General features: G+C 40.7%; 3 protein-coding genes and 1 non-coding gene across 4 annotated transcripts; 3 read left to right on the top strand and 1 right to left on the bottom strand.

The window, feature by feature from the left end:
- Positions 1 to 16,601: 16,601 nt before the first annotated feature.
- Positions 16,602 to 26,996, top strand: LOC130722255 (15-cis-phytoene desaturase, chloroplastic/chromoplastic). The gene is made up of 13 exons (XM_057572937.1): positions 16,602 to 17,099; positions 17,604 to 17,692; positions 18,014 to 18,071; positions 18,896 to 19,051; positions 19,587 to 19,735; positions 21,766 to 21,885; positions 22,086 to 22,299; positions 22,393 to 22,495; positions 23,077 to 23,124; positions 24,517 to 24,562; positions 24,881 to 25,068; positions 25,216 to 25,378; positions 26,569 to 26,996. Exons 1-13 carry the CDS (start codon positions 16,766 to 16,768, stop codon positions 26,626 to 26,628), a joined length of 1,728 nt encoding a protein of 575 aa, XP_057428920.1. The 5' UTR covers positions 16,602 to 16,765; the 3' UTR covers positions 26,629 to 26,996.
- A 34,610-nt stretch (positions 26,997 to 61,606) lies between these two features.
- Positions 61,607 to 62,320, top strand: LOC130725112 (uncharacterized). Its single transcript, XM_057576366.1, has one exon. The coding sequence runs from the start codon at positions 61,607 to 61,609 to the stop codon at positions 62,318 to 62,320; it is 714 nt and encodes a 237-aa protein (XP_057432349.1).
- Positions 62,321 to 62,458: 138 nt separating this feature from the next.
- LOC130725111 (uncharacterized) lies at positions 62,459 to 63,355 on the top strand. The gene has a single exon (XM_057576365.1). It carries the CDS (start codon positions 62,459 to 62,461, stop codon positions 63,353 to 63,355), a length of 897 nt encoding a protein of 298 aa, XP_057432348.1.
- Positions 63,356 to 67,515: 4,160 nt separating this feature from the next.
- Positions 67,516 to 67,621, bottom strand: LOC130727050 (small nucleolar RNA R71). Its single transcript, XR_009015092.1, has one exon. It is a non-coding gene; the product is annotated as a small nucleolar RNA R71 (small nucleolar RNA).
- Positions 67,622 to 69,030: the final 1,409 nt, after the last annotated feature.

The following is a 69,030-nucleotide window of genomic DNA, read 5'->3' as shown; positions in this document are numbered from 1 at the left end:
GGCGATAGGATTGGTGGGAGCAGCAGAGGAATGGTAATCATCACCCACCACCCAAAGGCCAGTAATGGCAGCAACATCAAGGAGAGTGGGAGAAAGCATCCCAAAGGGGACATGGAAGCTATTGGTAGACCGCTCCCAAAAGAAAAGAGAACTTAAAAGCATAGCAGGATTGTAAGAAATCGGCGACCTCGACAACTGAATGAGGTCGAAAATTCCAGTGACTTTCCAATGCCCAGACTTACTGGCCTCCACCCTGTCGAGCCATTTCAGATAGGCTCCTTCACCAGCAGTTGGGTTAGGAGGCGCAGACCTAAAAGTCCTTTTGGGATCTTTCAGAAAGGGCAAGCGGTAAGAGGGTCGAAATGCAAGAATAAGCTCATCCCCACGAACACTGGGGTGAAACTGCTCGTAACCCTCAGGAAGACTGTTAGGCCTTCCTTTCTTTGCCTTCTTCAAAGGGCCTAAAATGGCACGTAGATTGCCATTTACAGAAATAGGAATAAATACCTGAGATTTCTAGATAGCCCGTTTCTCCACTTCGTACGGCGGGTCTGGAATGGGAGTGCGTTTGGCCTCATTCATCTCACACGCAGCGGCCAAAGGAATGACATTGTCAGAGCTGGAAGCCATAGAAATGTTCAGAGAGTGCACCAGGAAAGCAGAAGCCAAACGATTGAAGATGATCACAAGCAGAATCAGGCAAAAGCTTGAGTGTTTGAAAATGGTAAAGCTTGCAGAGGGCCAACAATGGCGTATTTATAGGCAAATGAAGAGTCGGACGTGAAGCTGCATTATAGGATGGTGTATAAATTTTTTTTTGAAATCCAACGGTTATTTTATTATATAACCGCAAACCCTAACATAAAGGCTAGAAAGGGGTCATGATTACCCTAGAATAGAGACGACAGACGACAGACGAAGTCAGACGCCAAAGCTTCTGATTGGAGCAAAAGTCAAATGACAGGATCTCTGATGAGACGTGAAATCAGAAAGCTAGAAGTCGCAAACAACCATCAGACTTCATTCGAAATTCACGAGCAAAAATGCTTGATCTCTCCAAGATCTGGTAGTCGAGAATCAACATTTTTGGGGGGCATCTGTTGGCCCAATATTTTGGCCCAAACAAATAAAAAGCACATCCAGCCCAAAACACACGAGGCAGTCGAATTTAGACTAAGGAAAGGAAAGGAAAAAGGCACCAAGTTAAAAAGGCAGTCGAATTCGACAACGGGAGCCATTGCTACAAGCATGGGCACATTTAACACGTGCAACATTGACCAAGTCGGATCCTCACCACGTTGGTGAAACACGTGGCCAAGAAGCGGTTGAAGCAGTTGAGGTCCACGACCTCCTCCACTGCACAAAGAACTCCCGGAACCAACTGCAGATCGTGGGAAAAAGGGGTTAGACCCACTAACCCATCCAAGAAGAAGGAAAAACCGCCAAATACACGCTCTATAAATGGAAGAATTCAAGTCAGGAAAAGGGGTTCCCAACTCAACTCTGAAAAATTCACTAAAAAGCTCTAATGTCTGCATCAATGAGACTCGAAGAGCAAGACGTGATGATGAAGGAGTATGTTGCAGAACCACATGTTTATCTTTACTACGTTTAAGCTCGTCGTGTTATTTGTTCATTTCCTAGGATTCACCAGTTCTGTTCTTTAATTTCTTGTCGAAATTTATATTCCTTGCAGTTTCTTTGTCGCTTTGTCACACTTTGATCTTTATGTAATTGATCCTTATGAAATGAAATCCAGTTTCTTTTGAATTGTTCATCGTTGTCGAAACACGCCCACTCGCACACAACACTTTGGCAAGACGTTTTCCCAAAAGGACCCTGAATCTAAACTTCCTTTAGTCGAACTAAGAGGATATTTGTTTACCAAAAATCAGCGTAAACAATCACCCAGTTTTTGTGCTAGGGAAGATGTTGGTCCCTTCGGAGGAATATGCTATTGTGACCCCAAAAGTTGGAGCGTTACTGTTTGAATTTTGTACAAATTGTTGATATATTTCTTCTGTGTTCTGATCTTATCTAATTCTTCATGTTCTTCTTGTTCCTCCTGTTTGATTGTCGGATGTGTTGCAATTTTAAGCTTTTCCATCAATTAGTAGTGCAATGTATTTGCAAAAATAGAAAGAAAAGATTTTTCATGGGCATCCTCTTTTATTTTCTTTAGATTGGTTAGAAATATTTCTGGTGATGTCAGCACAATTTTGAGATGATAAATTTTTAGAGTTTCTTGGTTGGGTATGAATTCTTGGGTTGGTGATGAATCTTTTAGTTGAGTGTTTGGTTTGAAGAAGACTCATAATTTTGATGATTACGCTTTATCTTTTGTGTTTTCAAAAAACCATCTTTTTTTTGAAGAGGTTTTAAAAAACCATCTTTAATTTAATCAAAATTATTAGTTACACATGATATGAAAGTTTAATTAAAAATATTTAGAATGGTACGTATGCCACTGTTAAGTGACTCGGTGTTTCTCTTTCTTTTGTTCGCCGTGAGGGCAATAAGGTAGCGAATTATTTAGCTAGAAATGCGTCCTTCTTCCGGGGTTTTTCTGGGTGGAGGAAGTGCCTTATGAGGTTGAGTCTTTGGTGAACTTTGATGTATTGGCTTCATTAGCAACTCTTAATTAATGCATTTGTAGGTTTCCTTCAAAAAAAAAAGTCTTTGTCGTTAATGAGCTATGCAAAGTGCTGAGTTGAGAATTAGTCTCTTTCTTACATGTCACTCCATGTCACCTATTATTTTTCTATGTTACCTATTATTTTTCCATGTCATTTTAATTAGATTTATCCTTTATTAAACATTAAAAAAAACATTATTTTTCTCCAGTTCTTCCCCACTATCATGTTCTTCCTCTGCCCCCACTATAACACACTTCACTCACACACAATTCTTTCTTTGTTTTATAATAAGAGAGAGAGAGAGAGAGGAACAAAGATCGAGACGATGATGAGAGAGTGAGAGAGCGACGAAGAAGATGATGACATCCTGGATCGAAGAAGTGGCCGACCTCGATGACAGCGATAAAGAGCAGGTCGTGGGTGGTAAGGTCACGCGACATAGCTCCATGCAGCGACATATTCTACTACAACGACGGTCATCAGTGATCCTCCATTCTCTTTCTCCTCACCATTTCAAGCATGCTCCTTCACCCTTCAATTTGCGAATCTGGATATGGTTCCCTTCGTTCCATGGATGAATTTGTGGATCTGGTCCCCTTCCTTTCTTGGATGAATTTGTCCACAAAATTGGTGGTTTGTGGTGGTTCCCTTCATTCTATGTTTGATCTCTGAGTGAATGTTGTAAAGTATCTACTTTTGTGTGAGTGAAACTGTAGAGGAAGTGATGATGGTGGGTTGTAGTGGGGGAAAAGGAAGAAGATGATGGCACAGGGAGAAGAAGAGTTTTTTATTTGTTTGATGTTTAAAAATTGGGTAATTTAATTAGAAGGGCATGGAAAAATAATAGGTGACATGGAGTGACATGTAAGAGCACCTCTAGTTATGATTCATTCAAACCTCTCACCTCTTTTTTATCTTTATTTTCTATCTGTTTCTCTCCTTTCAATCAATCAAATTATCTATCACATTTTTATTTTCTCTCTTTTTTCTTCCTATCTCTTTCATCCTCCACATTTTTCCACCTCATTTTTTAGGTGTGAATAGAAGATTATTTGAGCGCCTTCATTGCTAGTTCTTAAGCATTATTCATGTGAGTCCGTACTGCCACATATGCTTAAGAAACTCTTAAGTGCCTTTTGCATATTTCACTCTAACCATAAGTTCTTAACTTTGAGTTTTAAGCACTATTCATTTGGTCCCACCACACCATATTATTTATACTTTTTATTTTCATAAAGCAATAAAATAACTCATAAAGTAGTAGATCAATTTTTTTTTGAGAGAGACAAAATGTTTTTTTATGCTAAGAACCCATAAAGCAAAATTTCTTAACTAGTTCTTATTTTTTAGAATTGAGAACTCCATGTCATCCGTCTCCATTGCTTAAGAATCTGGTTTTTAGTTCTTAGCTTAAAAACTCACCTCTAAGAACTACCATTGAAGATGCTCTAAGAGAGAAACTAATTATTAACTAGCACTTAACAGGGTTCGCTAAACAATCGAAACTATTTCCATACATTTCGTTAATATTGAGTATATTTTTCTATAAAAAAATTGCAGAGATGAATTCCATTGACCTCTATTTTTTTAATCAGACACCGCGAAGAAGTTTCTGACACATGTCGTGTAGATGTCGTACGAGCGTCGGTGCCGTGTTGGTGTCCGACACCAGAACACTCCATATATGAGAGGTGTCCGTGCTTCATAGGTCCCTGTTATTAATGAGCTATGTAAAGTGCTGAGTTGACAACTAGCCTCTTTCTTACATGTCACCTATTATTTTTCTATGTTACCTATTAATTTTCCATGTCATTTTAATTAGAATTCTCCTTTATTAAACATTAAAAAAAAGCCTTCTTTTTCTCAAGTTCTTCCCCATTGTCACGTTCTTCCTCTTCCCCCACTGGTACCCACTTCACTCACACACAATTCTTTCTTTGTTTTGTAATAAGAGAGAGAGAGAGGAACAAAGATCGGGACAATGATGAGAGAGTGTGGGAGCAACAAAGAAGATGACGACGACATGGGTTGGAGAAGCGACCAACCTCGACGACTGCGACAACAACAAAGAGCATGTCATGGGTGGTAAGGTCACACGACATAGCTCTATGCAGCAACATATTATGCTACAACGATGGTCATCGACGATCCTCCATTCTCTTGATCCTCACTATTTCAAGCGTGCTCCTTCACCCTTAAAGTTGAGAATCTGGATCTAATTCCCTTCGTTCCATGGATGAATTTTTCGATCTGGTCCCCTTCCTTCCATGCATGGATTTGTCCAAAAATATTGGTGGTTTGTGTGTTGGGGGAGATAGGGGAGCCCATGGGCCGAGGAGCAAGACACCAAGAGATAATGACGCCACATCTTTACTCAAAATCTTAATGCATTAGGTTTATGGGTCACATCTCTTATAAAGTCTTCTCCTCACCCATACTTAACCAATGTGGGACTCCAACTCTGCACTTGAATTCTCAACAATCTCCCCCCTCAAGTGATGTCACCTCCACATTATCATGCCCCTCTCGCGGAAGCTTATCCACCCTTGTACCGTTGTTCGCTGCTCAACAGAACTCGCCGCCTAGCCACATTGCTAGGAAGACGACATAAGGAGCTGTGACCATGGTCGCACGAACCATCGACTCTGATACCACTTGTTGGGGGAGATATGGGAGCCCATCGGCCGAGGAGCAAGACACCAAGAGATATCGACGCCACATCTTAACCCACAATCTTAAGACATTAGGTTTATGAGTCACATCTCTTATAAAATATTCTCCTCACCCATACTTAACCAATGTGAGACTCCAACTCCGCACTTGAATTATTATGGTGGTCCAGAGGTTGTGCACGAGGCTTTTGGGTCGAGATGGAGGCTAAGGTGTTGTTTGCCATCCAATGGTAGTTTCTAGTTGAGGCTATGGTTGATCTCTGAGTGAATGTTGTAAAGTATCTGCTTTTATGTGAGTGAAACTGTTGAGGAAGAGATGATGGTGGGTTGTAGTGGGGGAAGAGGAAGAAGATGATGGCGGGGGAGAACACGAGTTTTTTTTTATTTTTTTGATGTTTAAAAAGTTGGTAATTTAATTACAAGGGCATAGAAAACTAATATGTGACATGCAAGAGAGAAATTAATTATCAACTAGCACTTAACAGGGTTCATTAACGACCGAAACTATTTCCATACATTTCGTTAATATTGAGTGGACTGGGCGGGACATAAAGACCTCCATGCCCGTCCAAAACAAGCAATCAGCTGGACGAAGGAAGACATGGCGGGAACTGGCGAAATACCGAGGATTCTCACCCCCTTTAAGTGGACCCACAAGCCAGCTGGAAGATTCTCTTGGATTTGTCCTATGTGCGTAGGGATTTGGGCCCTGGTTATTAGGGCCAAATGTAGGAAAAGTCCACATCATGACCCTACCCTCTATAAAAGGGAAGGTCATCACCTTGTACCAGGAACTTTTTGACAATTAATGAGAATATTCCCTTTTATTACATCTTTGCTATTTTAGTGCTCTGCTAGGGTTTGCTTTTAGTACCTTTCTTACTTAAGCTTACCTTAGAACGCAACATTGGCGTCGTCTGTGGCTCTAACTTAGATCTACAAGTGACGTAGAGGGTGAGAGTTACGACTCATGGAAACTCGTTCGTGCGGTGTGGGTCGCCGTGATCATCGCCGGAGAGGTGGTGGTCGTCAGGGTGGACGCGGCGGCGGTCGAGACAACAATCGTGCAGTACTTCAAGAGCAAGAGCAGGAGGCTTCATCGGAGAGTGTTCACTCGGTGGCGCAGTCACCCACGTCGCTGGTAAAACTAGCTCCGGGCAAGCTCTCATATCTGATAGCCAAATCAGATCCAGGTGTCCGGCGACAATCAACGCCGCCTGAGTACATAAACTTAGAAGATCTTAAGAACAGTGCTCCGAGGAAAGCGCAGGAGGTGATAACAGGTATCACGCCCGTGGCTTTGAAGAAAATGTTGGATACCTTGCAAAAGGTACAAAACCAGAATGAACAGTTACAAGCCCAGGTGGAATATTTAACACAGAGGCAAGATTTTAAGCAGGAACAACGTCTCGAAGCTGAGAATGTCGTCGAATTTCTACCTTTTGTTCCCGCCATCACAAAGGTGGACATACCAAAACATTTGCAAACAATGGCATTAGACGCCTTCTCGGGCGATTCTGATCCCATGGAGCATTTGAGGTACTTTAACACCAAAATGGTTATTGGTGGGGCGACGGACGAGGTGAAGTGCAGACTGTTGCCATCAACATTCAAGGGAATGGTGATGCAGTGGTTCATTAGACAACCGCCTTTCTCAATTGACAATTTTACGGACTTGTCCACTAAGTTGTTAACTCAATTCTCCGCCAACAAAACTACAAAAGCAACAATGTTTGATCTCATCAGCATACACCAGCAGCCAGGAGAGAAGCTAAAGACCTATATGGCGCGCTTCAGCAAGATGGCTGTTCAACTGGAGGGGGATAACCCGGATGTATGTTTGGCGTCTTTCAAAAATGGCCTTAGGGCGGGAGATTTGAATCGAGATTTAACAAGACGACCAGCGTGTGACATGATGGATCTTCGCGCTCGAGTTCAGGAATTCATCTTAATTGAGCAAGACGATCAGAAAAAGCAAGAAAGGGAGGAGGGACAGAAACACGTCCAGCCCGGCGGAGTTGCGCAGGACAAACCCAAGGCTGGAAAGGATACAAGGCTAGCTCAAACTCCACGTACACCAAGGCCTGGCCCATATCAAAACTCCAAACCTGGATTCCAGAATACATGGCATAGAAATCCCCAAGGCACCACCACAGCTCCGGCCGGTCAACATGTTGCCTCGCCAAATGCGGTTCCACTTACTAAACTGAATGCACCCCTAAGCACCATATTGATGGCAGTTGGACAGACAAATGTTGTGCAATATCCGCCACCACCTCGGCAACCACCAACTAATGTGGACACAAACAGATGGTGTGAGTACCACAAAACGTTGGGTCACACCACGGATAATTGTTGGAACTTGCGGCGGGAGATTGACCGGTTAATTAAGGCTGGACATCTGGCAAATTTTGTTAAAGATGCAGCAACGCCAGAGGCCGCCAAGGTAACTCAAGCGGACAAAGGAAAAGGAAAGGAGATAGTAGAAGAATTGGGCGACCCTGTAGGAGAATGCTCATCCATTGCAGGAGGGTTTGGAGGAGGCGCGATTTCTCGCAAGGCCAGAAAGCGTTATGTGGCAGCAGTACATTCCGTGCACGAAGCATACGAAGGCGAATGTTGGTTGAATCACTCTCCAATCATATTCACCCCTCAAGATTTTGCACATGTATTTCCCCATGACAATGACCCGATTGTTGTAACAATCAGAGTTAACAATTACATGAAGAAGAAAGTGTTCTTAGATCAGGGATCTTCGGCGGACATCATTTATGGAGATGCCTTTGATCGCCTGGGGCTAAAGGAGTCAGATTTGAAACCATTTAAAGGAACCCTGGTGGGATTCACAGGGGATCGTGTCAATGTGCGGGGATACGTGGAAATACCAACAGCCTTCGGTGAAGGGGAGTTTGTCAAGAAATTTCAAGTCAAATACCTAGTATTGGCGTGTAGAGCTAATTACAATGTACTTTTGGGGCGGGACACTCTTAACAAGTTATGCGCTGTGATTTCAACCGCTCATTTAACTATTAAATACCCAGCCTGCAATGAGAAGATTGTCGTCCTTCGCGTGGATCAGAATGCGGCGAGAGAATGTTACCTAAGAAGTGTGGCGCTCTACGGGCGAAAGGCCGCCAAGGAAAGCCACCGTATCATAGAAATTTTTCCACAAGAAGGGTTTACTTTGGACCCAAGGAATGATGCTGACGATTTCCGCCCACAACCTTTGGAAGAAACTAAATCAGCCCAAGTCAAGGATAAGGTTTTGAAAATCTGCAGCAGTTTAACAAAAGAACATGAGGAAAGGTTGATCACCTTTTTAGGCAATAATCTAGATCTCTTTGCTTGGACAATTAATGATGTACCAGGGATTGACCCCAATGTGATCACTCATAAACTGGCTATACGGCCAGGAGTGAAACCAGTCATCCAGCCAAGGCGAAGGATGAGTGATGAAAAGAACAAGGCGGTGCAAGTAGAAACTGAAAAGCTAATCAAGGCCCAATTCATTCGCGAAGTGCAGTACCCAACCTGGCTCGCCAATGTAGTGATGGTCAAGAAAGCTAATGGGAAGTGGAGAATGTGCACGGATTACACAAGCCTGAACAATGTGTGTCCTAAAGATTCATATCCTCTTCCCAATGTTGATAAATTGGTGGATGGGGCTTCCGGAAATGAACTTTTAAGTCTCATTGATGCATATTCTGGGTATAATCAAATCATGATGCATCATTCAGACGAGGAAAGTACGGCGTTCATGACTAATCAGGCGAATTATTGTTACAAAACTATGCCTTTTGGTTTAAAAAATGCGGGAGCTACATACCAGCGCCTCATGGATAAAAAATTTGCGAACCAAGTAGGAAGGAACATGGAAGTATATGTGGATGATATGATTGTCAAATCCGCCAAGTCCAGCGACCACGGCGATGATCTTAAGGAAGCATTTGCTCAGCTAAGAAAATACCGTATGAGGTTAAATCCCGAGAAATGTTCATTTGGGATTCAAGGGGGAAAGTTTTTGGGATTCATGATAACATCAAGAGGGATAGAAGTAAATCCAGATAAAGGTAAGGCGATCTTGGAGATGAAAAGTCCAACAAATGTCAAGGAAGTACAACGGTTAACAGGACGCATGGCTGCCTTAGCACGCTTCTTGCCAATGGCAGGCGACAAAGCAGCCCCGTTCTTCACTTGTTTGAAAAAGAATTCGACGTTTCAATGGACTGAGGCATGTGAACAAGCTTTTACTAAATTGAAAGAATCATTAGGAACATTACCAGTACTATCCAAACCCACGCCAGGCGTTCCTTTGACGCTCTACTTGGCAGTTACAGATAGGGCGGTCAGTACGGTGTTGCTTCAGGAAGAAGGGAAAAAGCAGAAGGTTATCTATTTTGTGAGTCATACTCTGCAAGGTGCTGAATTGTGATACCAAAAAATCGAGAAGGCGGCGTTGGCAATTCTAAAAACGGCGAGACGTCTCAGGCTATACTTCCGAAGTTTCCAAATCAAAGTTAAAAATGACGTTCCCTTACGACAAGTACTCCAGAAACCTAATCTGTTAGGGCGATTGGTTAGTTGGTCAGTCGAGTTGTCTGAATATGATATACAGTATGAGCCAAGGGGACAAGTTACAATCCAAAGCTTGATTGACTTTGTGGCGAAATTAACACCCACGGAAGGTGAGAAAACCAAGGGAGAGTGGGTCCTGTCTGTTGATGGATCCTCCAACGATACGGGAAGTGGGGCAGGAATAACTATTGAAAGCCCGGACAAAATGGTCATCGAACAATCTCTGAAATTCGAGTTTAAGGCGAGCAACAACCAATCAGAATACGAGGCACTAATCGCCGGTTTAAGGCTCGCCATTGAATTAGGCGTTCATAAATTGTTCATCAAAGGCGACTTGCAGCTGGTTGTTAAACAGGTAAAAGGAGAGTATCAGGTGAAGGATCCACAACTTTCCAAATACCTGGAAGTGGTGCACAGGCTAATGATGGAAATAGAGAAGATCAAGATATAACATATTCCAAGAAGTCAAAATGAAAGGGCGGACATGCTGGAAAAATTGGCCAGTACGGGGCGATTGGGCAATTATCAAACAGTCATCCAGGAAGCCCTTCCTCGCCCCAGTATTGACTTGGTGGAAGTTAAGTTAAAGGCGGTAAAGACGGTAACGGAAGGCGAGCCTTCGTGGATGGAATCAATCAAAACTTTTCTCCAAAACCCTCCAAAGGATGATAATTTGAACACAAAAGAAAAGCGTAGGGAGGCTAGTTTTTACACGCTGGTAGGCGATGAGCTATATCGGCGGGGAATTATGTCTCCTATGCTCAAATGTGTGGACATGAGAGATGCTCAGGGAATCATGGCAGAAGTTCACGAAGGAGTATGCTCTAGTCATATAGGAGGGCGATCATTGGCAGTAAAGGTATTGAGTGCAGTATTTTACTGGCCAACAATGAAGAAAGACTGCCTGGAATACGTCAAGAAGTGTGAAAAGTGTCAAGTTTTCTCTGACTTACACAAAGCTCCGCCTGAAGAGTTGACAACCATGATGGCACCTTGGCCGTTTGCTATGTGGGGGACTGACATTTTAGGACCATTCCCAGTAGCAAAGGCACAAATGAAGTATATCATTGTGGCGGTTGATTATTTTACTAAGTGGACAGAGGCGGAAGCAGTGGCGACTATTACGGCCGCTAAAGTCAGGAACTTTCTATGGCGACGAATTGTGTGTAGGTTTGGGGTCCCCATGGCTTTCGTAATGGATAATGGGATTCACAAGCAATGTCACCAGAGAATTTTGTGCGGATATGGGAATTGAAATGCGATTTGCATCAGTAGAACACCCTCAGACAAATGGGCAGGCAGAATCAGCCAACAAGGTCATTTTGAAGGGCTTAAAGAAAAAATTGGATAAGGCGAAAGGTCTTTGGGCGGAAGAGCTTCCAGGCGTCCTATGGGCATACAACACGACTGAACAGACAAGCACGAAGGAAACCCCATATCGTCTAACTTATGGAACTGATGCCATGCTCCCAGTGGAAATTGAAAACCAAAGTTGGCGAGTAGCTCGGTTTAATGAGGACGACAATGGGAAGAATTTGATAGCAAATCCAATTAGGGATGGCAGAGAAGCCCGAACCCATGGGCACCCGACCCGACCCGATTTCTTGGGTGAAAACCCGAGTTAAATGGGTTCGGGTTCGGGTTCGGGTTCGGGTTTTACCCGATCACTTTCGGGTTCGGGTTTGGGTTTGGCCAAACCCGCACCCGAACCCTACCCGAACCCGGATCTGTATAAGTGAAACCTAAGTATTCTGCTTGTGCAATACAATATATGCAGCATCTTGCATATTAATTTAACAGTAACATGGCAATTACAATGTTACATTACATAATATAGCTCTCTTCACAGTCTTTTTCAGGTCGGGTTTCCGAGTTCAACTGTTTGTTTGAGGTTGTGTGCGGGTGTGGGTACGGGTCGGGTGAACCCGAAACCCAATGGGTTCGGGTGTGGGTTTAAGTTCACCACCCATTTCGGGTTCGGGTGCGGGTGCGGGTGTGGGTTTTTGATTTCGGGTTTGGGTTTGGGTTTGGCAAAACCCGCACCCTACCCGACCCATTGCCATCCCTAAATCCAATCATGCTGCCTGAGGAACAACGGGAGGCACACTTAAGGAATGAGGCGGGAAAGGTGAAGATTGCAAGGAAGTTCGCAACAAAGGTGGTCCCAAGAACTATGAGGGTAGGAGACTTAGTGCTTCGAAAGAAGACTATACCTGACAAGCATAACAAACTCTCGCCCAATTGGGGCGGGCCTTACAGGATAATTGGCGATGTTGGAGGTGGAGCCTATAAATTAGAACAACTTAATGGTCAGAAGATTCCACGAACATGGAACGCCTCACATTTGAAGCAGTACTTTAGTTAAGTGGAACAACAAAAATGAATGAAGCCGCACTCTTTTTCCCTTTCTTTGGAAAGGTTTTTAATGAGGCGACATATGTAAAAATGAAGGGACAATAGTTCCCATGTGTTGAAAAGCAATGAAAAGATCATTCCAAGAGATTGTTTATTTTTTATTTATATTACGAATTTATGCGGCGTAAGTCGTATCAAGGTATAAAATACCGCGAATAATCCTTTCGGAATAAGAAAGTATCGCCACCGAGTATTAAAAGCCTTGGCAATTCTAGTGGCCACTAGAAACCAAGCCTCGTCGAAAAATCGGCTAAGGTACATAAACCAAAACGTTGATAAAGCTCAGTAAATAACAACTTCAAAGTAACAACATAGTTAAACTGAAATGAACTTCATTAAAGATAAAAAAGGGTGTGGCTCATACATGCTTTAAATAACAAAAGAGGCTAAGCCCAAAACAAAGCTTGGCTCATAAACAAAATAAAATAACAAATAAGATCAAGCCAGGTTTTCATTGTTGGCGTCGTTGTCTTGGCTTGCAGCAGCTTTTGGGTCCTTTTCCCCTTCATCCCCATTCTTGTTCTCGCCATGACCATCTTCACCATTTTCTTCCTCAGATTCACTTTCAGAGTTGAATTGAGGAAGGAGGTCAATATCAACATCATCATCGCCGACTACCTGCCCATCCTTAATCTCCTTCAAAAACCCGATATGGGAAAGGTCAAAGCCTGGTTCAACAACACTGATTTGCTCTTTAGCTTTGAGAAAGCCTTGAGAAAATTGAATGGATGCACGCCCTGGAATGGAAGCATTCAGGCGGTCATACTTCTCTTCCATCTTCCGGCACTTGGCATGAACAGCAGTGTGTTTGACATTAATGGCTTCCTTCAACGATTTAGTTTTTTGAAGGAGTAAATCAGAAGTCGTCAAGTCCTCAGTTAACTTAACACATTTTTCCTCGGATGACTTCAGGTGCTTGTTGGCAGTTTCGACGTCGACCTTCGCTCGCTCATACACAGCCTTCCAATCAGTCGCCTTCTTTTCGAGACGATTCTTGGCTGAATGCATGTCCTTCATGTAATGAGTCATAGCCGCCACGGTACTGGCGGCAGAAAGAGCATGGTGAATGGCCATGGAAGCAATGTTGGGGGGACCTTGACCAGAAATGTCTTTGTGGAGCCTGTTGTCAAAGGTTCGATTCATGAAATCCAAACCGTTGAAATGAGGATCGGACAAACTCAGCAAGGTAGGAAGGGCCTCGCCTCCAATGGTTGCACTAGAACCGGCATGAGCAAACGGAGTCAGCGGGTGGTTAATCATCGCATTTGGATCTCACCGGGGTGGCAGGACATTATCATGTCCCTTCTTTTTCTCCAACATTTTACCTCTTGAGGCCAAACCGGATTGATTTAGATTCGTCTGGTACAAGGGTTTGTCACCAGCAGCTTTTTCAGCGGCGCTTGAAGTTTTCTGGCGCTTAGGGTCTCTGATATTGTCTGAATCAGAGGTACCTTCAAGTTTTTTCTTTTGCTCAGCATCAGCAGCTCTTTTTCTCGCCGCCTCAGCAGATTGGGCGAGATATTCTTTCATCTTCAAAGGGTTGGCATCGACCTTACCTTTACCCATCGTGGCTACATAGGAAAGTATCACAGTTAGAAGTGAGGCATGAATGAAAAAGCAAGTTATGTATAAAGATCATTGACTTACTAAAAAATTGATTTAAGGTGCCAGTTTTTGACGCCTCAATCAACTCATGACCAGAGAATACCGACAATGAACGAAGATAATCGGCAACCCCTCGCTCAGAATCGTCTAAGGCGTCATACGAAACGGAGATTTTTCGGCGAGGATTTTTTGTCCAGTAAAATGGGAAGAGAGGACAATTGTTGGAATCCCGGAACAAGTTCTTTACTTCAGGCGACTCAACAACTTTAAAATACTTTTTCTGCCACACTTTGTAATGGCTCTTAAGAGCAGTAAACCGACTCATTTTCTTGCGGGCTAGGAGAGGAACCCACTTCACGGAAGTAGGTTTCTTAGTAACAGATTTATAGAAAAGAAAAAACAAAGGGTAGGTGGGCGTGAAGCTCAAATGATCACATAAGATTTCGAAGCAACGGATAAAGCCCCAGGCATTGGGCTGGAGTTGGCAAGGCGCCACATTCAGAAAGGACAAAACATGACATATGAAAGGCGAAAAAGGAAGTTTAATGTTCAAATCAGTGAAAAAATAACCATAAACGAAAAAGAAGTCGAGCGACTCATCTGATGAATCTTTTCGCAAAAGAACACAGTCATCCTCGCCACAGGGAAGAACATTTAGCTGAAGGTCCTCGTTACATGAAGTGGCGGGATTTACCTTTGTAAACCCTTGAGTAGATATTCGAAGCGAATTAATGCTCCCAATACTACCCCAGATAGAACGCCACAGACATTTATCTTCAACCAAATGTACATCTGTTCGCCATTCAGGCGAGGATAAACCTTCATTGGAAGAAAGGACAGAGTCAACAGAACCGGCTGGTCCGGAATCCTCGTGAATGGAAGGCGAGGAGTGAATTTCAATAACAGAGGGGGCAGAAATTTCCCCCTCCGTTGAAGGTGACGAAAGCTCTAAGGAAGAAACGCTAACATTATTCAATGACATACTGGGTAATTTCATGAAAGTTAAAAGAAGAAGATGAACAGTGTCAAAGAAAGAGAAAGAAAACAAAATGAGAAAAAAGGGTGTAAAGAACTCACTGGAGGAAGGGATGAGAGATTGGGTAAGGAGAACGTCGGCTAAAGGAGAACATCGCGCAATGACGACGGCCGGAGTAAGCAAGGATTCGCCGGAGTTCAAAGAGGAGAAAGTGAGAAAGTTTCAGAAAGTAAAAAAGTGAAGAGGTAAAAGAGGTTTTATAGGGAAAAAGAGGAGAGAGAATGAGTGGGACAAATAGCGAAACGTCGTGGGATTTGAAATTTAATTTTTTTTTAAAAAGGTGCGAAGTGAAAAGGTATAACTCCTCGAGACACACAAATAGAAACTGCATTCATGGCAAATGATGACGAATCCCGGAAAACAAAGATTGCGTGTGTCAGTGGAAAAGACTTGATTGACGGTTGAGACAATGGCGACATATCTCTATAAACACAAAAGTGGCGGCATAACAACAAAACATAAAAGTGGCGGCATAACAACAAAACAAAACAAGTGGCGGTATATCAACGAATACAGAAAGTGGCGATATAACAGCAAACGTGAAGGCGACATTGTAGAATAACCAATACATTCACAAACAACTTCACCAAAAATCACTCAATGAACAATGGAGGCAGACGACGAAATAGCATAATGAAGACATTTCGACTCAATCTACCTGAGCCTCATGTCTTGGGGGCATGTGGACTGGGCGGGACATAAAGACCTCCATGCCCGCCCAAAACAAGCAATCAGCTGGACGAAGGAAGACATGGCGGGAACTGGCGAAATACCGATGATTCTCGCCCCCTTTAAGTGGACCCGCAAGCCAGCTGGAAGATTCTCTTGAATTTGTCCTATGTGCGTAGGGATTTGGGCCCTGGTTGTCAGGCCCAAATGTAGGAAAAGTCCACATCATGACCCTACCCTCTATAAAAAGGAAGGTCATCACCTTGTACCAGGAACTTTTTAACAATTAATGAGAATATTCCCTTTTATTACATCTTTGCTATTTTAGTGCTCTGATAGGGTTTGCTTTTAGTACCATTCTTACTTAAGCTTACCTTAGAACGCAACATTGATTATATTTTCTATAAAAAGAATTTGCAGAGATAAATTCTGATTGACCTCTATTTTACGGAGACGAAAAACACATTTATGAATAAAAGAAATTCTGAAAATAAATGAATAGATAACAAGCACCGCTAGTATTGGAAAGTGCATTAAGTTTAGAGTGACGTATATGTCACTTAAATGCAATCCCTATCCTACCCCTCATATCCCTCATGCATACAAAGTGCAAAACGTAAATAACAAGAAAGACAAAGGGCATTGTGACCAATTTAAACGGATAGGACGAAATTTGTCCTCACCTTCTTCACTATCCAAACAAGAATATTCGGAAAACACAAATATTAACATTACAATTTACAACAACTAATGATTTGTTCACACTTCATTTTCTCTCCTATCACATTTTCACACATTTTTTTTCTTATTTATCTCTGCATTTCTTATCACATCACATACTATATCACTCATTTTTTATCATCTCTTCATATTTATCAAAGGTGGAGGTGAAAAAAAATCGTAAATAGAAGATTATTTATTCAATTTACAACCCCCACACCCAAACACCAAATAGTACAAAATATTAGTGGCGTGTTGCTTTCTCCACCAAACAAATGCTTCCTTCCCACCATTACCATTTCCATTAGCCAACTCAACACAACACAACACACTTCCCAATTAGTATCCAACCTTTCATGTTTCCTTTCTCTTCATCAACTATTCAAGTTGCTATAAGCTTTATTTGATTCATCAAATTGTTTATTCTTTTGGCTCAAATGGCTGGTTGTGGAATTTTATCTGCAGTGAACTTGAATTATCATGCTGGAGCAAGAAACACAATCAAATTGGGTTCTTCTTCTTCTTCTTCTACTGATAGCTCAATTTCTCTATCATTTGGTGGAAGTGAGTCCTTGAGATTGGGATTTCCTTCAACTCGTGCAACCATCAGGTTGAGAAACCATGGCTCTCCGTTCCGTGTAGTTTGCATCGACTACCCTCGCCCGCAGCTTGAAAACACTGTTAATTTCCTTGAAGCTGCTTACTTGTCTTCCACCTTTCGTGCTTCTCCGCGTCCAGCAAAACCCTTGAAGGTCGTTATTGCTGGTGCAGGTAGGTAACAAGAGTTTAAAGCTTACATGCCCATTTCATTTAATTCATCACAATTGTATCTTTCTTCCAAAGTTTTGCTTTTTCTTGCTTTAGTTCTACTGGGTGTTTTCAGAATGATAGCTCAAGTGGTAAGAGTTAGATAAGGGAGGTCCAGAGATCCGTTCCTGGAGGGTGCAATTTATTTTTTCGATGTAAAAAAAAAATATTATGACATGTTACATTGATACTGGCTCATCACTTGTTAGAGTAACTGTCCCCGAAGATTAGCTTAAGTGGTAAGAGCTAGGGGACATGAGTAGGATGAAGGGTGAAGGGTCCAGTGTTCGAATCCTCAGAAAGCCTAATTTACTAACATTACTAACGACTAACATTTGCCTTAAAAGAAGTCTAATTGTGACAGTTCAGTGTTAGTAATGGAAAAAAAAGCTTTGGAATTTTAGTATCTTCAATGGTAATTAATATGTGTGCCCTATTTGGTTTAATGTGTATTTTAAATCATCCCAGGATTGGCTGGTTTATCAACTGCAAAATATTTGGCAGATGCTGGTCATAAGCCTATATTGCTGGAAGCAAGAGATGTTCTAGGTGGAAAGGTTTTCCTGCTAATTTAATCCCATTTTCATTATGTTGTTGCTTAGTGCTGCTTTTGTTCAACATTTTAGCTTGTCATTTATTAAATAGGAAGCTTTTAATTACCTGAATGCTCAATCATAATCTAATGGGTGTATTGGTTTTATATGACCAATAACTCGAGTTCTTGTTTTATGAATTGATTTTCTGAGACATTGAAGTGGTAATTTAGAATATCATCTTCAGGGAGGCTCGTTAAAGATGACCACCATACACACAACTTATTTATTAGTATAATTCAATTTAATGCATTGTGTATTCACACGATTATCTCGTTTTCTAAGGTTGCTGCGTGGAAAGATGAGGATGGAGATTGGTACGAGACAGGCCTACACATATTCTGTAAGTTCATTAAAATCCCTGGCCTAACCTTTTTCTGTATTATATTTGTTAATTTAATTGATTCTGAAAAATTCAGCATCCTTTTAACTCAATAACTTACCATGCCTTTATCAAACCATTTATTTTTCCTCTGATAGAAGAGAAACAAAAGAAGTAAAATGCTGTTGGATCATTGTTGTGAATATGATTATTAGTTAACCATTTTATTTCTGATCATGTTAAGCATTTTGATTTGACATTGTACTATTATTAGGATAGATCTATTTCCCTTTTTTATTCCTCATACCAGTCTATAAATTAGTGCTTGTAAATGACTATAGATAACACAACTGTGTAAATATTTCAGTTCTTTCAAGTATCATGAATCCTCCTAGTCTCCTAGAGCTACATAAGACATTACATGAGAAAGAAAAGAGATAGAAGAAAAGGACACCAGAAAACCATTTTTGGACAACAGTATGGCATGGACTATGGAGGCCTTTTTCCTTCATGACAAAGTAGTCTAAGATTTTGATCCTTGCTTCCTCATGCTTCTAATTATAAGTTAAATAAAAAAAAGAAAAAGTTTTGGTTAACTTCTGCTTAGTCCAAGCTTCAAACTCAAACAGCTTTTGCGTGTATGGATAATTTGGTCTACTCCTAACAGTAACTGTGGACCAATTAGTCCTTGGCACTACTATTTTGATATCTCTCTTCAGTTTTTCTTTCTAAATGTAACATTTATTGTAAATCATGTTGAGTATTTAATCAAGATGATTTTTTTAATTATAGCAATTTTTATTTGCAGTTATCCTTGCTTTACATTTTTTTCCTTTTCCCCAAAGTTGGGGCTTACCCTAATGTGCAGAATCTATTTGGAGAACTCGGTATTAATGATCGGTTACAATGGAAGGAACATTCTATGATATTTGCTATGCCAAGTAAGCCTGGGGAGTTTAGTCGATTTGATTTTGCGGAAGTCCTTCCTGCCCCAATAAATGGTAAGGTGCAAGACTTAATTTATTTGTGTTTGCTTATAGGTCCACCTGAAGTTTGACATCTCTATAAAGCACATGAACTGCTTTTGTAGAAAACCTACCATAAGAAAGTTTACATTTGTCTGCTGCAAAATGTGTATTGAAATTTTTAGTTTCCTTGAAAGATTTCAGTAACGCAATATGCCAGTAAATTGACTTTGATATCTTAATGCGTTTGATAACCATTGAGGCAAGATATGTTAAATTGGTTCCATTTTATGCAAATTGACATTTAAAAATACAAGTTTTGAGAACAAACATTCTGGTGTTTAAGAGTGATTCCTTTATTCTTTTATTCACTTATTTCATTTTCTTCGCTACGATGGTTTGCAGGATAGGTTTATATTTTTTTCTCTTTTAAAAGGAAATAAATGATGCTTAAAATCTCCTTTTTTATTTTAGTGTCTGCACAATTCCACTTCTAGAGTTTTTCCTTAGATTTTTTGATCCTAAATTTTAACCAGTTTTTACAAGTTGCATACTGTGAATGTGATAACAGGAATATGGGCAATATTGAGGAACAATGAGATGCTGACCTGGCCAGAGAAAGTCAAATTTGCAATTGGACTTCTGCCTGCTATGCTTGGTGGACAGGCATATGTTGAGGCTCAAGATGGTGTTTCTGTTAAAGAATGGATGAGAAAGCAGGTATAGCAGTTGTCTTGAATCTCTTGATTGCTTATATGTAACAATTCATTAATAGATTTAGGTTACTTGGTTATATCACCAGTCAAGGTCATGGCATGTTTGTGACATAAAAGTATAGAGGAAGTCTTGTCAGTTTGTCATGGAGTCACGATCAACTCAGTGATGACAATTCTGAAATTTTCAACTTAGATCAAACTCTTTATTGCTCTGTTTTCATGCTACTTCTGCTTGTTAATTTGAAACCGAACTATGATATTGTATATGTATTAAATAATGTACTGAAAGGCAACAACAGAACGAAGGAGTTGACTACTGATGTGGAACTTGTACTCCCAATTTGTAGACTAGAGTTTATCTGTTGCAATCCTTATATTCATGCACTCTTATGCAGTCTCTCCTAAAAAAAGAAGTCCATAATCTACGATTAAGATCTCCAATTCTTTATCAAATATGGTGGTGTTTTTTTATTCTTCCCAGAATTTGAGTCTAGTCTTAACTCTACCCCAAATGCTAGCTCATGGATGGATTGCCTTATCATTTATAAGGACTTTTTAAGGTCCATAACTCTAGTCAATGTGGGGCCTTAACACACCTGTCTCACTCTAAGGATGGACATCTAGAGCGTGAAGTTCGCAGGACTAGACATTTACAAGTAGCCCAATGAATGGATCTAGGATAGGCTTTGATACCATCTTGAATTTGGGATGGGCCTAACTCATTCTCAAAAGTTAGCTTGGGAGGTGAGGATTACCCAAATTTTTATAAGGACCAGTGTTACCATATCTTTAGTCTATATGAGACCTTAGCAAATTTTTTTTTCCTGATATTGTCATTTATAAAAACACGTCAATAGTTGAAGCCTTGTCCCTTATTTTTCCTCCTTTTTCTTTATTCTGAAATTTGTTTATTTTTTATTAACTGAGAAATATGATAGAACTTTATGAGAAATATGATAGAACTTTATATTGTTATCTGATCCAATAGGGATATGAATGAAGTTGTCTCGTCAGTTTGCCTTGTATTACTGGGCTGACTTGCTGGTCCTTTGGGTCAGGATTGATATAAGAAAAAAGCTTACATACTTCCAAGATCGGGAGATATATAAATTTTGTATAGTTCGTTCTTGTATTTTTGTTTATTTCTTAATTCAATTATGGCAGTCATGGTATTTTACATTATCGAGATATAAAGAAAGGATAGCTGTAGTTTTAGCTGTGTTAGAAATATGATTTAAAAGCATTCATATGTCTTCACCCAACAGGTTAAGCTTTCATGGTAGTTAGTTCAGGGCATGGTATCAATCGATCGAAGTCTCTATGACCAAGTGGTCTGAAGTTCAATCCTTGTTGCTCCCATTATTCTGATTAAAAAAATTGAATTTTCAGCACATGAAAGGTAGGTCTGTGCATTGTTACCCAAAAGACAATTGGACATTCGGTGGCAAAAGTATACCATGGCTGCCTAGCAGGCAACAGATTCAGGCCAATAAACTATTGTGTGAGGGGTGTGTTGAAAATATAATATAAAACCATTCACGTGTTTTCACACAATAGAGTGAACTTTTGGGATAGTTGGTTAATGATAAGTTGTAATGTCATATGACATTGCAATCCAATTGCAAGGAGTGGGATCCCACATAATAAGTATGAGATTTTGGTGTGGGGCTTATAACACTTTGGGCTCTCCAGTTACATCAACTAGCATTTGTGGTGTGGTTCTGCTATGCTTATCATCAATCGGTATCTAAGCCTTCTACCATGTCTCTCACTCCCAAATGAACAACACGGGTGGTGACACTGGCATTGTAGTATTTGGCCAAGACTAGTCAAAGGGCTAGTCCACAGCAGTCCGCATGGGCGCTAGGCTGGGGGGCGTGGCGGGATGTTCGCTTTTTTAGTGTGGTTCTCCCGAGGCTTACTTAATGCTTCAAAAATAATTTTTATCTACCTTTGGTTGATTTCACCAGAACAGATAGCAACCTACTCACTTTATTGCAAATGTGAATAACACACTATTTCTGCATATTATAGGGCATACCAGATCGAGTAACTGATGAGGTGTTCATAGCAATGTCCAAGGCACTAAACTTCATCAACCCTGATGAACTTTCAATGCAATGCATATTGATTGCTTTAAATCGATTTCTTCAGGTGCAATCATTTCCTTTCTTAAAATTCTTTTCTATTATGATTAATTTGTTTGACAAGTTCATTTTATTTCAAATTTCATACTTGAATGAAATCAGAGTAGTAATAACTCTTTACTCCACAAACAGGGTTTGTGGGCACATAGGAAGTTCTTCTTCTTCTTCTTCTTCAATTAATCAATATATTGTTAAATTCTTCAATAGGAGAAGCATGGTTCCAAGATGGCCTTTTTGGATGGCAACCCCCCTGAAAGACTTTGTATGCCAATTGTTGATCATATTCAGTCCTTGGGTGGTGAAGTTCATCTCAATTCACGTATTCAGAAAATCGAGCTAAATGATGATGGCACAGTGAAGAACTTCTTGCTAAATAATGGGAAGGTCATTGAAGGTGACGCTTATGTGTCTGCAGCTCCAGGTAGGTTTTTCCTATTTGCCGCCTGAATATTTTATCTGGCATTCTTAATCTTGATAATTTAACATTTTTGAGTATTTTTTCTAATTGAAACAGTCGATATTCTGAAGCTGCTTCTTCCCGATAACTGGAAAGGGATTCCATATTTCCAGAGATTGGAAAAATTAGTTGGCGTCCCAGTCATAAATGTTCACATATGGTAAGTAATGGAATTTGATGGTGAAACTATTTTTGGGCATTTGTTCTGCTCCATATTTTAATTAAATTATTATGGTCATCATTCTATCATTTTGATATCTGATATGGAAAACCTCTCATATGAACTGAAAAGTATGGAATAGAAATCTTCACCATCTGATTTGTAATTTATATTCTTCTGATTGAATGGTTGTAATATTTTTGGTAAATGGAAACTAAAGTTAAGGTGTAGGCACCTATTTCAACATATAAAATTATGTCACTAATCACTATCAAAACAATCAAAGCTTTTTCCTACTATGTGGTTGACTACATAGTTCAAATGGTGCCATAATATCGTATAATTCTTGAACCATGTCTAATGACAAAACATCTAAATATTGATGCTGTAATATGACAGTTTAATGCCTTTTTTTGAAAAATAAAAATCCTCTTACTATATTGATATATCTTTTCAAAATTCAGAATGACAAGAGGACAATTACTATGTAATATTTTGTCAATGATGATTCTATATTTCTATTGTAAGCTTACTTAGCTCCTCCTTTGTGGTGACATACTAAATACATATCAAATTTCCAGGTTTGACAGAAAACTGAAGAACACGTATGATCACCTTCTCTTTAGCAGGTATTCCTCATACTTTGAAACACTTGTGATGTTTGGAAGGGATAAAAATGCTATTCACTTAATATCTCTTATGATTTTTGTGGAACGAGATTCATATTATTTCACTTTCGTGCTTCATAAGGTTCATATTTTCTCACCTCTTGTTGGGAAATTAGGTAAATATAACATAGAAAGGATTACTAAGAGATGAGCAATGTTATCAGTGGCGGATGACAGTTTATGACAGCAAGCCAAATATCGACCATAGAAAAATATGGCGGATGAGGTTGCGGGTTGTGGCTGAAGCATTGTGCCCATAATAAAAAATATAATATACGCACCAAAATATAGATAAAAACTGGATAATATAATAGAATAAAGTAGAACTAAGAACCTATGTTAAGAACAATAATCTGAAATGATGGAAAACCCTCAAATATGACATAATATCATAAACTAACTTCATTGAACATCATAAGTCTCAACATAAGTTGCCATTTTAAACAAAACTTAGAGGTTGAGAATGACCGCTGCTCAAATCAACTAAGAAGAAAAAAATGGAGGAAAAAAAAAAGATGGCGAGAAAACAAGGAGAAATTGGTTTGATTTCTGTTAGGGTGCTAAAGAAAAAATAAAATAAAAGAATCTGTTAAATAAATAACTATTTGGCTAGGAGATCCTTTTCCTATTGCTTGTTTAATTTGATTGAGTTTGTTTCTTTAGAATTTTTTTAGGGAGTTTATGGAAGTTATCATGAGGAGGTTGATTGAGTTTTTTGTGTATGTTAAAGATAGATAATTTTTTATTGTATTGCAAGTGATATTATCTTGCTATTTGATGGAGGCAGCTAACAAGTGGCTGAGGTTTTTGGTATGAGGATCACATCATCTTTGTTGTGTGAAATGATGTTAGGATCCGTAAAATCCTAACAGTGAAATCGGTAGAGTAAAGAGGACAAAAGAAAATATTTTTGGTATTTTTTTATTATATAAACTGGAAGTAAAAGATAACATGGCTGGTTCCTCCAATAGGGCTGGTTTCCTTTACAACTCAATAATTCAATTCCATGACTCTAACCTAAGGATGATACTCCTATTTATAATAAACTGACTCTATCAAAGAAAATATATAAACTACTAAAATAAAAGATTGACTCCTAATAAAAGATAATATCTCAAAATAAAAGATAGACTCTCAAAATAAAATATAAAATATAAATTACTAAAATAAAAGATTAAATCTAAAACTAAAATATAGACTCCTAAATTAAAATAAAATAAATCCCTAATATTTAGAATCCTAACTAATGAACTCTTGTTCTTGTTTATTTTCGTAATTGCATTTGTAGATTATAAATAAAGCAGTTTCATCCCCTCACATCTTCTTGTACATTCTATATTTTTCTACTTGCAGAAGTCCCCTTCTGAGTGTATATGCCGACATGTCAGTAACTTGTAAGGTAAACCCACTTCTCACTTGTTTTTTATCTGCACTGGTTTATTTCTTAAACCCCATGCAAAAGTTGTGCCTACATGGTCTAGGCTAGCATTATTACCCTCCTGTATATGTAAATAGAGGCCCCTGAATGGATTGAGATAATCCTTTCTGGATAAGCAGTAATCCCTTTCTCTGCACAACTTATTTCAGCTTTCAGATATTAATGCAAAATATATTTTAGTAGTTTGTGATTGAATTCCTTCTGCATATAGCCATTTATCTGGTAATCATTAATATTTAAAATGTTGTTTGGGTAACTGTGTTTCACTGTCTTATGCAGGAATATTATAACCCAAACCAGTCTATGTTGGAGTTGGTTTTTGCTCCAGCTGAAGAATGGATCTCATGTAGTGATGAAGATATTATTGGTGCCACAATGTCTGAACTTGCTAAACTCTTTCCTGATGAAATTTCCGCAGACCAAAGCAAAGCGAAGATTCTCAAGTACCATGTTGTGAAAACACCAAGGTTTGATTGAACACCTTAAGTAGTGGATTATTTCCTTTAATTCTTTAGCAAAACATGGATTGTGGAATGTCTCTTTTGATACTCAGCTAATGAGGATTACATAACAGTAGTCTTCTGATCCTAACGAAACTGACAACATGGTTTCAGATCAGTTTACAAAACTGTTCCAAATTGTGAACCTTGCCGTCCCATACAAAGATCGCCTATAGAAGGTTTCTATTTAGCTGGAGATTACACGAAACAAAAATATCTAGCTTCAATGGAAGGCGCTGTTCTTTCTGGGAAGTTTTGTGCACAGGCTATTGTACAGGTAAAATCTGTCAATTATCTATATAACTTGCATCAGTAGGATTAAAAGATAATTAGCAAGAAATGCTATTATCTACACATGCTTTCTTGGTGAGTTTTTTAGAGAACCTTGTTCTGAAATATCGATTCAGTTAGATGAATATTGCAAAACTTGGTAGTCCAAATTCTAAAGTTGAATGCTTTTATAGGGTAAGTTAAAGAGTAAGTTCATGCTTTTAATTCTTTTGCGGTAGGAGAAACTTTATCAAGTTCCAATTGTTAGAATGTAATATAAAACCATTCATGTGGCCCTTACCCAATAACTTGAGCTTTTGGGATAATTGGTTGTTTGACATAGTATCGGAGTCTCTATGACTAAGTGGTCTAGACTCTAGAGTTCGATCCTTGCTGCCCCCCATTATTCTAATTAAAAATGGAGTTTCAGATCATGGTAGGTGGACCTTTGCATTATCCACGCTTCAAGCCCAAGTGGGCTCTTACATGAGGGGCCTGTGAGAATATAATATAAAACCATCTATTTAGCCCTTACCCAACAGCTTAAGCTTTTGGGATAATTGGTTGCTTGATATGGAATCAGAGTCTATTCTAGATCCGTTTGTATCCGTTTGTTGGTGGAAACCTCCCAATTTGGGGCACCCTGTAGATGTCTAGTTTTGTAAATCCCATGGTCCAAATGTCCAGCCCTGGGCGTGAGAGGGTGTGTTAGAAGTCCCACATTGGCTAGAGATATAACATATATAGCCTCTATAAGGGTAGAGCAACCCTGGGCGTGAGAGGGTATGTAAGGTATCTTAAACTTCTTTTGTTAAAAAAAAAGTTGTGATTTTATTTAGTATTTATATTAATTAATTAATCTTTAGTTAAAGGGAATATTTCGTTAGCATCTTTAGAAATTAGGTTAATTTATTAGAGGAAGTGGAGTTTTGTTCTAGCAAACCTTGAGAGGGCTACTTCACTCATATTTTTTATGCCCGTTGATTCAATAGTCATTTACAATTAACATGGAATTTGAGTTATGAGAGGATTGAAGTCTAACGAATAGTTCTGGATAAAGAGATTTTGACGACTAACCGAAAGATATTAAGAACAATCCTATCTTTCATAACTTCAGCTTAGGTTTGTTGGTATGTTTTTCCTATAATTATCAATCACATTGCTTGCTGTTATTGAGGCTTGCCAAAACTTATGCAGGACTCTGAGCTACTTGCTACTCGAGGCCAGAAAAGAATAGCTCAAGCAAGTTTTATTTAAAAAAAAAGAAACAGAAGAGTTGAAGATTAATTCTGGAAGAGCACAGGAGCATCATGTCAACATTAGCTTTATCTCTGGTTAAGATATCGTCAACTAGGCAAAGCATATTTTAACGATGATGTGGAGTAGTGTATGTATGGGGAAAAAGCAGTATGAGAAAATTGAAGTTCATGACTTCAATTGTAGTGTGGCCAACACCTGAAAATTGAAGTCGTCATTGAGCCATTGTAATAGAGGGACCGGAATGACAGTTTTTTCTCATATATCCTTTTTTATTTATGTATTATCTTGTATATCATTCAATTCTACATTTGTCAGAACATTTGATGGAATGGCAAAATATTCCCAGAACTAGTTGGAATTGAACATATCTTCCGTTGACAAACAGTTCTTTACTGTTTTCAAGACATCATATCCATGATAAAAGAATTGAACGAAAGCTAACCATCAATTTAACATCTGGGATTTTCTTGTATTCACTTGCTAAAATAAGATATGGGTTGGAATATTGAGATATTATTTAATTTGATATTATTTGTTTTTAAAAGATTTTTTTTTTTATTATTAGGAGGTTTGCTTTCTATTTTTGAACTCAATCAAAATTAACACAGATGGTAGCTTACTCGAGGAGGAGAGTATCATGGGTGGCGGCGGCCTTCTCCGTGACCACACAGGTGTTTGGCATCGGGGATTCACTTGGAGTGCCACAGGTGGCAACGCAATTACGGCAGAGATGACGACGCTGAGGGAAGGGCTCTTGCTAGCTTGGGGCAAAGGCTATCGTAATGTGGTGTGTGAAGTAGACTGCTCCAACTTGGTGTCAGTATTGAAGAATCCCAGTGCTTGGCGTTTCCATGAACAAGCCTTGTTGCTCCAAGGCATTCGGGACATTCTGGAGCGGGAATGGTCTGCCAGATTGCAATGGATACAACGTGAAGGCAATGGTGCGGCTGATTGGCTAGCAAAGAAAGCGTCCTCAACGGCCCTCCTTGGAGTCCAGCTAGTAGAGCAACCACCGTCGGAGTTAGAAGTCTTGCTGTTGTGTTCTATCCAAGAACATAGAGATGAGGTACGGTACCCATAGTGAGAGAATCGTGATGTGAGAATCTAGAGAGAGTAAGAGCGTAACCGCTTAGAGAGAGAAAGTAACTGAATTTCAAGTTTGTATTTCTCAAATGAGCTAAGAGTCCCTTACAATTGGTAACCGCTCCCTATTTATAGATGCGGGGGTTGGGCTTGACGCCCTTAATTTCTCCTAATGGGCCAGTTAGGCCTCCCGGGAGAAGGCCCAACTCCCTGGCTCGTATGTCGCAAGGGAGTGAAGGGACCCTAGGGTCTCGCCCAGTTCACAAGACACCGAGCTCGAAGCATGAGAGCTGAGTGTGTCTTTTAAGGAAAAAGCAAACACAAGGCGACGGTCATGAGTAAGCTACCTAAAGCCGAAGCCTAATGACTTAAAACAATTGCCAACATGGCTTGATAACTAGAGCCTAAGACTAATTCTTTGATTTTCCTAGCGAATTCCTTCGATCCCACGAGTCCACAAGCTGGCTCGTGGCGACCGCGCTTGGATCCCTCGCCCCGTTCCAGCAATGATCGCCGTGGACCACGATGAATTGACGCGTGTATGCCACATGTAACGCATTAGAATAACACAAAGTCCAACGAATCTACAAAATCCTAACCGCTATCTCCGATATGTCCCTTCAATCCACAATAAAGCCTGTCAATTTGAATTTAAACCAATGAACTTCAGCGGTTGCAACTTTTCACTTATTGCCGTTCCCATTCCCCCAAAAACCGTGTCACATTCTCCCTGTGTAATCATTCCACCTTACCACGATGGGATACGATTTCCCAACTGCTACTCACTTTAACTTTTAAATCCCCCTTGCTCCATCATTCACCACTTATTGTCAACTGCTCTCATCCTTGCTCCTGGCTTTCGCACCGGCTTCTTTCGACAACTCTGTAGACCCCAGCCCTTCTTGCTCCCCTTCACGCAGCCTTCTTCCGGTTAGTACTTCGTCCCCTCTCTCTTCATTTTTATCATGCCCCTGACAGGGACCCTTCCCCCTATAGAGGAAATCAAAGCTCATTGCTTGGAAACCTTCGCCAGTCTTGCCCCCCTGTCTAGGATGCTCCTAACCAAGGAATCCTTGACCAGCCATCAGAGCTTTCCACCAGCGATTCTATTTCCTACCTTGCTCGCAGGTCTGGCGGTCTCTGTAGCACCCCACTGTTGGAGAACCTCCTTCGCACCACCGGGTGCCGGGATCAAGACTGCCCCTGGCAACATCGCGCGTCCAATAACCCCAAGTTCTCCAACTTCTTCTTTGTATACGAATATTTGTTCCTTGATCTTGGCGTTAAACTCCCTTTCTCCCCGTTTCTCGTCCAAGTGCTGCGCGATGTCAACGTTTCTCCTTGCCAACTTCACCCCCACGCCTGGACCTATCTGAGGTGTTTTGAAATCCTCTGCAGCAGTGTCGATATAGCTCCTTCCTTTGCCCTTTTTTCCCTTTTCTTCGAAGTGGATTCTCGATCCCTGGGTTCCCACGGCTGGGTTGCTCTGGTGCCCCGGCCAGGTCGAGAACGGTTTGTTCCATTCCAAGTTGATTCTGAATCCTACTTGGCCCGCCGGTACTTCCGGGTCATTGTTCACCCCTCCTACCCCTCGACATTCACGCAGAAAGGAGGGAAAGCCCTCTTTCCGCTTTACTGGACCCAATGTCCTAAGTCCATGGCTGATCCCCCTAAGGCATTTCCCTCTTCCGGAGAAAATTTTGCCTTTGGGGTCCTGTCTCAACTTCCCCGCCTTGAAGGTGCGAAAAACACTAGAAAGGGGGGGGGGGGGTTTGAATAGAGTTTTTGAATAAAGGATATACTTTTTGAACTTTTTCCAAACTCAAAAATAAGAACTAGGTGCTGAGGGATAGGAAGTGAAGCACGCAAGTATTTTATCTTGGTTCACTTGAGATAAAAGCTCAAGCTAGTCCAGTCCACCCATGAAGGTGATTTCTTCCTTCTTCTGATGAAGGCAATTCACTAAAATCAATGAGTGTTACAACTGCACTTTGCTACCTGCTAAGTGACTAAGAATACACTGATTTTCTCACTAGTATCCTCTTAAGAAGCTGATCCACCGATCCTCTTAAGACTAGCTAAACACTGAATCAACCTTGATTCAGTCCTCTCAAGATCCGACCAACCTTGGTCTCTTAAGGAACTTTACAAAGTAATGTAAAAGGTTTCGGGTTTACAAGAAATGCTTCTAAAAAGCTAATAGTGAACTCAGATGTTTAAGAACAGTGAAGAAATAATGCTAAGAGATTGGTTCGTATAAGTTGAATGATTTCAGCAAAGTTTCTTAGCTTCTTTCTTCTATCTTCAGCCTTTAAATACTCCAAGGCATATGATGTAGCCGTTGCTAGGGTTTTTTCCGTTGGAGTGGCAATCTTGTAAAATCAGACTGCTAGGCTGCACGAGGTAGGTGACGGACAGACTGAGGCTTGTACGATTTTGTACTATGACAGCGACCTGTCCTTTCACCAGCTAACTTGAGATCTGGAGTGCTTCAGATGAACATTGGTGAAGCTTCTGATCATAGTTAGACGGAAGCTTGGATCCTCTGACCTTGCAACTTCTGCTTCTGAACAAGTTCCTCAGAACTTCTGAACGTCAGGGCTAGAATAGCTTTGGTCTTCAGATGCCAACTTCTTTCAGGTCTTCAGAACTTGAGTCTTCTACTTCTGGACCGTTCCGCTGGAACATCTGGTCTTCAGAACTTCTGACTTCGGTTCTTCAGTACCTCTTGAGAGCTTCCATCTTCAGAACTTCTGAAGGATTTGCCACTGTTCTGAACGAATATGATAATATTTAGAGCTCTCTTTGGTTCTTCTTCTTCTGAATGAATAGGCTTGGGTCAGATTCAGAACCTGTTTGTCACAACTCAAGGAGACAAACGTTAGGGTACCACAATTGTTCATCATCACAAACCTTAATTGTAATCATCAAAATATAGAGATGCAACCACTGATCAAACCTTGATCTTACACGCCTTAGTTGCGTTGAATTGCTCGGCACTTCTCGAGGCTCCAAACTATTCCCTCGATTAGGTTTCACTTCTAAACGCCATCTTCAAGCTTTCCTCTTAGTCTCTTTGTTGCTAACGACTTTTCCCTTTACTTTTCAGGAAGCATGAAGTTTTCTACCGCTGATCTGCTGAAGGCCTTCACCTCTGGGAAAGTCAAGGCGCCCTCTTTGGTCCAGGTCGGAGGAAAAAGACAGAGCTCACCAGTGAGCGCCTGCTCACCCAAGAGAAGCAAACTGGGCGACTCAAACCCCCAAGCCACTCCTTTGACCGGCACAAGCGGAGGATCCGTCGCGCCTGACCCTGTTGTCGCGGGTAGCGCTCGCGATCCCTTGGTGTCCGACCATCCTGGCGAGGTTAATGTTTCCCAGACGCCAGATGCTCCTCGCCCTGTGACTTTGGCGGAAGGTCAACTATCACCCTTTTCCATCCGCCCGCCGATTCCTTCGCCTGTCAAGGCGACCCTCGGTCCATCGGCCCCTAGTTCTCCCGGGGTTGGTGGCGAGGGGGAGAATCTCTCTGCAGCCCAGCCCACGGGTCCTTCCAGCAGCTCTCCCCCAGATCATTTTTCCTTTCTCCTCTCCCACCATTATCTTGAAAAATTAAGGGGGGCTCCCAGCCATAACCCACAAGACGTCACCCAGGAAGCTGTGTCAAATCTTCTCCGCGCCGGCTGCCTGTTCGCCCAAGTGGCCTGGCAGGCGCGACCTCTTACCGGAATTGTCGGGCTTCGCCAAGAGGTAGAGAAGCTGCGCTCTGATAACCTTCGGGCCAATGACACCTGCTCCAAGCTGTGCAACCAGTTAGCGGCGGAGGAGAGTAAGACAGAGAAGATGCCGCAGAAGCTCAAGGATGCAATACTTGCGATGATAAGGGCGAACGAGAAGGAGGAAAAACTTGAGGCCCAGGTCGAGGAGCTCCGACGGGACCTTGACGCAAAGGAGATCACTGCTGCCTCACAGGAAGAAATCCTCGCCGCCAAAGACAAGGAGATTGCTGTTTTGCGTGAGGAACTGGCGGGCAAGAATGAGGCGCTTGCTGAGGCCCAGTCGGATCTGGCATCCAAGTGTAAACTTTTGGCTGACAACGAGGCCCAAACCGCCACCCTGGAAGAGAAAATAAGGAGTGAAGCTGCCCATGCGGCTGCCAAGGAGCGTGTTCGCGGCTTCCTGATCGCCAAAGCTCAAGTCAAGCTCCGCCATCCTACTATCAACCTTGACCCCTTGGGTGCTTTTAAAAGGGTTACTCCTGCTGGGTCAGAGGGTCCGGAAGACCCACCAGAAGTTGCCGACGTTGATCTCGGGGATGCTGTGGAACAAGAGAAGAAGATATAATGTTAATTTGTTTCGAATAATTGTAATGCTACTTCCTTTTTACTTTGTTTGATAGTTATCGTTGTACTTTCACCTTTAATTAATCAGTTAAGTTTTACTTCCTATGTCTGTTTTAACGCTTCCCAACGTTTTCTCTCGCTTTCTCCCGCACCCCCTTTTCCTTTAGTTTCTTTGTTTCTGAATTACGTTCAACCTCATTGGTGGTGTGCTGGGTTTAACTATGACTTTTGCTCAGTTTTTGAACTGAGGCTTTGTTCACACCATGTTTCCCGTAAGATCAAGTGTGGCCTGGCCAGCTTTGCTTGGTGAGGACTTACAGTTGCTCGTGTCCCAATGGCCATATAGGTTGCCCAAGACTTAGCCTAGTTAGGTTTGCTCGCCCATATTTCGGGGAGGCTGTATGGATAAGAAGCTTATCCGCACACATCGCCGACGAGTGACGGCAAGTTGCGTCGGCTTTTCCGGAGCGATCCCCAGACATCAAGGTCGTGTTGGGATCGCCACCTTCAGGGAATTTTTCCCACCTAGCTCTTGCCGCAATTCAGTGTGATTGAAATGACTTGATACAATTTTTGTATTTTCAATAAGACGTTATAGTCAACAAACTCCCGAGATGGAGAACAAGAATGTGTCTTTGTTTTTACTATTTAGGCGTTTTTTGCCAACAAACTCTCGAGATGGAGAACAAGAACGCGTGTCTTTGTTTTTAATCCGTCAATCTTCGTGAGTCGCACTCAGCTGCTCGCCCTTTTGCCAAGCTGGGCTCTTCCTTAGGCTTCAACTGTAATAGTACCTCAAACTCGCTGTATTCCAAGACCGCAGTACCCGCCTCCCATCTAAGCTTTCAAGGTGATAGGCCCCCTTCCCTAATACCTTCAAAATCCTGTAAGGGCCCTCCCATATCGAGTTTAACTTGTTTCTCGTGTTCCCGGTTCGTTTCTTAAGCAACAAATCCCCCTCCTGCATCGCCCTTGGGCGAACCTTCGTGTCATACTTCGCTGCAGCTCGTTGCTTCATTGCAGCCTCTCTGATACGAGCCTCGTCTCGTGTTTCAGATAATAAGTCTAGTTCCACTGCCATGTTGGAAGGGTTCTCGCCTTCATACTGCGGTGCCGTCCTCCAAGAGTTGTTGTCTATCTCCACGGGCAGCATGGCGTCTGCGCCATAGGTCATCCTGAAAGGGGTCTCCCCTGTTGTCGAATCCTGTGTTGTGTTATAGGACCAGATCACCACCGGAAGCTCGTCCAACCAAGCTTCCTTTGCTTCGAAAAGTCGACACTTTAAATCCCGCAAGATCACCTTATTAGCTAATTCCGCCTGTCATTGGTCTGAGGGTGCTCCACTGAAGAGAATCTTCTCTGGATTCCCATCTCTTCACAGAATCGCCCTCGGGACCCCAAACCGGCACACGATTCTCTTCCAGTAAAAGTTTACAATCTTGCCTGCGGTAATGCTTGCTAGGGGCTCGGCCTCTACCCACTTGGTGAAATAGTCCACCGCACGAGGATGAACTTCATCTGTGACCTGGCGGTTGGGAAAGGTTCGACGAGGTCAACTCCCCACATGGCGAAAAGCCATGGCGAGCTGATCTTGGCTAGCTGCTCTGGCGGGGCCTTGGGTAAGTCTGCGAACATTTGACACTTTTCGCTTTTCTTTACAAATTCCGCACAATCTTTCCTTATCGTGGGCCAGTAAAATCCCGCCCTAATTAAGGACCTTGCTCGCTAGGGATCTCCCCCATATGTGGCTGGCGCAAACCCCTCCGTGAACCTCCGCCATAACGTTCTCATACTTACCGGGTGGGAGGCACCTTAAGAGGGGCGAGCTAAATCCCCTTCGGAAAAGCATTCCTTCAAGCAGTGTGTAATGCTCCGCTTCTCGCCTTTGCTCTTTTGTGTACTTCATTACCCCGCTTGGCTCTCCCGCCAAGATGTCCACAATGGGGTCCATCCAAGTCTCTTGGCGGTCAACAGAGGCTACCAGCTCTCCCTCTATGCTTGGATTGGCGAGTGTCTCCTGAATCACACTCCGATTATTTCCGGGCTTCCGAGTGCTTGCCAACTTTGCCAGGGCGTCCGCCCTTTGATTCTGTGTTCTCGGCACGAACTCGACCACTACCTCCTTCAATCGACTCATCAGGAGCCTAACGCGCTCGAGATACTTTATCAAGGCTGGCTTTTTCACCTGGAATACTTCATTCACTTGGTTTGCCACCAACAGCGAATCTGTCCTTACCAGCAAACTATCGATCTGAACCTCGATAGCCAACTTCAAACCTGCGATTAAAGCTTCATATTCTGCCTGATTATTACTAGCCTTAAACTGAAACCTTAAGGACTGCTCTAGTACTAACTCCCCAGGCCCCTGCAGCGTGACCCCTTCTCCACTTCCGCTCTCATTCGATGACCCATCGACGAATAGCGTCCACTGCGTGTTTACCCTTTCGCCGACTTCTGGTGCACAACAACTCTCCCAATTCGCCCATTTGGTAACGGATACTGGACCGCCAGATGTGTTGTTGAGATCATGGCGCACATACGGTTCAAGGTATTCCGGCCGATTATCATGTTGTAGGATCCCACTGCTCCCAGGATTAGGTATCTCACCTTCAGTGTCTTGGCGTTCTCAAACTCACCAAATGTAGTATCAAGATCGAGGACGCCCCTTACCCATACTTGTTCGCCCGCGAACCCCACAAGAGTCCCTATGTAGGGAGTGAGGTCTCCTTCTTTCAAACCGAACCGATCAAACGCATCACTGTAAATGATGTCCGCCGAACTTCCTTGATCCAGAAGCACTCGTTGTACATTGAGTTGGTTGACACGCAATAGGACCACAATCGGGTCGTCCAGGTGTGGCTTTATTTCGCAGAAGTCCGCGGACGAAAATCTAATGTCTGGGTGTGAAAAACCGAAAGGAGTCTCTGTGACCGTGTTCATCGCCCTGGCGTATCGCTTCCTTGCTGCACTAGTGAATCCACTTCCACCAAATCCTCCTGCGATCGTGCTCACTTCCTTAGTCGTTAAGGCCCGATCTCTCTGAGGTCTGATTGGTTCCCCTACCGCTATCAACTGCTCAACCGCGCGCTGCAAATCGTGACATTCCTCTGTAACGTGGTCTGTTGTTCGGTGGTAAGCGCACCATTCTTCCCTATCCGACTGCTCCACGCGGTGATTAACGTCGCGAATTAACCATCTCAAATCTCTATGAGCGTCCGACGTCTCAAATGTCAGCAGTTCACCTCCCGATTCATCGCGCCTCCTTCCACACGCGCGACGCAATGACGAACCGTACGCGTGTCTCAGCCTTCCCCTACTTCGTCGACGATGTGCCTCCATTAGGCTTCACCAGCGACCTAGGAATTCAACCAAAATTCCAGAAAATCGAAGAGAATTGCCTGGAAAATCGAACTTCTCTCAACCAAATCACAATCCACGTGGTCGGGGAATCGAAATCTACCGGTCCCCACAGACGGTGCCAAATGTTCTATCCAAGAACATAGAGATGAGGTACGGTACCCATAGTGAGAGGATCGTGATGTGAGAATCTAGAGAGAGTAAGAGCGTAACCGCTTAGAGAGAGAAAGTAACTGAATTTCAAGTTTGTATTTCTCAAATGAGCTAAGAGTCCCTTAGAATTGGTAACCGCTCCCTATTTATAGATGCGGGGGTTGGGCTTGGCGCCCTTAATTTCTCCTAATGGGCCAGTTGAGCCTCCCGGGAGAAGGCCCAACTCCCTGGCTCGTATGTCGCCCCGGGCTGGCGCGCCTGGGTGAGGGACCCTAAGGTCTCGCCCAGTCCATGTTGCAAGATTCATTAGCCTTGTCTTAGTTTTTGTTTCTTGTTTTGTTAATTTTCCGAAGTACAAAAAAAAGGAGATTAGGAGATTACATACAGATTTTACTAATTTCCTTAATTAGGTAGTCCGAGAGCTTGTTCTGTGGAAGCACACCGGAGTTCAAGGATCGGAGTGATTCGCGATGGTGCTGGTTTAGTGCTGACTTTAAGTGGGTTTGAATCAGGTCTGTGGTGGTGAAGCAAACACTAGTGATTGTCTCGAATAGCAATGACAACAATGGTGATCTTGCAGCACTCCAACGGATGTGGGATGGTGGCACGCGATGGCGGCTTTATAGTGGGTGAAGGTGCTGGAAGAGGAAAATGAGAAGGCGGCTTGATAGTGGACAAAGGTGGTGGAAGAGGAAAATGAGAAGGGGAAAAACGGAAAGGGAAGACAGGGAGAGTAAAAAGAGATGGATGGAATGTGACAGAGATGGATCAAAACAAAAGGCCTTAGAAATAATTGATTGATGTAATATGTTTCACCGTTTTTATTGATTCATTAAAATTATCTAATTGAATTTGAGATTTTGTGTATATGAAGTTTATAGATAAGTAAAGAATCATGAGACACGATATTTATATTCAACAAATTTTGCAATCAAACACGTTGTGAGTCATTTGTTGCACAGCCACGATCCTCTTTCTCTTGGAATCCTATTGACCATTGTGTTCTTGACAACCACCATCGCATAGGTAAGTGAAAACTTTGATTTTTTCCTCTTGAGTTCTTGAGATCTTGTGAGTGATTCTTGGTGCTAGATTTTGGGTTTGCTTGGAGGTTGTTTGGAGCATCACAACACCATCATCATCTTCTTCTTCATCTCTTTTCTCTTGGAGTTTCTTTGAGTTAAGATATGTTTGACCCCAAGCATTGGAGTTGATGGGCTTGGAGTATATTTTTATGGTTGATTTCTCTTTTGAAACTTGGATCTATGATATTTTGTTGGTTGATGCTTGAAAAAGGGAAAACCCCCAATGTTTTGGAACTTTGTGAGTTTGATAATAGAGTTGTGACATGATTTATGCTAAGTGTCTTCATATTTTATGTTTGGGTGATCTTTAATTTGAGAGATGTGGAATCAATTTTGGAAATTTCCAAATTTGTGTTTTTAGGGTTTTGTCAAGTTTGGCTTTGTGTATTCCTTTTTAAAGAGGAATAAGCATGTCTTGAACTTTCCAAGAATATCAATATGTTGTATGATATTGAACTTGAGAATTTTGGTAATTCAATTTAAGCCTTGTATGAGAGTTTGATTGAGTCTTTAACCATAGAAATGCCATAAATATGCTTAGAATTAACTAGTTTTGGAAGAAAATGTTTTGGTTTCTTGTGGACCATGCTTGGCCATGTATAGCATGTGTATTTGGGGGGGGGGGGGGAATCTCTTTTTTTAAAGCTTAGAATTGTTCCATGATGATTAGGTTGTTGTTGGGAAACAAATTGGGTTTATACTTATGGAATAAGTTGATAAGTGTTATGTGTTTCTTGCTTTTTAAGTAAGTGAAGATTATGATAAGTGTAATTGCACGAATAACGTTGTATGAGCCTAATTTTAGGTTATAAATTGAAAGAGAATTAAAAGGAAAATGTGTGCTTGTGTAGGCCATGAGGTCGTGAGTCTATGTGTGGTAATGGAAGAGTAAAAGTTCTTGGAAATCACTAGGAACATGCCTAGGACTAAGTTTTGAGAAGTTACATGATTTATGTGCTTGTGTGCGATGCTAGGTCATTAAAAAACTTACTTGGTAAATGCATGATTTCACCTTGTGTTGAATCAAGTTGTCTTTTGAGGTAAGTTTCATATGTTTGGTTAAGTGATGGGTTCCTTGAGCCTAGGGAACCATTCTCAATAATTAATAAGTTGCATAATTGTCTTTTGTTTAATGTAACTTAATTTTATCACGCATTGAAACAATTAAATGGGTTGAAATTGCACAAAGTTTATTTTTTTTATTTTTAATTCTTATGAAATTAATTAATCAATGATCATAATTATATAAAATGCAATAAATAATTAATATTGAAAAACTAATGCTAATAATTATGAATTTGAATAACTACGTTAGTCTACATGTAAAAGCAAAATCTTTACCTTAGAATTTGAATAATATAAAAAGAAATCAATAGTAATAATTAAGATGATAAGCTTGATACACCAACCAAATCCTAATGTTTCACATGTTCAATTTCAGCTAGCTATTTATAAGATCGAAAGAAAGGGTTTATAGAACTTGTTCTTACATTCAAACCGGAAGCTTTGTATGTGATATTTTGGGGAAATTGATTTGAATATATACTTGACATGAGTATATTTCTGAATTCTAATGGACATAAATCTTTTCTAGCGTGTGTGTTTGGACTTAATTTCACTGGTGCTTTGATTTCTGTTTTTGTAAGTGCTGGCAAGGGTTACATTGACGTAACAAGGCATGAGAATGTAGCACATTTTATAAATCACATTTTTATTCCCAATCTATGTGTAGATAATGAAGGTGATAAGATGTTTCCCCACATGATGTTGTATGCTGTGAGGAACATACCTGAAGACACCGAACTTAATTATACTTATAATTTCAACAATGAAAACATAATAAGGCTGGCAGAATTATGTTCTACTATTCTTCACCGGAATGCAAAGGACAAATCTATATTTGAAGATATCTTTGGTTTCACATGATTTCTTATCACGCTGAATTGTTATTGGCTCTTAACTGGGGATAATGTTATTGTTGGATTATATCTTGATGCTTATATTAATATCATCTTGTCAAAAAAAAATGTATAATATTTTTAGATTAACAAATGCATGAGTTAACTAAGGAGTTTGGAATATTCGGGAATTTCAAGTGCAGCTGATCTTGATGTAGTAAGAAGGCTACTCCCAACAAATCATTCTCCATACACACTGCTTAAGGATCGAATCCTACACTAAATTCTTAAGGAGGTCAATCATCTACCAACTAAGTTGGACCTTGTTGGTATTTTAAATACAATATTTATGGAAAATTTCAAAGTATATGTTTTCCATAAGTAATACGTTTATTAATATTTCATGAGACAATTCAGATGTATCTGATTTTTCTCTTTATCTTTCTTTCCATTTCAATGGTCTTATTTCGCTCAGTCAAATGTATAATATTAATTTAATCATGTTTCATAATTTTTTTAAGTATTCATAACTATTGTAATTAAACCTCCTTTTATTTGGTAGTGCATAAATAATGATGTATTTAGAATATGTGCATCCCTGCATTTACTGAGCGGAACCTTTATGGATGCCTTCATCTCTTTGTCATAGGTAGGGCCTTTTTAAATAATGCCCTAAAGTTCTTCTTAAAATGAGTTCTCCTTTGTGAAACTTCTCCATTTGCATTTTCATTCTGTCTTTTCATATTTCGCTTAATCGCTCCGTTACTTTTCTCTCAACTTTTTTTGTTCAACCTTGTATTTCTCCTTTTCTCTTCTAATCAGGTGAGCCTCTAACATTGTACTTCTTTTTTATGTTCCGATTTTCGCTTTAATGGGTTCACTGACTCTCTTTTATATTTTCCATTTTGCTGATGTTCTGTCTTCTTCTCCAGCGGTCTTCTCTTCTCATACAATAAGTTTCTTTCTTTTCAAATTTTAAATATTCACTTCAATGTCTTCTTTTGTGATTCTCTGTTTTATCCATGTGAGATACTTTAAAGTGTGAAGTACAAGGATGTTACAGAGAATAAAAAAGAAGACATTAAAGTGAATAAAATAAAAATTTGATGTATGAAAATAAATGGAAAAGAAAAAAACTTACTGGATGAGATTATATGACTGTTGAAGAAGAAGACATGACATTAGCAAAATTGAAAAGATAAAAGATACTGAGTGATACAATTGAAGTAAAAATCAGAACATGAAAATAAAGTACGATGTAAGACATACAACATCATGTGGGGAAACCTCTTATCACCTTACCTTTTGACACATAGATTTAGAATACAACCGTCGATGTAACCCTTGCCAATACCTACAAAAACAAAAATCAAAGCACCAACTAAATTATGTCCAAACACACACCAGAGAAGATCTATGTCCATTAGAATTCAGAAACATACCCATGTTAAGTATATGGTGATGAAAACCTAACCTTAACTCAACTTTTGATATATTCAAATCAACTTCCCCAACAAACTCATATACAAAGCTTCCAGTTTGAATGTAAGACCAAATCCTGTAACCCCAACCCTTTCTTTCGATCTTATAAATAGCTAGCTGGAATTGAACACGCAAAACATTAGGATGTGGATGATTCATCAAGCTTATCCTCTTAATCATTACTATGATTTCATTTTATATCATTCAAATTCTAAAGTAAAAATATTCCTTTTACATATAGACTAACATAATTTTTTAAATTCAAACTATAATTATCAGCCTTAATTTTTTCAATTTTAGTTATGAAATTTATTAGTTATTGAAGGGCAATGGTGGGGGAGTGTGGTACGGTCGCAGGTCCTCAGTGGGTGTGAAATATTGCTTTTGTTCGAGATTTTCTGGGTTGGGAGAGAGAACAATATCATGATTTGCAGGCACTTCTTCAGACTTTGGTTCCTAAACAGGGGGAGAGGGCGTATGCTGATTCGCTCATTTGGAAACATGATAATATGGGCCTTTATAGTGTTAAATCTATGTGTGCAGTAGTAGAAGCTCGGTGGTTCACTGAGGACGGATGGTCAGTACCTCAAATCTTAAGGCCTATTTTACCTTCCAAAATTGCTTTATTTTTGTGGCAGGAACAGAAGAACAGAATAGCTTCTAAGGAGAATCTGGCACAAAGAGGGGTAGTCTTACAGAATGGTGCGTCCTGCATATTTTGCTTGTCTACAACAGAGACGGTGGCTCATATTTTCTTGCATTGTCCGAGAATTTGGATGTTATGGACAGCTGTGTTACACAGAGAGAGCATTTCCTGGTCTGCTTCAGCATCAATTTCGACATTGCTGGCTGAATGGGGTGCGTTGCGTAAAAGTACCTCAATAATTTTATGGGATTTGATTCCTTATGCATTATGCTGGGAGATATGGATGGCACATATTAATGTGATTTTCTATGATAAAATTTTTGATCCACAAGCCATTTGGGAGTCTCATGTATTTTTAATATTTACCTGGATGAGAGCTTAGTGGCAAGATTGTCCTTATGATGCAAATAAGTTTGCAAGGGGTTTCACAAAAATTGATGTACATGCTAAGGTTAGCTCGCGGCCTGTCATACCTTGGAAACCACCTCAAGGATTGTCTCTGAAATTCAATGTGGATGGTTCTTTCCAATCGGGAAGGGCGGGAATTGGGGGAATTTTGAGGAATAATGTGAGGAAGGTGGCTGGGAAATTCTCCAGAAAGGTGGAGGTAAAACGTGCGGATGAGGCGGAGGTTTTAGAAATCTTGTATGCCTTATTATTTTGCCAATAGTTCATGGTATATTCGGTAGAAATTGAGAGTGACTCAAGTCTTGCAGTGGAATGGGTGTGCGGGACAAAAAACAGACCTTGGAGTTTAACTAATGAGTTGAATATGATTGACTATTTACTTCCATTGGTGGCTTGTCGTGGGGTATCACATATTTTGAGGGAGGGGAACATGTAGGCGGATGAGTTAGCAAAGGAGGGATGTTCTCGTGAGGAGCCAATTTGGCATTATGTTGGTCACCAAGGCTGACATAACAATTTTGGTATTTTCTTTTGATACTGATTTTTTGCAGGGCAGTAAACTAACTGAGTGTGGAAATTCCGGCCATATTTTGCTGCTGTTTTTGCTGTTTGGAGTTGCTGGATGCCGTTTTGCTGTTTTGCTGTTTGCTGTTTTCTGCTGTTGCTGTTGCTGTTGCAGATTTCTGCTTTGTTGTTGCTGAAGCTGCTGTTGCTGTTCCTTTGGTCTGTTTTGCTGTTTGTTGGTTGCTGTGTTTGGAGTTTCTGGATGCTGTTTTCCCGTTTGCTGTTTTCTGCATTTGTTGTTGTTGTTGTTGTTGTTGTTGTTGCTGCTGTTTCGTCTGGTTGCTATTTCTATTAGCTGTTTTGATGCTACAGAGATTGGAATACTGCTGTTTTTACTGTATACGAATTTCCAGTTGCCGTTTGGGCTATTTCGCATGTTTTATAGATGCATGGTGGCTTTCCCAAGTTGGTGGTACTCTTTTTCCTTGTTGGGTTTTTTCCCAATGGGTTTTTCTCAGTAAGGTTTTAACGAGGCTCCTTCTTGGGAACATGTTAAAAGCGATCATGCGGGTTGGTGGTGGGTTTGGTGCACTTTTAAGCACTTGGTTTGTCAGGAACCATTCTGTTTCAGATTGTACGTTACTCTTGCCTTGAGTTATTTTGGCTCAAGCATTTTCTTAATAATATTCATTTCGTTTTCAAAAAAAATATATATAAATATGAGCATTGATTATTTAATTGCATAAGTACTAAAAATAAAAAAATTAAGCTTTGATGACCCGGGTTTAGTAGTATTTTTAGGGTCATGTCTTTGTAGGTCTTGAGTTTTTTTTCTTTGTCTCATGTAGTGCTTCATGCATTCTCATGCATTTTTATCTTTATTTGAGTTTTTGTTTGGTTTTAGTAATTATATAGTTTTATAAGGGTCTTTCTTGTATTTTTATAGATTCTAGGACTTGCATTTGTTTTCCATGGAATTGTGAGGACTATTGTGCTTAAAAGCCCTTTGAATTTCTTGCTATTTTCACTTGTCTTGGTCCTTTAGTGCTTCAGCAGATAACTCATGGAAAAGGAAGGCCAAGATGCAAAGGAATTGAAGGAAGCATTCAAAGGAGGAGTTACAAAAGCTGAAAAGTCACCAGAAACGTGAAGCTGGTGCTCAAGCGCCCTCACCTGGCGCTCAAGCGCCAACACTCCAGAAGCTTGGAGCCTTGCATCTGTTATAGGGGCGCTCAAGCGCCCCAGATCAATGCTTGAGCGCCCGGCACAGCAGAAAACACGTTTTTTTGCCTATAAATAGGATTCTAGTCATTTTCTCTGGTATCTTTGATATACTTTGTAAAATTCAGAGGTAGAGGATCATCTAGGAGAGTGAGAGAAAGCTTCCAAGCTTGTGTTCAAGGTTCTTAGCCAAGCATGACTCTTGCCATGCTTGGCTAATCTCTCTTCTTTTACTTTGGTTTTCTTGTAAGACTTTTCCTTTTAAGTTATAATCTTAAGTTCTTTCCCACATGTTCTTCTTCTTTCCTTGAATCCCATATCCATGCTTTATGTTTCAAGTTAGAACATGTGCTAGCTTTATGCTTTTCTATAATAGAACGTAAGTTTGTTATAGATTAGGGACTTGTTGTGGGATTACCTCTTCTATGCTTGCTACTAGGAATAGAGGAAGGGTTGGGGTTTGTTGGCCTGAACTTTATAATCTTTATGCTTCAAACAAATGTTTAAGTACGCAAGGAATTGGGCTTATCTTTTGGTTTGAAAGAATTATCTATGCGAGGCATCGATAGGTTGTTGCTTAGGCTATAACATCAAGGAGAGATTCATGGGAACATGTGCTTAGAATGATGTGCTTGAATTGATTAGTTGAGCAAGAACCCAAAGTAAATCACTCTTTCTTTTCATTCTCTGTTTCATTTCTGAATTTATATTTTCTTTTTCCTTATTACTACTTCGACATATGTTTGCCTCAATAAAACAAACCTTCAAACTCAAAGCTTGAACCGAATCTATTCACACACAATCCCTGTGGTTCGATATTTAAAACCGGGTGGATTCGTACACTTGCGGATTTACCAACAAGCTTTAAGCAATTTTAACCCATTTAATTGTTTCAATGTGTAGTACAATTAAGTTAAATTAAACAAAAGACAATTATGCAACAAATTAATTATTATTTATTAATATTAAATTTCTCATTTAGTTATGAAATATATTATTATATTTTTATTTCATATGATTATTGCTATTTCATTTAATTTATCATTGAATTTCAAATATAAAAATTTAAGTTAAGAATAATAATAATAATTAGTATGATTATTATTATAATTTAATATCAAATAATTATTAGATTCCACAATTAAATGATAAATTTTAATTTTAATAATTAGTCGTTTGCATATTTGCCTTTTATTTAATTTAACTTAATTGTACCACGCATTGAAACAACTAAATGAGTTGAAATTGCTCAAAGTTTAGTTTTTCTTTATTTTGTTTTTAATTCTTATGAAAATAATCAATCAATGATCATAATTATATAAAATTTAATAACTAATTAATTTCATTATTAATATTGAAAAAATTAATGCTCGCAGTTATGAGTTTGAATTTGAATAATTGTGTTAATCTACATGTAAAAGGAAAATTTTTACCTTAAAATTTGAATAATATAAAATGAAATCAACAGTAATGACTAAGAGGATAAGCTTGATGAATCATCCAAATCCTAATGTTTTGCAAATTCAATTCCAGCTAGCTATTTATAAGATCCAAAGAAAGCATTGGGGTTACAGAACTTGGTCTTACATTCAAACTTGAAGCTTTGTGAGTTTGTTGGGGAAGTTGATATGAATATATCAAAGATTGAATTCAGGTTAGGTTTTCATCACTATATACTTGACATGTGTATGTTTCTGAATTCTAATGGACTAAAATTTTCTCCGGTGTGTGTTTGAACTTAATTTAGCTGGTACTTTAATTTTGTTTTTGTAGGTGCTGGCAAGGGTTACATCGACGAAACAAGACATGGAAATGTAGCACATTTTGTAAATCACATTTTTATTCCCAATCTATGTGTCAATCAAAGGTGATAAGAGTTTCCCTACATGATGTTGTTTGTTGTGAGGAACATACCTGAAGGCACCAAACTTACTTATACTTACAATTTCTACTATAAAAACTTAATAGGGCTGAAAGAATTAGGTTCTACCGTTCTTCACCGGAATGCAAAGGACAAATTTATATTAGAAGTTATATATGGTTTCACATGATTTCTTATCATGCTTAGCTGTTCTTGGCTTTTAATTAGGGATAATGTTATTGTTGGATTATGTCTTGATGCTTATATTAATATCATCTTGACATGTATAATATTTTCAGATTAACAAATGAAAGGAGTTAACTGAGGAGGTTGGAATATTCGGGAAGTTCCAGTGTAGTTGATCTTGATGTAGTAAAAAAGCTTCTCCCAACAAATCATTCTCCATACACACTGCTTAAGGATCGAACCCTAAACTAAATTCTTAAGGAGGCCAATCATCTACCAACTTAGTTGGACATTGTTGGTATTTTAAATAAAATATATTATGGAAAAAATTCTTACTATATGTTTTCCATAAATAATATATTTATTAATATTTCATGAGACAATTCAGATGTACCTGATTTTTCTCTTTATCTTTCTTTTCATTTCGATGGTCTTATTTCTCTTAGTTAAATGTATAATATTAATTTAATCACGTTACATTAATTTTTTAAATTATTCTTAACTATTATAATTAAATCTTTTGATTGTGCAGAAATAATGATGTATTTGAAATATGTGAATCCTTGCATTTACTGAGCGGAACCTTTACGGATGTCTTCATCTCTTTGTCATAGTTTGGACCTTTATAAATAAAGCCCTAAAGTTCTTAAAATGATTTCTCTTTTGTGAAACTTCTCAATTTACTTTTTCATTCTGTCTTTTCATATTTCACTTAATCGCTCCACTATTTTTGTCTCAACTTTTTTTTTGTTCAACCTTGTATTTCTCCTTTTTCTCTTCTAATTAGGTGAGTCTCTAACATTGTACTTCAATCTTATGTTCTGAGTTTCACTTCAATGGGTTCACTGACTCTGGTTTATATTTTCCATTTAGCTGATGATGTCATGTCTTCTTCTTCAGCTGTCTTATCTTCTCATACAATAAGTTTCTTTCTTTTCAAATTTTTTATATTCACTTCAATGTCTTCTTTTGTGATTCTCTGTTTTATCCATGTGAGATGCTTTAAAGTGTGAAGTAAAAGGATATTACAAAGAATAAAAAAAGAAGACATTAAAGTGAATAAATTGATGGATGAGAAGAGATGACCGTTGAAGAAGAAGACAAAACATTAGAAAAATTGAAAAAATAAAAGAGACTGAGTGAACCCATTGAAGTGAAAATCATAACATGAAAATGTAGTACAATGTAAGGTACTCACCTGATTAGAAGAGAAAAGGAAAATTACAAGGTTGATCAACAAAAGTTGAGAAAACAGGTGGAGCGATTAAGCGAAATATGAAAAGCCATAATGAAAATGCAAATAGATAAGTTTCAAAAAGAAGAACTAATTTTGAGAAGAACTACAAGGCACTATTTTTAAAGGCCTTTCCTCTGACAGAGGAGAAGGCATCTGTAAAGATTCCTCTCTAAATGCAAGGTTGGACATATTTCAAATACATGGTTATTTTTGCACTACAAAAAAAGGAGGTTTAATTACAATAGTGGTGATTACTTTAAAAAATTAATGAGACATGATGAAATTAATATTCTGCAGTTAACTGAGCGGAATAAGACCATTGAAATGGAAAGAACGAAAAAGAGAAAAATCAGATACATCTGAATTGTCTCGTGAAATATTTATAAGCATATTATTTATGGAAAAACATATACTTAGAATTGTTTCCCATTATATATTGTATTTAAAATACCAACAAGGTCTAACTGAGTTGGTAGATGATTGGACTCCTTAAGAGTTTAGTTTAGGGTTTGATCATTGAGAAATGTTTATGGAGAATGATTTGTTGGGAGAGACCTACCCACTCAAGTGATCTCTGAGTCTCGAAGTGGTTACTCTCATAGCTGTCAACTACGGGGATAACCTATGTTGTCGGTAAACTGTATAAATGAGTGTTCAATGTCCGTTTTACAACGCCACTTAAATTTCTACTCATTATTTATTGTCATTTTTTTATTTTTAAAGAGAGGTGGAGCTGGAAGAGGTTCCGCTTATTGAATACATGGCATCTTCCAAATACATCATTGTTTCTTCACTACGAAAAAAAATAAGAACAAAATATTATTGATAATAATTGAAGTCATGAAGTAAAGGATCTCATGAAAAAGTACAAGACACTTCAAACAAATATCAAAAAAAACAACACCCAGTAACTCCACCACTAATTGGCTTAACAGAATCTTAAGGGAAAAAATAGGTTTTATTACAATAATTTTTGGAAAAACTAAACTTATAACTTATATATTAATATAATCATGAAGAAGAATCCCACATTACAAATCAAGTTACAGTAGCCAAAGAAAAGAAAAAGAGACACCTAGGTGGCCAAAAAAAGAAGAAACGCAAACCGAGGCAATAACAAAGGACATAGCAGCACATAATAGAAACTATAACATGAGTAATGTTCCAGCGAAGAACATAGAGATAGGGTATAGTCCATGGAGTGAAGGGATTGCACAAGAGAGAGAATCTAGTGAGATAAATGTGTAACTGTCTAGAGAGAGAATGTAACCGCTTAGAGAGAGAAAATAACTGAATTGAGAGTTTGTTATTTAGTAAATGAGCCAAGAGTCCCTTACATGTGGTAACCGCTCCCTATTTATAGGCTAGGGGCTGGGCCTCGCGAGTTTAACAACTCACATTGGGCCGGTTGGGCCTCGCGAGGGAGGCCCAACTCTGAGCTTGCGTGACCGCCACGAGGCCTAATACAAAAAGTATTGTCTCATAAATAACATACTCCCTCCATTCCTAATTATAAGACCTAATACAAAAATTGTGCTTATTAAGAAAGTATTAAATGCGTATAATTAATGTATTGGTTTTTTAAAAATGCATACATTCTTTCATATTTACTCTTTGTCTTTTTCTCTCACTAATTAATAGTAGGTGGTAATTAAAACTTTGGAATTGAAAACATACAATTAATGTGAGGGGTATATATGGAAGAGTAGAATACTTTTTGTTATATTATTGTAAAATGTCTTATATTTAGGAACATGAAAAATCTAAAATTAGGTCTTATAATTAGGAACAGAGTGAGTATAATATATAAATACTACAAATTGAAATATTTGAAAATAATTAAGATTGGGAGACCTCTTAAGCTAACAAAGGGTCTCGCTCAGGAGGCAAGTAAGTCCGCTTGGATACCGAAGATGAGCTAGCACGAGAGACTTACATGGCGACATGAATGGCACACACCTTCTCAAGGGGCGAGTGATGGGTGTCAGCTGGCAACAGAGGCAGACACTTAGTGATTTAAGGGAGTGCTCGTTTGTGGGCGAGTTTTAGACTTTCCTAGACCAAAAGATTACAAGGCCTAAGAGTCCACTTGATAATTTTCGTAACTATATTCTGATTTGATAGAAAATACCCCTAAATTATAAAGTCCCCAACCAGGGTGTCTGATGGGCCTACTGACAGGAATAAGGAGTTGGTCAATCTTATGAATTCCTCATAAATCTCTAGCTCCTAATTAAATAAAGGCCTCCTAAAATCTTGATCCCATTTCCACTTCCCTTGATTTACTACCCCAACTGCTGAAATTATTTCAGTTTCGTTTGTACAAATTGCAAAGATCCTTCAAAATTTTCTGCAATGAGGAATTGAATCTACGCACAGATCAACAAAAAAAAATTGTTTCGCCCATCACCAACAATGCATAAAATCCATTCTTTCAGTCCCTTAGCCAACAATTAATCTTCTTTAAGACATTAACAATATCTAGCATGATACGAGACCAGATTCCTTCCTTAGTCATCACCAAATGAAACATAAGAACTTTTCTACCCAAATTGTATTTCTCTGGGATTACCTTCTGCCAAAGGCTCTCCATCTTCACCCAAACTTCCAAAGCCACTTTAAAAGTAAAGCTTTGTTCTTCCACCCCATGAAGCTTAGGAAAAGACTTCCCAACTCCTTAGATTGACATATCAAAGTCTAAGGGATCAATGATACTTTCTTTCCTACGTCACTTTTGCCCTATATAATACCCTGAGAATTTTCTCTATCTCTCCAACTACACCCACCAAAGCTTTAAAAATAGAGAATAGATACACATGTATTGAGTTTAGAGCGGCTTTTGCTAGAACCATTCTTCCACCTAAATAAATGTATCTAGTGTTCCATGACCTTCTTTTGAGTCTTAACCTCGAATCTATACTTTATAAGTGAAGTTTTCTTATATACTTGCAACTTTTGAAGGTTATGGGATGATGAGAGAGAGAGAGAGAGATTTCAATTAAATAAGGGTATTTTTATCAAAAAATAATTAATGTACTACAAACTCCAAATTGATTCATCAAAAAACTCCAAATTATATTCTTATAAAAAAGATTAAGGTGCACCTCTAATTTAGTTCTTATAAAAATGAACAAAGGGATGAAGTACTTTTTAAAATAGAAACTTGAAAGCACAAAAGTTCCTAAAGCAAGTGTTTGTATCATCTAGCATAGGATTTATCTTGATAAAAATAAAAACAATTGTTACCATAGATAAAGGACTGCAATTTATAAACTAATTCAAATTACGTGATTTCATTTTAATGCATTTGAACTTTTGTAAGCCTCACAACCTTTGGTGTTTTTGTCATTTTCATATAGGTGCAACTATTCTCAACTGATATGATGTACAAAGATGTAACAACTTCATTATTAATAGGATAGAGGTCGTAGTTTTGTGTGAAATACACAATTTGTACTCCTTAATATTTGCTCCTCTTATCCATGTATAATGAGAAGTGTCTACCTTAATTATCATATGAATTTTGATAAGAATTTTAAAAGTTTAATTATATCACAACAAACACACACACATATATACATATTACCATATACACATTTGATTTCATTATATTTTATGCTGCATTTCATACAAATTATTGATAAAATCGAACATTCAGTCTCCGTGCATCGCACGGGTTAATATCACTATTGGATTTCAAAATAAAATCATAAAGCAAACATTACAACCACATATTCTTGCGACTTCCTTGGAATGATTTTATCTGACTTATCAAACCTAATAGTTCTCTCCAATAATTCCGTAGGTGGGAGTTCATGCTCCTCTATCACCTATCCACAACTCACCCAAACATTTGTCATAGCATGAGCAGCTTGATTAGCGTTTCCATCAACATTTACAATGATGACATGGTTATCTTTCATCATATCTTTGATCTTTGAAATTACTTCATAGCCTGGAGAACCCTTTTTCACCACGTCATATATCAAACAATTGAAAACACTGCTATTGTCACTGTACACCAAAATCATTCTATAGAGGACATCTTTTAATCCAAAACAAATTGGTAATTCACAATCATCTGGTTTTTCCTACCCCGGTCTACAACAATCACCGAAGTGCCACCGCCAGATTCTTAATCACGCACGCTCACGCGTCACATCTTCGTTGGTACGTGGGGCCCACTTGCGACATTTTCTTTAGCGCATGTAAGCCATGTGCCGCCATTCTTACCTTCTCGCCCTCTTCTCAGCGCGTGTTTGCAACGACACTTGGATAGACATGCTCGCCCTCTTCTCATAGTCTTGTTTGAGGGGTAAGTTTTTCCAAATCGGGTGTTCTTGACTATTTGTAGAGCGTTGAGCTTGTTTCTCTTCTTTTTTTAACCCCTTCTAGTTGTCCGAGTATTTCACGAACCTTGGCTCTATGAAGCCTTTAACAACATATTCTACAAGTGTTTCTACACCTGAGGATGAATAGAATAGTTAACTTAACTTCTATATGACCACATGGTGATATTTCTTACGTGTCAATAAGTTTAGAAGTATTGAAAGCACTTGCTTCTTGTGAATAGTTATCTGGTACTTCAATTTTGGAGTATACTAGTGATTGTATATGTGCGATATCATTAATTTCATTAAAAAAATTATCAAATGTATAACACAGTATAATTAAGATTAATTTAATCCAACTATAGTACATTATTTTATTATTATCTGGATCCCACCAGACCACGTATATTTATTTTATTTATTTTCTAAATTTAAAATTTAATATTAACTAGAAATTAATTTAATTAATATTTATAACAATATAATTTAAAATTAGATTTACTTAATATTTGAAATCGGTCAAAGAGGTTCGAAGGAGACCCAAAACCGGCTCTTGCTTGTCAAAAATAATTTGGACCGGTCTCCACGAGTGGATGATCGGTTCAGCCAATCACCACCTATTTAAATCCTTTCTCCTCTTCAGATGTTAATCCTAGCCGCCAAAGCATGCAATGCATAGAGGCTTAACCATATCAATTATTTCCTATTCTAATACATGGGTAAAGTAGTTTTTTTAATTATTTAAAATTTATATACAAATGTTATATGATATTAATTTTAACATTATGTAAAAACTCTATAAATCATTTGTTTTAATTAAATTTTTATAATAATTGTCATTACTTTTATATTATAACAAATTATTTTTATTGTTGGATACTGCACAATATTTTCCACTGTTGAAATTTTGTAGGTTTTGTATTTTGAGATAGAAACTATTTTCCTTTATATATATTATTTTTTAAAAGGAAATATGCATTAAAATGAAATCACGTAATTTGCATTACTTTATAAACTGTGTTCCTTTATGTATGATAACAATTGTTTTAATTTTTATGAAGACGAATCCTATGCTAGATTATATAAACACTTGCTTTAAGAAATTTTGTGCTTTCAAGTTTCTATTTTAAAAAGTACTCCATCCGTTTGTTCATTTTTTTATGTTCCATCCATGAACATTGAGATGAGGTATAGTACCTAGAGTGTAAGGAACATGATGTGAGATTCCTAGAGAGAATGAGAGCGTAACCGCTTTTGAGAGAGAAAGTAACTGAATTTCAATCTTGTTATTTCTCAAATGAGCTAAGAGTCCTTTACAATTGGTATTTATCCCCTACTTATAGATGTGGAGTTGGGCTTGGCGCCTCTAACCCTTCCTATTGGGCCGGTTGGGCCCCAAATCCCTAGTCCGCTCGTCGCCCTGAGCTGGCGCTCCTGGGCGAGGGACCCTGGGGTCTCGCCCAGTTCACAAATCCACAAGACACCGAGCTCGAAGCATGAGAGCTAAGTGTGTCTTTAAGTAGAAAAACTAAGGCGACGGCCATGAGAAGCCAATTAATGCTAAAACTTGAGGTCCAACAACAAAGAGTAACAGCCAACATGGCTTGGTGATTAAAACTTTAAAAGTTAACATTTTGAGCTTCTTGCTATGTTCCCCTGGCGGCTCGAGTCCACAAGTGGACTTGTGGCGATGGTGCTTGGTTTGCTTGCCTTGTCATGGTTACGCACGTGCCCTGAATCATGATATTTTGACATGTGTTAAGCCTGTGCCACGCGTAGCGCCCCTGAATCTCAAATGCTATCTTTGAAACGTCTCTTCAAATCATAGTAAAACCTGCCAATTTGAATTCGAACCAATAAGCTTCAGCCGTTGTAACTTTTCATTTAATGCATTGCCCCTATTTCCCGAAATCCGCGCCACACTCCCTTGAGTAATCATTCCACCTCTGCCATTATGGGGCACGATTTCCAAACCGCTGCTCATCCCAACTTTTAAATTCTCCCTCACCCCCTCATTCACCACTTTTGGAATCCTTACAATCTGCTAAAGTTGACAACCTTGCGCCCTTTCCCCTTTTCATCCTTATTCTTCCCTTTAGCATAAATGACTTCTCAACGCCGCACCAAAGGATCCTCCCGATCCCGCAGCGCCGCTCCCGCATCTCCTCCTTTGGTTAACCCTCCTCCCCCCGGAGGACTTCCCCTTATTGAGAGAGAAATCAACGCCTTCTGGCACCGGGTTTTCGCCACTCTGCCTCAGTCCACGAACAAAACACCCACTCAAGGAGCCATCTGTCAACCCTCTGAGCAGTCTTCTGACGAGTCCGTTACTGAGACTGGCCGCCAGGCAGGTGGGCTTTGCCACGAGAAGTCTCTCGAAGATGTTCTCGTCACCGGGCGATGCATAAGCATCCGCCGGCCCTAGCAACATCGCACTGTGGAACAAGGCGTGGAAAAACCCCACTTCTTCTACGTCTACGAGTACTTTTTCCTCGACCTGGGGATCAAACTACCCTTGTCCCCCTTCCTTCGCCAAGTGATGAGGGAAATTAACGTGGCTCCAAGCCAGCTCCATCAGAACGCTTGGGCCTTCATTCGGTGTTTCGAGATTCTTTGCAACGCCGTTGGTCTTGAAGCGAAGATCGCCCACTTCTTCTTTTTCTACGCCGTTGAGCCAAAATCTTTGAAGACCCCGACCCCTGCATGGACCTCTTTGAAGTCTCGTACGGGCCGACAACGCCTATTCCCTTACAAGAGCAACGTCAAGAAGGGACCTGGGCGCCGGTACTTCCGCATAATCGTGCATCCCACATACCCTGAAGCTTTCACCCTTCGGGACGGAACTGCTCTGTTCCCTTTCTACTGGACCAAGAGCCCTCGCGACGTTCCGTTGCCATCAGATGCGTCGCTGAGTGATGACGATAAAATCATTCTTGGCCTTTTCGCTGGGCTCCCCATCCTCGGGTGCTCACAGTTGCTTGAAGCCGCTCGCAAAAACACACTCCACTCATTCCTAGGAGGAATGAACTTTACTAAAGCCGCACTAAAGCGCGTCCTTGCTGCTAAAGCGTTTGAGTTCCCTCCCGTTTTTAACACTAACGGGATCAAGAGGAAACATGCTGCCGCAGGTGCTGATGCCGAGACCGCCGCTTCCCCTTCAAAGAAGCGGACCAGAGGATCCACCTCGGTTGATCCTACGCTTGGATCTTCAATCGATGTTGTTCCTTCCGAAACTGTTGGGACAGCCCCAAATGTTGCTGCTCCCGGGTCTGGCGAGTTAGTACCAGACACCGTCCTTCCGTTGGAGATTGACGAGCTGGCACCGAGGCCTACCGATGACGCTGCTCAACCTTCCCCCACAAGAAAATCCCAAAACTCCAAAGGGGGTGACCCTGGCACAAATGGAAAGTCTGGGGTCGTGATTCCTTCGCCCCAGAAGTTGAAAAAGAAAAAGAAAAAGGTGTAGAGAGCCAAGGCCGCCAAAACCGGTGAAACATCTGCTCCTCGCCAAGACATGGTGGGCGAGGATGAGCCCAACCCCAAGGGCGAGGTGGGACCCTCGCCCCTTCCCAAGGAGACTCTGTTTGGTCAAAGTGCTCCTGAGGGCGCTGCTTCTGATTTCCCTCAATCAATCCTCCCCTCTGACCATCCATCCCAACAAGCTGGGGCAAGCTCACCCAGAGCCTCCCCAGTCCACACAGCGAGTCGTAGTGATGAGGATCAAGCTCCGCCGTTTTACCTTCCCCTCGCCCTTCTTCCCCCGCTGTCGGTGATCTGAACGCTGACGAGAAGGAGAGCTCTCCTTCAAACCAGCAACACACTGCTGTCGACTTTATGCTGACTGATCCTTTCTTCGGTAATATGAAAGGAGCTGAAAATCCTGACCTTGATGGTATGGCACAAGAAGCGATTTCAAGCCTTTTGCGCGCGGGGTGTCTCTTCGCCAAGTTATCCCAGGATTCAGCTACAGCCGCTAAAGTTGAAGAGTTCCGCCAGAAGGCTGAGAGTTATCGTCTCGCCACACTGGAGGCGTACGAAGAGCGTGACAGGTTGCTGACTCAGGTGGTGGCCCAAACTACAAAACTGACCAATTTGGGAATCGAGATGAACGGTCGCGAGACCGACTTATCCGCCTGTGAAGAGAGAATTGAGGACTTAAAGGACAAGCGGGATGATTTGCAGAAGGAGTTGGAGGCGAAGAACGAAGAAATTGCCGCGAGTAGGGCCGCCTGCATTGTTAAGGACAAGGAAATCGCGTTCCTGCGCAGTGAGTTGGGGTTGACGAACGAGTCTCTCGCCGAGGTGAGGTCTCAACTAGAGACAAAGGCCAAAGTTGTTGTTGATGTGGAAACCCGTGCGGACTCCGAGATCAGAACTCTCCGAGCAAGGTTAGTGGCCGGGGCTGCTGCTGAGGCTGTTGAAAAGCGTGGTTGTGGTTTTTTCCTCGCCAAAGCCCAAGTCCAGTATCTTTATGAAGGAATCAACCTCGGCGGAATGGGAGCCTTCAAGAGGGTTGCCCCCCACGGATTGGTCGGCCCTGATGACCCCTCAGGCTTCACTGTTGAGTATTTTGCGGCTGCTGAAAACGCAAGGGAAACAGAAAACGTTAATGCAGTTTGAGTATTTTGTATTGATTTTCTCTTACCTTTTGTAATTAACATTGCTCCGTGTTATTTAATGAAAGTTTGTCGTGATTTCGCTTATCCATTTTTCTCTCCGTGTTCGCCCTTGTGCCTTTAAGCTTTGTATTTTGTGTTCGTGTAGCGATTTTGAATGTGTGCCGGTGGAAACTAGGACTTTTGCTCAGTCTGGGACTGAGGCTTTTCTTCACACCGATATTTCCCGTAAGAGCAGGTGTGGCCTTGCCAGTTTTGTCCCGGCGAGGACTTACAGTTTCTAGGGACCCAATGGCCATATAGGTTTACCCAGACTTATGGCTAGTTTTATTCTCGCCCATATTTCGGGGAGGTCTTGTTTGCCCATATTTCGGGGAGACTTTTGGGATAAGCAGCTTATCCGCACACATCGCCAACGAGAGGTCAGCGATTCGCGCCGGACTTTCCGGAGCAATCCCCAGACATCAAGGTCGTGTTGGGATTGCCACCATCAGGGAATTTTTCCCACCGGGCGAACGTGACATGTTAGTTGAATTGCTATCTTGGTAGCAGCGGTTCGCGCCGGACTTTTCCGGAGGATCCCCAGACATCAAGGTCGTGTTGGGATCGCCACCATAAGGGAATTTTTCCCACCGGACGACCGTCGTATTATAGTCGAGCTAGAAGTATTTCTTGAGAATATCCTTTTGTATTTGATTTATGAAAGATTTTACATCGAGGGATGCCTCATTAAAAAACTCTCGTGTCGGAGAAAAAGAGTGCATCTTTATTTTTGTTCCTAATTTTTTGGCTCCTTTGCTGCGTCCTCGCTCCTGCTTCCTACATGCTTCCGCTTCCAGCCCCTCAGGTCAAAGTATCACTCCCATCACCTCATATTTCGAGCCCAACGTGCTCGCCACCCACTCATTGTTATTGCGGGGTTGGTTTCTTTCCCTGCCCGCCTCGTGGTAATGAGGGACTTCCCCTATATTGCCTTTCTGCTTGTCGCGCTTGGATGTCCCTGGCTTGAAAGCTACCGAACCCACCGGCTTCCAATATCTTGCCTCTCTTTTTCCTTTATCTGGGCGGCGACTCACTGGGCTCCCTCTCCTCGCCTTCTTCTTGTCTTTAGACAATTCGCGCGCCCTATTACCGCTTTTCCCGTCGCTGCCTTGCTGGATGATTCGCTGATCCATTCCCTGAATTGCCACTCCTTTTCTCTTTTGTTCATCTCGCCCTGTATTCAAGAGATTCAGCTTCCTAAACATTGGCAATCCCCAAAGCGTTGGGTCCTTTGGACTCCAGCTAAAGAGGTCAAAATTGTCCTCTACTAGCTTCTCCAGGCGCCTCTCTTGGCTGACCGTCAGCCTGGGCTCGATCGCCAGCACCCCTTTGCTTGGCTGCTCCCTGACCTTGCTATCCTCCTGTCAATCATCTGCTTCAATCTCTCATGTCTGTCTTGATTACCTTGGATGACCTCAACCTCATGACACCTGTGTCCCTCGCCAGCTCCTTTTTTTCCATACAGACTGAGACAATTGTTATAACACTCTATCGCCGTCCTGTGATCAACCACAATCTTTCCCACTCTTCCGCACATCAGCGGATATTTCACCGCCAGGTGAGCTGTCAAAATCACCGCGCAGAGGCGATTGAGCGTGTTCTTTCCAATGATGACGTTGTATGATGCTACGACCTGCAACACAAGATACCTTACGCGAAGGAGCTTAGCGTTCTCGTCGACACCAAAAATTGTGTCTAAATCTATATATCCGCGTATCCAGACTTGCTCGCCCGAGAAGACTACCAACGTTCATGTGTAGGGCATCAAATCTTTGTCCGTCAGTCCCAACTGATCAAATGCATCGCCGTAGATAATGTCGGCAGAGCTCCCCTAGTCTAAAAGAACTCGCCGCACATTGAAACTATTAATCCTTATCATCACAACCACAGGATCATCCTTGTGCGTTTTGATCCCCTCAAAATCCATTGATGATATCACGATATCCGGGTACTGGAAACCAAATGGGGTCTCATACTGTTGCACTGATGTCACTGCTCTCACGTGCCTTCGTCTCGCCGAGGCCGTGTCTCCGCCTCCACCAAAGCCACCCGCGATTGTGTTTATTGTCCAAACTGGCGGCTCAAGATCCTTATTAAAGGTGTTGTTCCTTTTGTTGTCATGCATTTTGCTAAAAACAACCTGATGTCGAAGCAGATGTCCTGACATCTGATTCTGTAAAGCCAGGACATTCATTCACTGGCTGGCACGCGTTGTGGGTCCCTTCTGTTATCTGTTAAAGATTTGGTTGTTGTTACTTGAGGTTCAAGTAACTGATTACAGGGAGTTCTTTGCGGGTTGTTTATTGTTGAAACAAATCTATGATTGAAGATTTGTTTCTATCTTATACTCGGTTGTTACGCAAATCATATCTGGGAAGATTGCGTTTGAAGTTGTGTGGATCAATTCTGTTCTTCAGCCCAGCTAACCCTAGTGCCGCCTCTGCTGAAGTATAAATAGAACAAAGACCTAAAACGTGAAGTGGACCGGAGCTAAGATTGAAGATCAAGTGTTTTAGGATTGTGAGTTGTGCTTTGTTCTTGTTATTTGTGAACTGTTCTTGCTCCCTTATTCTATAAATCAAGTTTCAGTTCTGTGTTGAGTTTGATTGTTCAAACACTTTTGTTATTTGTTTTCACCAATCACCGTGGCAGTGATTGAGGAAAAGTGAGAGGGGCTCTCATACTTAGGCTGTGGTTCTAAGTAGAAGACCACTGGGTATATTAGGTTAAGAACAATGAACTTGATGTGTTCATGTGTGTCTGTAACACCTTGATCTTGAGATAGTGGAATTCCTTTTCTTTGGGCGAAAGCTAACCAGACGTAGGTGAAGTTTCACCGAACTGGGTTAACAACTTGTTGTGTCTTGTTTCTTTTATTTGTACCTGTGCTTGTGCATTTTCAGTCATATTGTTCTAATCGATTGTCCTAGCATCGTGCAGGACATCTATTCTAAGGGATCTAGAATTTCAATTGGCATCAGAGCAGGCACCCCTGTTTTGTTTGGGTGAGCTCCAGGGAGATACTTTCTTGATCTCATGGACAGTAAGGAGGGAGGATCGATTAACAGGCCACCAATCTTGGATGGCTCCAATTATGATTACTGGAAGGTTCGCATGACAGCTTTTCTCAAGTCTATTGACAACAAAACTTGGAAGGCAGTGGTCAAAGGTTGGAAACATCCTGTCAAAGCTCAAGCTGAGGGAAGCACATCTATTTCCGAAGAAAAACCTGAGGATGAGTGGACAAGTGCTGAAGAAGAAGCTTCTCTGGCAAACTCAAAGGCAATGAATGCAATCTTTAATGTTGTTGACAAAAACATGTTTAGATTGATTAATACTTGCACTGTGGCCAAAGATGCTTGGGAGATTTTGAAAACTGCTCATGAAGGCACAACCAGGGTAAGGATGTCTAGACTCCAGATGCTTACCACTCGATTTGAGAACTTGGCAATGACAGAAGATGAGACAATTTCTGAATATCACATGCGTGTTCATGATCTGTCAAATGCTTCGTTTGCTCTGGGAGAACCCATGTCAGATGAAAAACTTGTGAGGAAAATCTTGAGGTCTGTAACCAGCAAGTTTGCAATGAAGGTCACTGCTATTGAAGAAGCTCAAGATATCAACAGTTTGAAAGTGGATGAGCTGATTGGTTCCTTGCAAACGTATGAGTTGAGAGTGGGTGAGAAACCTGAGAAGAAGACCAAAAGTATTGCCTTTGTATCCAACACTGCTGAAGGAGATGATGCTGATAGTGAAAGTGAGAATTTATCAGAAGCCTTGGCTCTTCTTGCTATAAAATTCAATAGAGCTCTAAGTTAGATAGACAGAAGAAATAAGCCTAATGTCCAGGACATTAAGTCAGACAACTCCAAATCTTTCAATTACCAGCGAAAGGCCAAAGAGGAAGACAAATCAGGCCAAGGCAATGGTGTTCAGTGTCATGAATGTGAGGGGTATGGAAGAGAATTTGAGAACTCTAAATTCTCTGACTTCAAACTGAGAAGAACTGTGCCATAGTAAGGATCAGAAGTGACCATGGAAGAGAATTTGAGAACTCTAAATTCTCTGACTTTTGTGATTCAGAAGGTATAAGTCATGAATTCTCAGCTCCCATCACTCCTCAACAGAATGGGATTGTTGAAAGGAAAAATAGGACTCTTCAAGAATCAACCAGAGTAACTGCATGCAAGGAAAATCTCCAACAGATTCTGAGCTGAAGCTATGAGCACTGCATGCTACATCCATAATAGAGTAACCATTAGAGCAGGAACTGCAGTCACACTATATGAACTCTGGAAAGGAAGGAAGCCAACAGTGAAACACTTTCACATTTTTGGTAGCAAATGTTACATTTTGGCTGATCGTGATCAAAGAAGAAAGCTGGATCCTAAGAGTGATGAGGGAATCTTCATGGGGTATTCTACAAACAGCAAGGCCTACAGAGTATACAACTCTCGAACAGAGGTCATGATGGAATCAGTAAATGTCTCTATTGATGATCAACCAAGTGGAAGGGAGGACACTACTGCAACAGAAGATGAGGATGATTCACATGTCCAAGCCAATGTCCCAACAGTTGACCTCGACATCGAGTCAGATGTAAGCTCAGATGAACAAGAAGAAAAGATGACCACTGCCAATAAAGGTCCTTCTATCAGAATCCAAAAGAATCACCCTCAAGAAAATATTATTGGTGATCCTAAAGAAGGTGTTACCACCAGGGCCAGAAGCTACATTGCTCATGAATGTTTCATCTCCAAGATGGAACCAAAGAATTTCAAGGAGGCCCTAACAGATGAGTACTGGATAAATGCAATGCAAGAGGAACTTGACCAGTTTAGAAGAAATGAAGTGTGGGATCTCATTCCTAGACCTGAAGGAATAAATGTCATAGGCACTAAGTGGATCTTCAAAAACAAGTAAGATGAGAATGGTGTTGTGACTAGGAACAAAGCAAGACTTGTTGCTCAAGGATACACACAGATAGAAGGGGTAGACTTTGAAGAAACTTTTGCTCCTGTGGCTAGGCTGGAATCCATTAGGCTCTTGTTGGGAGTTGCTTGTCTTCTGAAATTCAGATTATTCCAAATGGATGTCAAAAGTGCTTTTCTGAATGGATATCTGAATGAGGAGGTGTATGTTGAACAGCCAAAGGGATTTATAGATCCACATCATCCTGATCATGTCTACAAACTCAAGAAAGCCTTGTATGGGTTAAAACACGCTCCTAGAGCATGGTATGAACGACTCACAGATTTCCTGGTTGAGAATGGCTATTGCAAAGGAGGAATTGATAAGACTTTGTTTGTGAAGAATGAAAGAGGAAAACTCATGATAGCTCAGATATATGTTGATGATATTGTTTTTGGTGGGATGTCAAACCCGATGGTAGAACATTTTGTACAACATATGAAGTCAGAGTTTGAGATGAGTTTAGTTGGTGAGTTAAATTACTTTCTGGGACTTCAGATCAAGCAAATGGAAGACTCCATGTTCATCTCTCAAAGTAAGTATGCTAGAGGTATTGTTAAGAAGTTTGGTCTTGATAAATCTGGGCATAAAAGGACTCCTGCTGCTACTCATATCAAGTTGACAAAAGATAATCAGGGAGAGGATGTTGACCAAAGCTTGTATAGAAGCATGATTGGAAGCCTCTTGTACCTCACTGCTAGTAGACCAGATATTACTTTTGCTGTGGGTGCCTGTGCAAGATATCAAGCTGCACCAAAGACAAGTCATCTCTTACAAGTGAAAAGAATTATCAAATACATAAATGGTACATGTGACTATGGCATTCTTTACACACATGATACAAATTCTTCTCTTGTAGGGTATTGTGATGTAGATTGGGCAGGGAGTGCTGATGATAGGAAGAGTACATCTGGAGGTTGCTTCTTCCTTGGGAACAATCTGATTTCATGGTTCAGTAAGAAGCAAAATTGTGTCTCTCTATCCACAGCTGAAGCAGAATACATTGCAGCGGGGAGTAGTTGTACTCAACTTGTTTGGATGAAGCAAATGTTGAAGGAGTATGAAGTCAAGCAAGATGTCATGACATTGTATTGTGACAATTTAAGTGCCATTAACATTGCAAAGAATCCCATTCAACATAGCAGAACCAAGCACATAGATATCAGACATCATTTCATCAGGAAGTTGGTTGAGGACAAAATTGTCACTTTGGAACATGTTGCCACAGAGAAACAATTGGCTGATATTTTTACCAAACCCTTGGATGCTGCTACATTTGATAAATTAAGAGGCAATCTTGGGATTTGTCTCTTCGAAGGAGCATAGAAATTAACGCCCCTTTTCAGTCTAACGGCTAGTTTTCTCGTAACTACCATTTACTGCCGTTGTGACATCATTGCTTCCTTCCCACTCAACTGCTATATAATCTTCGCCAACGGCCTCATTCCAATCTCACAACGAACTGCTAATTTTGATCTCACAATCTCCGATTCTATTTACTTACAATTCTCTCAATTCTTGTACTTGCTCTTTCTGAATTACCATTTCACCATGTCTCAAGTCTCAGGAAAGCAAGATTCCATCAAAGGCAAGATTGAGAAGACATCTTCTGGAGTTAAGGTTATGGGATTGAATGCGCAATCCTCTGCTCAATCCAAGAAGGATTCTGGAAGAAAGAATTCAAGAACTCCTGCCAGAAAGTGCTACAAGTCGAGTACGAGATCTCAAGGCACTCGTGACTCACCTGTGTTTGAGGATGTTTCTCATGAAATTTCCTCTGCGGATGAAGAGGCAGATGTTGAGGCTTTTGCTCCTCAAACTGAAGTTCCTGTATCCAATGTGCCTGATAAGGAGAATTCACCATCTCTGGATTCATCCTCTGAGTCCGAGAACTCAGAGCCAGAGAATGAAGCCCACGAGGAGGTCTCTTCTGAGGAGTCTACCAAATCTCCTCCATCTGTTCATGCAAATTCAGATGCTGATGACTCAGATGATGTTCCTCTGGCAAGTGTTGCTGCCAGGATGAAGAAGAGAAGAAGGGTTCCTGTTGAAGACACCCCATCTGGTTCACAAAAGAAGGCCAAATCCACTATGGATGTGAAGAGCAAAGGTAAACAAAAGGTTGTGAATTCCTCACACAAGAAGGTAAAGAAAACTGCTGAGAAGAAGAAAATTCCAAGGATTGATTTGGAATCTGATTCTGATGTTGAAGTCGATGTTCAGGACATTCGGACTTCTGAAAAGAAGAAATTCTCTGGTAAGTGAATTCCTTCAGATGTTCCTTCTTTCCCTATTGATAATGTTTCCTTTCATGCTGCTGAGAATGTTCTCAAGTGGAAATATGTTTGCAACCGCCGGATTGCAAAAGAAAGGGAGATTGGCAAGGGTGTGCTTGAGTGTAAGATGATTGTTGCTCTCATTGACCGGGCTGGTCTAAGGAAGACAGTCATGGATATTGGAAAATGTTATGAGAAGCTAGTGAAAGAGTTCCTAGTTAATTTGACAGATGATGTTGGCATTCCTGGAAGTGCTGAATTCAGGAAAGTTTATGTGCGAGGGAAATGTGTAACGTTTGCTCTTGCTGTGATCAACCAAGCCCTTGGAAGAAGTGTTGTAGAGTTTGTTGAGGAAGAATTGTCTTTGGAAAAGGTTGCCAAGGAACTCACTGCTGGACAAGTGAAGAAGTGGCCTGCTAAGAAGCTTTTATCTACAGGGTTATTGAGTGTGAAGTATGCTATTCTGAATAGGATAGGAGTGGTGAATTGGATCCCTTCTCATCATACCTCTGCTGTCTCTGCAATTTTAGCCAAACTGATCTACAGAATTGGGACTGAGGTGCCTTTTGATTTTGGCTCTTTGGTGTTTGCTCAAACTTTGAAACATGCAGAAACTTGTGCTGTAAAGCTGCCTATTTCTTTCCCTTCACTCTTGACTGCTATCATCCTGAAGCAGCATCCTGATATACTCAGAATGGATGATGTGGCTTTTCCTAAGGGTACTCCCATCACTTTGGATCATCGCTTGTTCCTGGATCCCCATGTCCTGGATATTGATATGCCATCTCGCAGGACATCAATTCCTGTTTCAATGTCTGCTTCTGGAACTCAAAGTGTTATTGCTGAATTGGAGGATCTTTCAAAGGAGTTGCAGGTGTCTATCAAGGTTGCTACTGAGAGGAAGCTGAAGGTAGATACTTTGATTGCTAAGCTTAAAGAGAAGGCAGGTCACGAGGGTGAGTCTAGAAGTGATGCTACAGAGGAGGAAGGATCTGAGGAAGATGAGTCTTCATCTGAAGCTTAAATTGTAGTTTTTTGTTTGTCAGTTGGCTTTATTTCACTTACAACCTTTGCCAAATTTTTGCTAAAAAGGGGGAGTAGTTAGCAGATCCATGTTGAAGACATTAGTTAGAAGATTCATGTTGAAGACTATGTTTTGTTTTGAGTCTAGAGTGGCAATGCTATGTTTGTTCAAGTTCTGCTGGTGTGCTTGTCTAACTTGGAAATTAATAATTATGTGCTGCTATGGTTATGATTTATGTACTTCAAGCAGTTTATATGTGTTCTGTTGGATGCTTCATTTGAGGGGGAGTTCCTTTATGTCTGCATATGAAGAAGCATTGTTTTGAGGGGGAGTGCTGTTCCGCTGCTGATTCTGTGTGTTTTTTCCCTCTCTGGTTATGAAGTTGTTTTTAGGCAAAATTTGACAAAGGGGGAGATTGTTGTTCCTTTTGTTGTCATTCATTTTGCTAAAAACAACCTGATGTCGAAGCAGATGTCCTGACATATAATTCTGTAAAGCCAGGACATTCATTCACTGGCTGGCACGCGTTGTGGGTCTCTTCTGTTATTTTTTAAAGATTTGGTTGTTGTTACTTGAGGTTCAAGTAACTGATTACAGGGAGTTCTTTGCGGGTTGTTTATTGTTGAAACAAATCTATGATTGAATATTTGTTTCTATCTTATACTCGGTTGTTACACAAATCATATCTAGGAAGATTGCGTTTGAAGTTGTGTGGATCAATTTTGTTCTTCATCCCAGCTAACCCTAGTGCCGCCTCTGCTGAAGTATAAATAGAACAAAGACCTAAAACGTGAAGTGGACCGGAGCTAAGATTGAAGATCAAGTGTTTTAGGATTGTGAGTTGTGCTTTGTTCTTGTTATTTGTGAACTGTTCTTGCTCCCTGATTCTATAAAGCAAGTTTCAGTTCTGTGTTGAGTTTGATTGTTCAAACACTTTTGTTATTTGTTTTCACCAATCACTGTGGCAGTGATTGAGGAAAAGTGAGAGGGGCTCTCATACTTAGGCTGTGGTTCTAAGTAGAAGACCACTGGGTAGATTAGGTTAAGAACAATGAACTTGATGTGTTCATGTGTGTCTGTAACACCTAGATCTTGAGATAGTGGAATTCCTTTTCTTTGGGCGAAAGCTAACCAGACGTAGGTGAAGTTTCACCGAACTGGGTTAACAACTTGCTGTGTCTTGTTTCTTTTATTTGTACCTGTGCTTGTGCATTTTCAGTCATATTGTTCTAATCGATTGTCCTAGCATCGTGCAGGACATCTGTTCTAAGGGATCTAGAATTTCAAAAGGTTTCTTCCGCCCCCTTCTTCCTTATCGCCAGTGTTTCCTTTTTGTCAGTGGTTGGCCTACGGTGGCGGTCGTCCCGCCTGTGGTCATCCAGTCGGCGGCCCCCTTTGTACCGGTTTCCCTGCTGTCGCTCTCCATTCCACCGATCACTGCGGTCATTCATCTGCGATCGCCCCGCCCGAATGAGTCTCTCAATTTCGTTTTTCAGTGTAAAGCAATCCCCCGTGTGTGTCATGGCCTGCTGAGCGGTGATACTCGCACCACTTCGTATTATCCAACGCCGCTCGAGGCAGGTCGATCTCTTTCTCGCCTTCCTCAACTGCGTGGGTCGCCTTGACCTCACGAAGTAGCTCCGTCAAATGTGCATTTAGACTCTTCCCTGACTCCTCTCGCCGACGAGAGTCAGCCTGATGCCACGGTCTGCGGCGCTCGAAATTTTCCCTCTTAGGGTACAATGGCTCTTTCACAACCTTTTCCCCTGTCCTCACTTTCCTGTCTCGCCTCTTGCTGCCCTCTCCTCTCTCCTTACTCTGTTTTCCTTCTGGTGATGCGTCCCTCTATTCGCTATCCTTCTCCTTTTTCGCGCGCCTTCGCTTGAAAGCATCATCCTCCTCGTCCAGAATGTAGGTGTTCGCTCGCGCTCGGATCTCTGCCATGGACCGAGCTGGCTTACGGCTCAATTTGCTATTCAGCTTCCCCGGCTGCAACCCGTTCTTGAAGGCACGCGCACAAGCATGCGGCTCTGATTCCTCAATCTTGACGGACGCCGCGCTGAATTGTTTCACGTACTGCTTCAGAGTCTCGCCCTCGGACTGGCGGACATTGTACATATCCTCAATTCTCACCTGCTTGGTTTTACTGGCGGAAAACTGGACGAGGAACTTTGATGAGAAATCACGAAAATTTGTGTTCGATTGATGACACTATTTTAGTAGTGTTTTTAAGGTCATTTCCTAGTTTGTTTCGAGTCTTTTTGTTGAGTCTCATGTAGTGTTTCATGCATTCTCATGTATTTTTATCTTTATTTGTGTTTTTACTTTGCTTTGGTAATTTTGTAGTTCTATAGGGACTTTTGTTGCATTTTAAGTAAGTTTAGGACTTGCATGATTTTCCTTTTTAAAATTGAAGGTTCTCTTTGCTAATTAACTCTTTGAAGTTTCTGGATATTTCCTTTACTTTGTGCCTAAGTTACCAGGTCTGAAACTGATGAATGAGGAAGGTCAAGTGGCTTGGTGAATTGAAGAAAGGGTTAAAGAGGCTTGAAGAGGAGTTATGAAGAAGCTAAAAAGCCTTTCCAGCGAGCTTTGAGCGCCTAGGCGCTGGGAATTGGCGCCTAGGCGCCAATTACCTTCCAGAGAGCTTGTTTTTGGTTGGAATTGGCGCTCAGGCGCTCTGAATTGGCGCCTGAGCGCCCAGACTCGCCTGTTTTGCCTATAAATTGGTTTTTTAGACATTTCTCTTGGAACCTTTTGTCAGTTTATCATATTTTCATAAGTTAGTAGAGAGGGTTTGAGTTCTGGAGCTTGAGGAGCTTTCTCTAGGCCTTATGTTCCAGGTTTCATTTTTACTTTCTTGTATGGATTTCATAGCCATGATTGGCTAAACCCCTTTTGCTTTGGGTTCTTTGTAAGACTTAAGATGTTTTAATCTTTATTACTATTTCTATTCATGAATCCTCTGAGTAAACCCTTGAATCCCATATCCATGTTTTATGTTTCAGGTTAGAACGCATGCTAGCTTTATGCTTTTCTATAATAGAACGGAAGTTTGTTATAGATTAGGGACTTGTTGTGGGATTACCTCTTCTATGCTTGCTACTAGGAATAGAGGAAGGGTTGGAGTTTGTTGGCCTGAATTGCATGCTTAATGTCTTTAGCAAATGTTTAGGTTATCAAGGAATTGTGCTTATCTTTTGGCTTGAGAGGATTGTCTATGCGAGGCATCGATAGATGATTGTTTAGGCTAGATCATCAAGGAGAGACTCAGAGTTTTGTGGGTAGAATAGGTTGATTAGAACTGAATTAGTCAAGCAATAACCCAAGGAATTCTCACCATTGATTATCACACACTTATCTTTGTTAGTTTTCTAATTAAGTATCACAACAAACAACCAACCTTTAAAACTGAATTTTACTCGCTTTCCTACCGTGAACTCGAGGCTTAAACTGAATGGCCACACCAATTCCCTGTGGTTCGATAATTTAAAACCGGGTAGATTCTGTACACTTGCAGATTAACCAACAAGTTTTTGGCACCGTTGCCGGGGAATTGTTTGTGGTTTCTGGTTTAAGCTTTTAGTTTGTGGTTTTATTTTTTTGTTTTTATCTTTGTCTAGAATTGGTGCTACTAATCTTTCTCTGTTTGAGTGTCACACTTTCAGGTTGCTCTCGAGAGAGACACCGTCATGGGTGGCCATATGACGGAGGAGGAGATGCAAGCCCATATCGAGGCAAGAATCCAAGAGGAGATCACCCTCCGATTATGTGAACAAGAAGTTGAGAATGCCAACCGGTCTCTTCGGGAACTCACTTCGGCTACCATGAGTTATGACTATCCCGGGATCATTGTCTTTCCCGAGGGAGTGGGAAACTTTAAGTTGAGACCGGCATTCATCAACTTGGAGAGCCAAAACCAATATGGTGGAGGTACTTTGGAAGATCCACATGCTCACATGGAGAGGTTCATCCGGAATTGCAACACTTACCGGGTGAACAATGTTCCGGCGGATGCAATTCGGTTGAGCTTGTTTCCATTTTCTTTGAATGACACCGTTGAGGAATGGCTGAATTCTCAACCTCAAGGGAGCTTCATTACTTGGGAAGACTTAGCGGAAAAGTTCACAACAAGGTTCTTCCCAAGAGCCCTTTTGAGGAAATTGAAAAAAGACATCATGAATTTTGTGCAACCCACTGAAGAAAATCTCTATGAAGCTTGGGAGCGCTTCAAGAAGCTCTTAAAAAATGTCCTCAACACAATCTCACCCAAGCTGAATTGGTTGCAACATTTTATGATGGTCTACAATACTCTTGGAGGTTTGGCCTAGATGCGGCTTCAAATGGCGAGTTCGATGCTCTTCCCCCACGAGCGGGGTATGACTTAATAGTAAAGATGGCAGCGAGAGCCATGAACTCTGAATATGATCGCCAAACCCGAAGGAGTAAGTTTGAAGTTGAAGCTCACGACAAGCTCTTGGCCTCCAACAAGGAACTCTCTGAACGAATAGCGGAGATTCAAAATCACATAAAGGCGACCAATTTGGTCGGTGCTACAGTAGCCAAAGTGGAGTGTGTGGCTATTGGAGGGCCTCAAGTTAGTGATTCCTCAATCTTGAAAGACGCCGCGCTGAATCGTTTCACGTACTGCTTCAGAGTCTTTCCCTCGGACTGGCGGACATTGTACATATCCTCAATTGTCACCTGCTTGGTTTTACTGGCGGAAAACTGGACGAGGAACTTTGATGAGAAATCACGAAAATTTGTGATCGATCCTCGGGGCAAAGTTGTGAACCACGCCATGGCCGTGCCTTTGAACGTAGCTGGAAACATCCTGCACTTTACAGCGTCGGAAGCGGTACTAATTATCATTTTTGTGATAAAATATAGCAGGTGCTCCTTGGGATCAGCTTTCCCGCTATATGTCTCGAGGACAATATTCTTCATGTTATCCGGGATAGCCACCTCCCTCACTGTCGCCGAGAACGGCTCAAATTCAGCCACGGCTTCCGCTTCGCGCTCCCCTTCATCCTGTTGCTCGTAACGATAATATTCCAATTGTTCCTGTAAGTAATCATTTCGCTGCCGTATATCATCGATGCTACGGACCAAGCGCCTCCAATCTTGTCCGGATATCGGTGCTTGAGGTGCCGGAGTCTCCTCTCCCGAAGCTCCGGGTGAGCGCACCGGTGACCTCTGCTGCTCCAGTGAAGTTGGCGGAGAAGGTAGTGGAGGCGTTGGGAAGAGGTGGAGGTGGTGGGGGAGGAGTTAACTGATCGGTTTCTTCACGGTGAACCTGCTCGCGTCGCGGCCTGCCTCTCACGCGACGCGGAGGTGAACCGCGCTGCCGCGCCTGATCTTCGTCGCGTCGTCGACGACGTGTCGCCATCGATCTTTGCTAGTGAGATGAAGAACTCGACCAAAAAATCTAAAAACCGAAGAAAATCACACAGAAAATCGAACTTCTCTGGATCAAATCACAATCCACGTAGTCCGGGAATCGAAATCTACCGTTCCCCACAGACGGCGCCAAATGTTCCATCCATGAACATTGAGATGAAGTATAGTACCTAGAGTGTAAGGAACATGATGTGAGATTCCTAGAGAGAATGAGAGCGTAACCGTTTTAGAGAGAGAAAGTAACTGAATTTCAATCTTGTTATTTCTCAAATGAG

Source organism: Lotus japonicus, chromosome 6, assembly GCF_012489685.1.
Source record: "Lotus japonicus ecotype B-129 chromosome 6, LjGifu_v1.2".
NCBI lineage: Eukaryota > Viridiplantae > Streptophyta > Magnoliopsida > Fabales > Fabaceae > Lotus > Lotus japonicus.
Note: the sequence above shows the minus strand (reverse complement) of the source record. Positions and strands in the feature narration are given on the sequence as shown.

Bases quoted from the DNA above. Each gene is read 5' to 3' on its own strand.
- LOC130725111 (XM_057576365.1), top strand. From the start codon at position 62,459: ATGATTGTTGCTCTCATTGACCGGGCTGGTCTAAGGAAGACAGTCATG.
- LOC130725112 (XM_057576366.1), top strand. From the start codon at position 61,607: ATGTCTCAAGTCTCAGGAAAGCAAGATTCCATCAAAGGCAAGATTGAG.
- LOC130722255 (XM_057572937.1), top strand. From the start codon at position 16,766: ATGGCTGGTTGTGGAATTTTATCTGCAGTGAACTTGAATTATCATGCT. The intron at 18,072-18,895 runs GTAAGTTCATTA...TTTTCCCCAAAG, and splicing joins GACAGGCCTACACATATTCT to TTGGGGCTTACCCTAATGTG. The intron at 24,563-24,880 runs GTAAACCCACTT...TGTCTTATGCAG, and splicing joins ACATGTCAGTAACTTGTAAG to GAATATTATAACCCAAACCA.